We start from the raw sequence: 60,948 nt of genomic DNA, 5'->3' as shown, positions 1-60,948 counted from the left end.
GCATTATCCTGCTGAAAGTAGCCATTAGATGTTGGGTACATTGTGGTCATAAAGGGATGGACATGGTCAGCAACAATACTCAGGTAGGCTGTGGCATTGCAACGATGCTCAATTGGTACCAAGGGGCCCAAAGAGTGCCAAGAAAATATTCCCCACACCATGACACCACCACCACCAGCCTGAACCGTTGATACAAGGCAGGATGGATCCATGCTTTCATGTTGTTGACGCCAAATTCTGACCCTACCATCCGAATGTCGCAGCTGAAATCGAGACTCATCAGACCAAGCAACATTTTTTCAATATTCTACTGTCCAATTTCGATGAGCTTGTGCAAATTGTAGCCTCATTTTCCTGTTCTTAGCTGAAAGGAGTGGCACCCGGTGTGCTCTTCTGCTGCTGTAGCCCATCTGCCTCAAAGTTCGACGTACTGTGCGTTCAGAGATGCTCTTCTGCCTACCTTGGTTGTAACGGGTGGCGATTTGAGTCACTGTTACCTTTCTATCAGCTCGAACCAGTCTGCCCATTCTCCTCTGACCTCTGGCATCAACAAGGCATTTCCGCCCACAGAACTGCCGCTCACTGGATGTTTTTTCTTTTTCGGACCATTCTCTGTAAACGCTAGAGATGGTTGTGTGTGAAAATCCCAGTAGATCAGCAGTTTCTGAAATACTCAGACCAGCCCTTCTGGCACCAACAACCATGCCACGTTCAAAGGCACTCAAATCACCTTTCTTCCCCATACTGATGCTCGGTTTGAACTGCAGGAGATTGTCTTGACCATGTCTACATGCCTAAATGCACTGAGTTGCCGCCATGTGATTGGCTGATTAGAAGTTAAGTGTTAACGAGCAGTTAACAGGTGTACCTAATAAAGTGGCCGGTGAGTGTATATTATAGCCGACACCTGCCTCTAACACCCGCGATCGGAGATTTCTCCGATCGCGGGTGTTAACCCCTAACACGCCGCGGTCGCGCATTACCGGGGGGGTTCGCTGCTCCGATCGTAGCCCCGGGACTGCCGGTGCCCGGGGCTGCGCGATCCTCCTTCCTGTAGCCGGGTCCCTGCCTTCTGACAGGACCCGGCTGTAACACACTGAGCATGCACACACATCTGTATTACACTGTGTAATGTGAAGAAGAGCTTGAACAAGTGATCAGTGGATCACTTGTTCAAGCTAACCTGTAAAAGTTAATAAAAATGTTAAAAACATTGCATAAAATAATTTTTTTATAAAAATAATTAATTAAATAAAGTTAGAGTCCCCTAAACACAAATATTCCCTATACACATGCAATAAAGTGAAAAAAACACAAAATCGCCAAAAAAACCCACATATTTGGTATCGCCGCGTCCGTAACAATCCGTACAATAACTCAGAAACATCAAAAATGTACATTTTTCATAAAATCTCTACACAAAAATGTTCTAAAAAGTGATCAAAAAAAATTATGTGCGCAAAAATGGTACCACTGAAAAGAACAACTCAACACGTAAAAAATAAGCCCTAAACTAGCTTTGTCAACCAAAAAATATTAAAGTTACGTCTCCGAAAAGATGGCGATGCAAAAACAAATGAGATTTCCTCTATATTAGTTTTTATCCAGTAAAATTGTAAAAATAAATGAAAAACTATATAAATGAGGTATCACCGTAATCGTAGTGACCTATAGAATGAAGATAATATAATTTTTTTAGTGTACGGTGTACGACCCCCAAAAATATGAAAAGAAAGTAAACCAAAATTGAGAGTTAATAAAATCTCATCAATAAGCTAATGACCCACTAAAATGAAGTATTTGTAAAGTGCATCTCATGTCGCAGAAAATAAGCCCTTATATGTCCAAATTGTCAAAAAAATAAAGATTGTATAGCCAATAAAAATTGACAATGCATAATCTGCTCTGAATGGCGCAGCTTCCCTTCGATGCCCTGGCGTGTGCCCATACAGCAGGTTACCACCACATATGGGGTATTATTATACACGGAAGAGATTGGGTATCAAATTTTGTGGAGCGTTTTGTTATTTTATCCACTGAGAATTTGTACATTTTTTGAAAAACATATTAATTTAGCCAAAAAAAATTTACTTTCAAAATTGCATCCGATTTTGTTTTAACCCCTGTAAAACAATTAAAGGGTTAACAAACTTCATAAAAGTTGTTTCACGTACGTTGAGGGGCGTAGTTTCTATAATGGGGTAATTTATGGGGTTTATTTTTATTTAGGTCTCTCAAAGTGATTTGAAACCTGAGCAGGTCCCTCAATAGCAGGATTTTGCGTTTTTTATGAAAATGTGAAAAATCGCACCTAACGTTCAAAGGCCCATAACATCCTACAAAAATAAGAGTACGCATAAAAAACCATGTCCACATAAATTAGACATTTAGCGAATGTTAGTTATTACGTTTTTTTGCGGTTATGACTATGTATGGAAAAAGTAGAACATTTTGAAGTTCAAAAATAAAATTTTTTTCCAAATTTTCACCAAATATCTGATTTTCTCATAAATAAATGCAAAACATACCACCAAAATTTTTCAAATAACCTGAAGTACGATGTGTCACGAGAAAACAATTTTAAAATCACTTAGATATGTTAAAGCGTTCCGAAGTTATAACCACTTATAGTGACACAGGGCAGATTTGAAAAAATGGGCCGTGTCAGGAAGGTGAAAAGTGGCTTCAGCGTTAAGGGGTTAAATCCTCGAGTGCTGGCGCGCGTGCTCCCTAGGAGGTGGGGACGTGCGTGCTGGGCTGCAATAATACCACCTTGTGGGTCACATAGGGGGGGAAATAGACAGTTGTTCTATCCATAGATATTATCTATGCTAATTTCCACCAACAATTCTCACCGTACATATTGGCCATAACGCAATATACACCTATCGAAAAACGAAACCAAAGCCAGTGCTGGGCTGCAAGTAGTGGAGCAGGAACTTGGAGAGGTAAACAGCAGAGCGGGAACCCGGGGGCCTGGAGAGGAAAACTTTTTTTATTTTTCGACTGACAAATCTGGTTAAGGCTTATTTTTTGCGAGAAGAGTTGTTCTTTTTAGTGGTCTTATTTTAGAATGTGTAACATTTTTGTATCACTTTTTAGAGCATTTTTTTAAAGGTATTAATTAAAAATTATCTTTTGTTTTGGAACGTTTTATGTGGGGTATTTTTCATGGCGTTTACCATGTGGGTCCAGTAATGATTCGGTTTTATTATACAGAATGCTAGGGAAGCGACAATACCAAATATATGTTTTTTTTTTTGGTGTATTTGTGTTTTTCATACTTTATTAAGTGTTTGTATGGGAAAGTGACATTTTAGAGGCTTATATAATTTTATTTATTCTAATGTTTAAATTTTACTTTTTAAACTTTTTTTTACTTATAGAAACTTAAACTTGAACCGGTGATGCTCTGATCGCTGGTTCAAGTCCAATACACTGCTGTACAATACTAATGCATTGTAGAGCAGTGTAAACTGGCATGCAGATGCATGTGCAGACAGTTTAAAGTCATACCCGGAAGGGGTCTGATTGCAGAAGAGGTCGGTTAGCCCCAGAGCACTTGGCAGACCTCGGGGCTGCCCAGAAAAGGATCAGATCCTGCGCTAAGCGACACGTGGGATCTGATCCATAGGGGATCAGCTGCTGCTTCTGGTACCGGCTCCGTTAATGAGCCGCTGCCAGGTGAGGGATGTCCCCGTGTGGAAAGTATTTTAACAGAAGAGTCTTATTGGTATTGTTCCGAGCCTCCGTCCTGCGCAGGAAGCCCACCTGATCTCTGTGGATAACAAAAGAGAGGATTCTCCCCAACCGATTGGCTAAAAGTTTGAAAAACAGTTTAATATCCACGTTAATCAGGGAAATGGGGCGATTAGTGCACACTGTTTTTTCTTTCCCTGGTTTAGGTATGATAGTGATGGACTTCCTAAGCGGCTGAGGTGGAATAGGAGTACACAAACAGATGGAATAGGAATAGAACTAATTCTTGTCTTGCTGCTTGCCTGCTGGGGTCAACTTACTTAACTTCGAGAGCTATTGTTCTGTGAGATCTTTCTCAACGGTTCCCCTGTCCCACTCACATCGACTTGGGAGAGCAATCTCCTCAATATATGCCTTGCCTAAATCTTGTCTAGAACCTGGACAGGGTTCATGTCAGAATATTGGCACTGAATGTTATATAATTCCTGGTAATAGGAGTGAAAAATATCAGAAATTGTAGTCAGGTCATGTGCCAACTATCTCCCTCTGTCTTGTATTTTTGGATGTATTTACCTTTTGTCCTATGGTGTTAGAACCTAGCCAGAGGCCCTCTGCTTTTGTTAGAATGCTCATTATAGAACAGTTTATTTCTGTCCCTATATCGAAGGCCCTTTTTGTCTAGTATGTTCCTCTCAGGGTATTGAGCAGCTCATTCAACACTGCTTTAGCTTCTAGATCTTATTAAGCAAATCCTAAATCTTGGCAACCTTCTCACTCTTCAAGCTCGCTCCATTTTTGATAAATTCCCCCCTATTCAAACCCTTTAATGTTCCCCATTGATCAGGGAGTGAGGACCGATCGTGAGAGCGGGACTCCAAGAAACTGGTGATCCGTCTCCTGACATCTTCCGTACAGATCGCATCTTTAAGGATATTGTTATTTAAAGGGAACCTGTCATCAGAATTTGACCCAATAAACCACTACCAGTATGTTGTCAAGCAGATGGATAACTTCTAGATAAAGTTTCTTTTATGATGCAGCTTGGTGGCATCATCCAGAAAATCAATTGTGAAGTTAGATGTATAAAGTCAGGGAGACGGAGAGTTTAACATTGAAGTCAAGCTCTCCCTACCTCTGAACACCTCCTCCCATGTGATTGACATCATGCCCCAGACTTCAGGAGATCTCACTTCAAAGTTGATTTTCTGGATGATGTCACCACACCAGACCGTGAAAGAAACATCATCTGGAAGCTGCACAGCTTCATCACAACATACTAGTAGTGGTTTATTAGGCCAATTTCTAATGAACGGTTCCCTTTAAGCTTCATACCCAAGGAGTCGAGTATGGGCTGGGCATGGATAATTACACAGAAGTGCCAGTATAGCAAATTGATCCTTTTGCACCAATAAAATATAACTTTTAAATAAATTATTAAAATGTCAAGCAAAGGTACCCTTTGAGTATCTGGTGTCATAAAATGTTGCATTCTTAAAGAAATTTTGTCCATGAGGGAAGAGTGCTCTCTCATCTGCGGTGATTTCTACATATGTAGTGAGTTATAGGGTGGCTGGGCATCCGTATATAGCTGCAGACAATTTCCAGTTTTGTTTCACCTGATTATTATCATCACAAGCACTCCAATGTATTTAACTAGCTATCGGTGTATTTCTCATAGTGCCAGCTGAGCCCTCGCTCTCTCAGGTATTCCTGTCACATTTACACTCTAGAGCTTAGGCATACACTTCTGATCGCTATTTAGTCTTTACATTAAACCAATCTCTCCCTCACTATCTGCATTAAAAAACCTAACATCGCCCTCCCCCTGATATGTTTCGCCAACCTAACGTGGGGTCATCAGGGGTTTGGGGCAAAGACTACGGTCGGACGCTGAAGCATAAGGTTTTTAAGCCTCTGCTGTGATGGAGAGGAGGAGTGTGCCCATCAACACGGAGAAATAGTCAGTTCACCTGCAGACTGATCGTAATTATTCCGTTGTGTATTTTGAGCACGGACACTCCAGCTTCAAGCGTGAAAGCCATAGAAAAAGATATAATCCTGCTCCAAAAGATCAAATCCACCGACAAAGTAGGATTAAAAAACTTTCAATGCTTTAATTCCATCCAAGTAAAAACATGGTATCAGGATACAATGAACAGAGCGAACCAAATACAGCCTGGATTTGGCTGAAATTGATTTGCTCTGTTCTTTATATCCTGGTACGATGTTTTCACCTGATTCGTTGGACCTTCCGTATGTCCAAAAGATATTTTCCGATCCTTAATAGCGCATGTGTAAACACAGACTTTTTAGCAATGGTTTTCATAGCACATGCGTAATTACTTCTGTTTTGTGGCAATCAATGTCACAGCGCATGTATGAGTACTTAGATTTTCTCACAATTTGTTTCATAGCGCCTGCGTGAAAACTTTAGTTTATATCACAGTGCGTCTCATAGCGTATGCATGAGTATTTAGGTTTTTGTAGCAGTACATGTCTTAGCACATTGTGTAACTGTACATATCTTAGCACATGCAGGAATACTTAATTTATATTGCAGACATTTCATAGCGTATGCATGGATGCATTCAATAGATGGAATTTCTTTATTTTACCTTAAAGAGGGGGGGGGTGTCACATGTTTCCGTGTATGAACCCAACATTAACTATTCATATTCCTACTATAGAATTTCTCACTTATAAATGCCCGACTGTTATCAGAGATCCTGAGTATCATTGTCAATTTTGAGACTGGGCGATGTTAGGTTTTTTAATGCAGATAGTGAAGGAGAGATTGTTGTAATGTAGAGACTAAGTTAAATAGCGATCAGAAGTGTATGCCTAAGATCTAGAGAATAAACGTGACATGAATACCTGAGACAGCGAGGGCTCAGTTTGCAATATGAGAAACTCACGGATAGCTAGTTGAATACATTGGAGTTCTTGTGGTGATAATAATCGGGTGAAACAAGGCTGGAAATTGTCTGCACCTATATGTGGACCCCCAGCCACCCTGTAGCTCAATACATATTGTCACGGGTGCTCTTGTGGCCCATGTTCCCGTCTGACTCCTATAAATGCCCTACCTCTTCCTGTGACCCCTGCTGGATCTTTGTGCATTCATGCCTAAGAGAACACTATATTCCTAATCCCCTGTGATTATCCTGATTTCCCGTTGTGACCTTGATTCCGTTCCTGACTCTGATCCCGTGCTGCCTGTCCTGACCTATTGCTACGTCCCGACTCTGATCCCGTGCTGCCTGTCTTGACCTCCTGCCTGTTCCTGACCACGAATTTGAAACGACCTGGTGGTACCACGCTGCAACAAGTTCAACCTGCTTGCGGTGGGCTCTGGTGAAAACCGGGTACCACTTAGACTCCGGTCCCAGGTTTCGGCTTACGTCATTGTCTGCGGTGGTACAGAGCATCCACTACCTTTGATCCTGACACATATGTAGATATCACCACATACGAGCGAGCACTCTTCTCTCAAGGACAGTACTGCAACACTTTACAGAGTGCAACACTTTATGACACCAGAGATATATTTTCTTCTCTCCCTTACCCTGAAAATTAATAGTAATAGTACGTCACGGGTCAGCTGCGGGTGCATGGAAAGGGCTCACACAGGGATAACACATCCGTTATCGCTGCATCCGAAAATGCCCGATCTATCAAAATATAATAACGATTAACCCTGTAGCTGATAATAGCGCCCAAATTTGAAAATGGCACTTTTTTGCTATTTTGAAAAATAAAAAAATTCAATAAAAAATGATCAGAAGGTTCTAGAGCCCTAAAAATGCTAGCATTGAAAATTTTATCAGAAGTCGCAAAAAATTACACCACCCACAGCTCCGTACACCAAAGTATGAAAAAGTTATTAGCGCCAGAAGATGGCAAAACGGAAAAAAAATTTTTGTACAGGAGGTTTTACTTTTTGTAAATGTATGAAAACATTATAAAAGCTATACAAATTTGGTATCCATGTAATCGCAACGACCCAAAGAATGAAGTAGACATGTCATTTGTGGTGCACAGTGAAAGCCGTAAAATCCAAGCCCACAAGAAAACGTTGCAAATGCGTTTTTTCACCAATTTCACCGCATTTTGGAATTTTTTCCCTGCTTCCCAGTACACGGCATGGAAGAATAAATACCATCACTATGAAGTGCAGTTTGTAATGCAGAAAACAAGCCGCCACACAGCTGTGTGTAAAAAGGGGTTAAAAGTTATATTTCATTGGTACAATAGGATTAATTTGCTATACTGGTACATCTGTGTAATTATATATTAGGACTAATCCAGCCAACTCAGTCCACGGAATTGTGAAGGTATTGATAATGGCGACTGCAGCGAGGTGTCTGGAAGAGGAGGCCGTTTTGGTGGCAGCGTCTCTGAGGGAAGGGGAGCTAATGGCTTAAAGCAGAGGGGCCGATCACGGCAGCTGCCCTGTGTGTGGGGGGATTCCTGCAGCTGTGCAGCTGATGAGGAGGGTGTGGCTTGTGAGGGCGTCAGATTGGCAGTTGCTGCGGCCATCTTGGATTCAGATGCCAGAGGAGAACTACTTCTTTATTCCCAGGGACTGTCACTGGAGCAGCAGCAGAGGCTCCAAGCCTGTCTTCTTTCTCACCCCCATCACTGGTGTTCCAATGCCGTACCCTGTATAGCTGGGGGTTCCTATAATAAGGAGAGCACTGTAAAGGGGGCTCCCTATTACTAAATTCATAAATGTGGCACAAGATAATATAATATTCTGTACACTCTATAGTCTCTTAGGTCCAAATGCCATTTTGCATACTCTTGCTTTTGTATGGGTTTTAGGGTTCTAAATTTATTAACATATGGGATGTCAAAACCTATTTTCCTTAAATTTCCAAAATGTTGTTAAATTGCTAGTCATTAATTGAGACCAAATTGAGACCAAATTGAGTATTATGATTGGATTGTTTTGATTTATGTATAGTTTTTTTCTATGGTTATCATCTGCAACTTAACAGATATTATAAAATCAAGTCACAGGCAGAATAACTTTCTTGTACTTTCTTTAAATGCGATGTTCACATCCTTGTTTCTTAAACTGTAAATTATAGGATTTAGCATTGGGGTTATAACACTGTAGAACAAGGTGGCCATCTTGTCTTGATTATTAACAATAACAGTCCCAGGTCTCAAATATATAAAGAAAATGGTGCCATAAAATAATGTGACCACAATAACATGTGAGCCGCAAGTAGAAAAGGCTTTTATCCGTCCTGTAGTTGTACGAATCTTCATTATGCTAAAAATAATGTTGACATATGTAATAAGAATGCAGCAAAATGGGGCAAATGATACGATCATGGCACAAATGAACACAATAGTCTTATTAAGAGATGCATCTATGCAGGACAACTCCAGTACTGTGGGCACTTCACAGAAAAAATGGTTCATCACATTTCTATTACAGTAAGGTAATTGTATTGCATGTAGAGTGTTTATCATAGAGTTTATTAAGCCTCCAATCCACGTTGCAGCAGCCAACTTCATGCAGAAGGAAGGATGCATAATATTAGTGTAGTGTAAGGGGCTGCATATAGCCACATAGCGGTCATAGGCCATTACCAGCAACAAAAAACACTCTGTCCCTCCCAGAGCGAGATGGATAAACATCTGGGCAAAACAAGCATTAAAAGAAATAGATTTATCCACTGATAAGTAATTGATGAGCATTTTAGGAACAACACTTGCTGTGTAGCAAATGTCCAAAGAGGAGAGATTTCTCAGAAAGAAGTACATTGGAGTGCTGAGTCGAGGGTGTACGCTACTAAGCCAAATTATTATTATATTGCCAACTAAAGTAATGATGTAAAATGTCAGAAATATAATAAACAACAAGATCTGTAAGTCTGGTTGGCTGGTTAGCCCCAAAAGGATGAACGTGTCCACGTTGGTAAAGTTCCATGTGACCATAACTGAAAGGAACATTGTGAATGATATTAGTGTAAGACACTCCACACAATGCAGCAAAAACACACAGTGGTCTATATATTTTTTATGAACAAGTAATTATGGCTCTGGTATATGATCATGTTCACACAATCCAACATCATGCAGTATGCCACATAATCAGCTGCATATCAATACTCAAACTCTTTCTAAACATCAAACATAAAGTTTCAGCAATAGAACCATATTTACAAAACTAGAATTAATTTAGTTATTGTTGTTTACATTGATCTACGGTAATTAGAGAATAACAGTTGCAAAATAAAGTTCAAGATTAGGTACAGATGATCTAGTTGTAGTTTCTATATTCAATATATTTATTCCGCCTTAGGCCTAGCTCCCTAACTTTACACACACATAAAAGGAAAGAACAAAAGTTTAATGCAGTTAAAAATTCCATTGATTTCAATGCTAATTTTACATATTCCATTTGTGAAGTTATGCAGTCATCTGGTATGCCCCCTTTTTTTAAAACATTTTTTTACGGTGGCTACTATGCAATTTTTTCTCTTTGAAAGAATTAATGCATAATGGAATCAACATTCCCATTATGATTTATACATTAAGGAGACAGATTGTAAAAACTAACATTTTATCTAACCATTGGTAATTTTAGATAGAGAGATACACAGATAATAGGTTATGGGTTATAGATAAATGTGAGATAGATAGAAAGATAGATAGAGATAGATGGATAGATGTATGTGGGATATAGATATGATGTATACAGTACAAGTTGACATATTCATCATAATTAGTGTTAAGCAGACTAGAACTACAAAGTTTATTTGTACTTTGGTCCAGCTCAAACCTCAAACCGATCCCGGTTGTTTCTGGTTTGGATTCGGTTCCAGGTACTAAACCCAAACCCAAACAGATTTTTAAAATTCCGGTTAGGCTGCACTCCACATCCGCTCATCACAAGTCAAAATAAATGTTAAAAACAAGCAGGAACTGACATGAACTGAAAGCTGAGGGCATTTTATTGTAATTATGAAATACTAAGGTATTAATGGACATCGTGGGGAACATTTATCATGATTATGATTTTCTTGATTATTGGCATTACTAAGTAAAGATGTTTCTGGAAGAAGCATCAGTGTCAGCTGTATATTACAGATGAAACACACTAATGTCAGGCACTGACATTTAATATCCCATGCAATGTACTGGAAAGCTAGAAAAAAAATTCCAAGTGCAGTGAAATTGGCAAACAAACACATTTGTGGCATTTTCTTGTGGTCTCTGTTTTTACAGGTTTTATTCTGCGCTCCAAATGACACTTTCTCTTTATTCTTTGGGTCAGTACGAGCACAGGGATACCAAATTTTTATAAGTTTTATTAGGTTTTAATAGATATAAAGATTTAAAATTAAATTCTTTTGTATATAAAAAATATTTTCTATTTTGCCAAATTCTGAGGCCGATAACTTTTTCACACTTTGGTGTCTTGCAGTATGTTTTGGCGTATTCATTTCTATCAATTTGGGACCTATATGACTGATCATTTTTTATTCAAATCTTCACTTAGCTGAAGTATGAAAAGAGTAAAAAAGTATGAAACAAAATAGAAGAGCAACCTGGTTATTATGTCAAACATATTCTAATATGACCCTAGCTTGAAACCAACCGCAGCCTTTAAAGGGCATGATTAGACAAAAAAATTAATTGTTATAGAATAAAATCTAATTATCTAAGCTAAAGTGATAAGGTATACACATTTGACCAATATGTCATAGTAATTCTGAGTTCAAAATATGGCCCTGAGGCCAGAGTCATTTCATCCTCCAACATGGACAGTACAGGACAGAGTTTACATGAGAATTCAGTTACCTGTTAGTTTAGGCAATCCAGGACTTTCTTATTCCAGTGAAAATGGATCTGGTCATGGTCCTCAATGAAGGAGTCCAAGAAGACACGTTGGAACACTTAAAAGTGGGTAACCCACTGGGTATATCTTAATCCAACCAATAAATATTTAGGTGCCTTAGAATTGCTGAAAGCAAGAACAGATTTAGCTTAATGGGGTTTTAGGCTGTCAAGATAGTAATTTAGTGGCATTCTGACCAATGAACCAATGAACTTCCATTGTTAAAGGGTTTTTCCCATTTCAGCAAATTAATGTTATTTTTTTTATGATGAAAAGTTATACAATTTTGTAATATACTCTCTGTATCAATACTTTGCTGTTTTCTAGATCTCTGCTTGCTGTAATTCTATAGAAAGCTTCCATGTTTACTTCTAATGGACAGATTCTGACCATGGTCACACAGGTATGCGGCTCGTTATATCACAGAGAGTAATAAGAGCTATGTGATATAATGAGCCGTGCACATGTCTGCCCACTGGAAGTAAACACAGAAGCTTTCTACAGAATGACAGCAAGCGGAGATCTTGGAACCCATGAAGAATTGATACAGAAAGTATATTGGAAGATTTTATAACTTTTTATAATAGAAATAGTAACATTCATTTGCTGTAATGGGAATACCCCTTTAAATAAGTCTTATATATTTCTTGTAGAAACCTAAATGGCAGCTCCGAATGTGTGGCCACAGATGAAAGAGCTTTCCATCGGTTGAAATGCAGTTCCAGATTGGTGATATTCGAAATGTGTTTTTGCACCCTTTTCCGGAGTTCTCGAGTGGCCTGTCTTATGAAGAACTTTGGGCATGGGCAGATTAAACCGTAATACTCATCATTCTCTAATTTGTATTCCTCCTGACACAAACTCTGTAATTTGTCGCATAAGTGGACAAATGGGACAATTTCCACATAGAGAGGAACTCTATAATCTTATACATTAAGTTTTCAGTCATTGGAAGTGGCTCCTTGAGAGACTTTCTTTCAAGTTATGGGCATGTTGGGCTATGAAATGTGTTTTTTTCAAGATCATTGGGGCAAACCTAGAGTCGCCTTGGAGGATATTCCAGAGTCTTTGTGTAATGGTATGAAGATCAGTCCATTAATTATTAAACATTATACTATCCCTAAGCTTATCCCCCATTGGTCTCTTTTTTTGCTGAAATAGTTTTTCATATGGTACTTAAACCATAGAAACATTTAATACAATAAAGTATAAAAAACACATATAAACAAAAAACCCCACATATTTAGTATTTCCACATCCATAAAAATCTTTACAACAAAGTAAATTCCTTATTGGAACCGCACAGTGAAGAAGGTGAAAAAAAAAATTCCAAAAGAAATTATTCTTTATATTGTACCCTTCAACAAACAAATTTTTTTCAAAAAAATGATCAAAAATGTTACCTGTCCCAAAATAAACCAGCTTAAAAGAATGAAATGCTGAAGCAAACAATATTTTCTCTAAATAAGTCTTTATTCAGTAAAATTGGGCAAAAAATTTTTGAAATAGGGTTTTTAAAAAGGATTTAAATGAGGTATTGCCGTAATTGAAGTGACCCATAGAATGGAAATAACATATTATATTTTAGGTACTGTGAACGGACAAAAAATCAAAAGCTAAACATTGTAAACAAGAATTGAGGAGTTTCATTTCTTCCCCCAAGAAAGAGTTAATAACATTTTCTCAATTTGCTATGTATGACCCAAACTGATGTAAGTGAAAAGTGGATCTCATCCTGAAAAAAATAAGCCATAGAGGTTCCACATTACATAAAACATATAAACATTTTATAACTTGTGCAATGTTAAATTGCAAATATGCTCTGAGCAGCACTCCTTCCTTTCAATGCCCTGTCGTGTGCCCATACAGCAGATTAGCATCACCATTGCTACACTTTCCAGTACACTTTGCAAGGCAAGGGGCTAATTATGTTGCAATTATTATAATTTTTTTAGGTTACTACTTATAGATTTATATATCTAAATGAGCCTGCCTAATGATAAATCTCCTCTTCTGCCTTTAGTTATGTTCAACTTATTCTTATGAGACCTCCACAGATCACGAAATCCAGGGTTCAGACCATTTATAGCATTTCCTCCCCATTCATAAAAGTCCACTGCCTTGGATTCATCTTTGACTCTGCTTTATCCCTTAAGCCTCACATCCAGAGGTCGCACTAACATTTTTCCATAAGGGTAATAATACTCCTCTCACCATTTTTGAGGAGTAATCTCAGCCGAGGAGGAGTATGAAATTTTCAGTAATACAAATATATAACTCCTAGTCGTATATAGTGTTAATAGACTTTTGTTCCATATGACTATGTTTTTACCCTGTACTGTCTTATTTTATTTGTATATGTCCCCTATGATTTGTAAAGTGCTACGGAATATGATGGCGCTATACAAATAAAGATTATTATTATTATAGATGTCTATTTATAGAAGAAAATTTGTTACAGCCCCTGTTTTTGTAGCTTCTTGGGACAATTATAGTACTATTTGGGGCCGACGCCGGCCCCAGACCACCAACCACCCACAGAGTTGCCCAAGGCTGACGCTGCGCTCCAGACCCCACCCACAGAGAGGGCCAGAGCAGACGCCCCCCCAAGACCCTCCACCCATAAAGTGGGCCAGAGCTGATGCTGGCCCCAGATCCCCACCACCACCCACAGAGTGGGCCGGGGCTGACGTTGAGCCCCAGACCCCTACCATCACCCACAGAGCGGGCCAGAGCTGTCGCCGGCCCAAGAACCCTCCACCCACAGAGCGGGCCAGGGATGACGCTGGCCCCAGACTCCTCCCACCACCCAAAGAGCGGCCCTGCGCTGACACTGAGCCCCAGACCCCACCCACAGAGAGGGCCAGAGCCGACGCTGGCCCCAGACTCACACCACCACCCACAGAGCGGGCCAGGGCTGACGCTGAGCCCCAGACCCCACCCACAGAGCGGGCCAGAGCTGACGCTGGCCGCCGCACTCCACCCCCAGGACCCCTTCGCCCATAGACCTGGCTGATGCCTGACACCGCTAACCTTATTCAATTTTTTTTTTGGGGGGGGGATTGGGGGCATAACTTTTTTTTTTAAACTGTTTCATTTTTACTTTTACTGTAATTTTTTTGGTTTTTTTAATTACAATTTTTTTTTCTTTTTTTTACAAGGTCACATGTGTTCCTTGCTAAACTTCTATATAGATCACAGATAACAGTGACCTAATGGTAACAGTCTATTGGATCACTGTTATCAGTGATCTGTATACACAGTCATGCAGGGAGGATGCATATAGCACCTTCCCTGCAGCCTCTCACTGTATACAGGGGCTGCTCTGGCTACAAGATTGGTCTGTCACATAGACAGCCCAATCTTGTTCATAGCTCTGTGTGCACGGTCGCACACGGCCATGGGGGGGATGGGCGGAGCTACTCACTGCTTCAGCCCGCGGCCGATGTAGAACGTCATGTGACCTGTGCTCCGGTCACATGACTTTCCATCGGAGCCGCAAAATAGCTCGGCAGGAGAGGAGCACTATATTGTGGGTGTTGCCGAGTGTTGCGGGCGTGAGCTGAGATCCTGGGCAGCAAGCGCCGGCAGCCAAGCACCCAGCCGGCAGATAACCACCAAGCGTATTTATACGCTTGGCGGTTTTTTAGAGGGGTAAACCAGCCTCTACAAGCGTCATAGACGCTTGTAGAGGCGTTATTGCGATCTCTGCTCACATCCCAACCCTCTCTACAACCTGCTGCCGCTATCTCAAAAATATCTCCTTCGTCAGATGCTTCCTTAATTCGGAGTCTACAAAATTGCCCCATGCCCTCATCATCTCCTGCTTGAACTACTACAACTTTCTTCTCGTTGTTTTCCCACCTAACTCTCTAACACCCCTTCAATCTACCCTTGACACTGATGCCCATCTCATCCTATCTTTTTTGACTTATCCTCTACCTCTCCTCTCAGTTAGTCTATTCACTGGTGGCACAATGAGTTCAATTTAAAATTTAGCCACAACCTGTTCCATCCATACATCTTTGACCTTATCAGCCATCATCATCGCTCACATAATCTCCAGACCATTTGCTTCACTCTTCTACTATCCCCCATACTCTGGAACTTTCTACCAAAACATGTCAAGCTGTCCCGCACCTTACAAACTGTCAAACGTTGCCATCTATCCAATATACATTGTTAGCCCTCATGGGCTGGTCCTCCTCCCACTTCTATACAATGTAGTTTCCTACTTTTATGCTTCTATTTGTTCTCACCTTAAAGTAATGTGTATGACCCCCTTATTGAATGTATGGCATCATGGAATTAATGTTTATCTTTAAATAATATTAATGATGCGTAAGGTGAAACACCATTCTCCTCCTTAATAAAATACAATGTGCAAGGCCTATGAACAGAAGAATTTGTATGAAATGTTAAATAAAATAGTCAATAAATATAAATGATAAAACAAATAAGCGCAATATAATAAAACAGTTATCGTGTATCTAATGAATGAATGTGTAAGTCTAGCATAGTCGTGTTATAATCCATTCACAAGGAGATTTCTTACCTTATAGCTGCAGTAAATATTTCTATAAGCAAAATTGATCAATGATCTGCCTTATCACTTTAAAGGGCCGTTGATAAGTAAATGGCCAATAAAAAAACTGAAATTTTCTGTAAAATGATCTCTTAACTTCTTCTTCATGTTTTCATACAAATGGGTTGTAAGAATTGTATCCTACTAAAAACTTTAGTATGACAGCATTCTGCTCGTCCAGCCATATTGAAGTGAATATTAGCAGAACAGGGCTCCAGCAGGTACTATAATATCTGCTGCTTTGTAATCCCTGCAGATTTATATGTTAAGGGATTATATGTCAAACTTTGAATCACAGTTAGAAACTTTGAAAAGTTAGAAACTGGAAGTTTACTTTTATATCCATGTAAAACTTTAAAGCCCAACAGTGTCATTGGCAATAATACAGAATCCCTTATATTCCATTTCAAATCGCAGTTATCATTATTTTTATTGACATATGTCAATCTGCACATTTCAGCCTCCTAGAAGTTCAGTTCTCAAATGGAGAACTGCAACATGACATGTCATCTGTTCCTCCTATTATACCTAGCAGAAGTTTGTGAAGCTGAAATATGGAGTATGCCACATTTTTCTTTGATCTATATATCAAGCAACCTTTAGTGAATAGGCCATAACCTATAGTTGAACTGGAGAAAGGACGTAGGTCTGGATGAGCACTTCTGGGGTGTTGATTGTCTTGGCCTCCAGCCTGTGTTAAGAATAGCAGAAGAATTTTAAAGCCTCTTTCTCTCATAATTTAGATCTTATCACCACAGCAATAAACATGGCAAAGAAGAGAAAAACTGCTTTATTATAAGATGTATATCCACAGGTGAGCTCCGGGATTAAAGGGGCTTCAGAGAAAAAGTGATTAAGTACACTGGGACCTCAAAGGGGCAACTGAAATGCAAGGGATATGTTAACAATGAAGTTTATTGTACCACCAACCCAGGAAACAGTCACCATTCCAATGCACAAGGCAGGTTGCATAATATTTCTGTAGTGTAATTTGATACATATAGACAAGTACTGGTCCTTAGCCATCGACAATAAGAGGTAGCACTCTGTACTTCCTAGATAGAGATGACTGGCACAACCATTAAAGAATATTGTTTTTTTCAGTAACAAGATATGAATGAGGGACAATAAGCCCCTACGACTCATTTGCATAAAGTCTTTCGTCCTGGTGGTAGATATCCTTTTAGAAAAAATAGACGACAAAGCCTGGGATGAGGGGTAGAGTGTCAGCTCAGACCCCCCAAGATAGTGAAGAAGCAAGAGAGAGGAAGACAAAAGCGCACACCTCGTATAATATTGCAAAAAACAGTGTGGAATAGAGCACTCGTTACAGGACTCTCACCTGATCGAAATGATGTTAACACTTTTCTGATTTTTAGGAGCCTGGCAGCCAGTCCAAGGTGGCCACGTTCATCCAAAGACCAGAATCCCGATGTCGTGAGGGAAGCATGCTCAAAACCCGAAACAGGTCACAAGACGGCGTCGTTTAGAGCTACGCATTTCGACTCCGTACCAGAGCCTTCATCAGGCTTGACATAAAGTTACATGGCAGAACATCACAGTAATATATACACATTTTTAACCGGATAACAGGAAATACGTAGGGTGGATGACGTAGGTTACCGGGGGTCAAAGGTCGAACGGGTTCTGTTCGTGAATCGAAGAGCATTAAAATGATAAAGTGTTAAAAGAGTAAGATCAAACAAATGACCTAAATAACATCAATGTATACAAACATTATAAGTTAAATAAAAGTCCCATAAAACCCACCAAGAGGTAACATATATAAAATCTCTTAACGGAGGCAACATTGATGGTTCAATGTATGTGTCTGTATCACATACATTGGATCGTGCAGTTTTTAAACCAAATATGGAGATATGTCGGGATATGAGTACCGTATATACTGGTGTATAAACCGAGTTTTTCAGCACAAAAAATGTGCTGAAAAACCTCACCTTGGCTTAAACACGAGTCAATTAAAAAATAAAAAACTTAATACTCACCCTCCGGTGTCCGGATCCTTGGCGCGGCTTCCGATCTTCGGCCCGCGGCTCTTGATCTTTGGCACGCTTCCCGGCGGCTCCTTTTCTCTCTTCTTTCTTCTCCATAGATTCTTAGTTTCAATTACCATTTTGCCTACTCTTGCTTTTGTGTGGGGTTTACGGTTCTACCGTATATACTCGTGTATAAGCCGAGTTTTTAAGCACAAAAAATGTGCTGAAAAACGTCCCCTCGGCTTATACACGAGTCAAAAAAATACTTAAAAAATAATAAACTTATATACTCACCCTCCGGTGGCCCCGATGTGCAGCGCTGCTCCCCCCATGTCCACGCCGCTTGTCTTCAGGCTTCCACGCCTGTCTTCTTTCTTCTTTCGTCATACTAGGCGCCGGTCGGGAGAGAGCAATGGCGGCGCCCAGCAGAAGAAAGAAGAAGCCTGAAGACAAGCGGCGCGGACATCGGGGGAGCACCGCTGCACATCGGGGCCACCGGAGGGAGAATATAAATTTTTTTTTTTTTTTTTTTTTAATGCTGGGGGCAAGCTGTATACCACTGGGGGCAGGCTGTATACCACTGGGGGCAGGCTGTATACCACTGGGGGCAGGCTGTATACCACTGGGGGCAGGCTGTATACCACTGGGGGCTGACTGTATACTACTGGGGGCAAACTGTATACTACTGGGAGCAAACTGTATACTACTGGTGGCAGGCTGTATACTACTGGGGGCAGGCTGTATACTACTGGGGGCAGGCTGTATACTACTAAGGGCAGGCTGTATACTACTAAGGGCAGGCTGTATACTACTAAGGGCAGGCTGTATACTACTAAGGGCAGGCTGTATACTACTGGGGGCAGGCTGTATACTACTGGGGGCAGGCTGTATACTACTGGGGGCAGGCTGTATACTACTGGGGGCAGGGTGTATACTACTAAGGGCAGGCTGTATACTACTGGGGGCAGGCTGGGCTGGCTGTATACTATAGGGGGCTGGCTGGCTATATACTGGGGGGGGGGGTCTGTGACCAATGCATTTCCCACCCTCGGCTTTTACTCGAGTCAATAGTTTTTCCCAGTTTTTGGTGGTAAAATTAGGGGTCTCGGCTTATACTCGGGTCGGCTTATACTCGAGTATATACGGTAACTAGATTTACAGTTGGGTTGCCAAAATATATTTTTGTTAAATTGGTAACTGTTAATTGAGACAATACTATAGTATTATGATTGGATTGTTTGGATATATGTATAGTTTTTTTGCTATACTTTTCATCTGCAACTTCAAACTTCAAAATCATAAAATGAAGTCACAGGCAGAATAACTTTCTTGTACTATCTTTAAATGCTTTGTTCACATCCTTGTTTCTTAAACTGTAAATTATAGGATTTAACATTGGGGTTATAGCACTGTAGAACAAGGTGGCCATTTTGTCTTGGTTATTAACATTAACACTCCCAGGTCTCAAATATATAAAGAAAATGGTGCCATAAAATAATGTGACCACAATAACATGTGAGCCGCAAGTAGAAAAGGCTTTTATCCGTCCTGTAGTTGTACGAATCTTCATTATGCTAAAAATAATGTTGACATATGTAATAAGAATGCAGCAAAAGGGGGTAAAGGCTACGATCATGGCACAAATGAACACAATAGTCTTATTAAGAGACACATCTATGCAGGACAACTCCAGTACTGTGGGGACTTCACAGAAAAAATGGTTCATCACATTTTTATTACAGTAAGGTAATTGTAATGTATATACTGTGTTTAATATAGAGTTTATTAAGCCTCCAATCCACGATGCAGCAGCCAACTTAATGCAGAAGGAAGGATGCATAATATTAGTGTAGTGTAAGGGGCTACATATAGCCACATAGCGGTCATAGGCCATTACCATCAACAAAAAACACTCTGTCCCTCCCAGAGCGAGATGGATAAACAACTGGGTAAAACAAGCATTAAAAGAAATAGATTTATCCACTGATAAGTAATTGATGAGCATTTTAGGAACAACACTTGATGTATAGCAAATATCCAAAGAGGAGAGATTTCTCAGAAAGAAGTACATTGGAGTGCTGAGTCGAGGGTGTACGCTACTAAGCCAAATTATTATTATATTACCAACTAAAGTAATATTGTAACATGTCAGAAATATAATAAACAACATGATCTGTAAGTCCGGCCTGCTGGTTAGCCCCAGAAGGATGAACGTGTCCACATTGGTAAAATTCCATGCAAGCATTCTAAGAAACTGAAAGGAACATTGTGAATGATATTAGTGTAAGATACTCCTCACTATACAGCAGAAACACACGGTGGGTTATATATTTATATTAACATGTATCTATTGTTTTGGTATGTGAGCAGGCTAAACATCAAACATAAAGTTTCAGCAATAGAACCACATTTGCAAAACTTAGGCACATTAATTTAGTTATTGTTGTTTACATTAATTTTGTTTTGTCTAACTACATAATAACAATTGCAAAATAAAGAACAGTTCAAGATCAGGCACAGATGACCCAGTTTCTAGCCTTTTGTCATGGGTTATGTTTATTCAGCCTTAGGCCCAGTAAAGGATGCCAGTTTAGCACATAAGTCAACATTCCCACTGACTTTAATGTAAATTTCATATATTTTGTTATGTAAATACAATAAATAAATATGTGACGTTATACAGTCATCTGTTATGCCCTTCTTTTTAAATTTTTTATGGTGGCTAAAAAAATTCATATCGGCTCCCTTTCCCTAGAAGTTATATAAATATAAATAAACAGTAAGAATCATAAACACATAAGGTATCGCCGCGTCCGAAAATGCCCGAAAATATAATAAAAGTTTTACTTTGTTTGACCTGTAAAGGAAAATAGCGCCCAAAGTCGCAAATGGCACTTTTTTGCCATTTTGAAAAATATATATACTCGAGTATAAGCCGACCCGAGTATAAGCCAAGACACCTAATTTCAACACAAACTGGGAAAACCTATTGACTCGAGTATAAGCCGAGGGTGGAAATGCATTGGTCACAGCCTCCCAGTATATAGTCTGCAGCCCCCTGTACTATATGGTCTGCCAGCCCCTGTAGCATACAGCCTACTCAGCCCCTGTAGCATACAGGCTGCCCAGCCCCTGTAGTACACAGCCTCCCCAGCCGCTGTAGTACACAGCCTCCCCAGCCCCTGTAGTACACAGCCTCCCCAGCCCCTGTAGTACACAGCCTCCCCAGCCCCTGTAGTACACAGCCTGCTCAGCCCCTGTAGTACACAGCCTGCCCAGCCCCTGTAGTAGGAAAAAAAATAACACTGTACTCACCTTTCCGACGTCCCCTGTAGGTCCTCTTCTGTCTCTGATGCTCTGGTACCGCCTCGGGTCCTTCGGTCCTCTTTGGATTCTTCCACTTATCTTCGGCTCTTCTTCGGCCGCTTGCCAATGTCATTGTTTGTGAGGCACTGGCATCGCGAGGAGCCAAAGAACCCAGAGAGGATCCGAAGGAGCCGAGGTGGCACCGGAGCATCGGAGATAGAAGAGGACCTATGGGTGACGTCAGAAAGGTGAGTTTTGACTTTATTTTTTAGTTGACTCAAGTATAAGCCGAGTTAGGGTTGTTGAGTACAAATTTTGTGCTGAAAACTAGGCTTATACTTGAGTATATAATTATATATATATATATATATATATATATATATATATATATATATATATATATTTCAATAAAAAGTGATCAAAAGGTTGCACGGTCCTAAAAATTGTAGCATTAAACACGTCATCAAAAGTCACAAAAAATGACACCACCCAATTTTTGTACATGTATGAAAACCTTATCAAACCTATACAAATTTGTTATCTCAGTGATTGTACTGACCCGAAGAATGAACTAGAACTGTCATTTGGAGCACACAGTGAAAGTCATAAAATCCAAGCTCACAAGAAATGGAGCAAATGCTTTTTTTCATCATTTTCACTGCATTTAGCATTTTTCCCTCTTCCCAGTGTCACACACACGGGGGTGTGGGAGAGTCACTTAGGGGTAGAGTCTGTGGACTCCCTGGACCACCGCGGGAGATGATGATACTAGCTGCAAGCCGGAATGTAAGTTGACCCCCGGTCTTCGGAACCAGGAGTGGGAAGAGGTGAGTGCGGGTGCGAGGATGGGGCACGTCACACAGCGGAGCACGGGTGTACCCGCGATCTGTGGCAAGGATCGCGGGGGCACCTGTGACAGTACACCCCTGGCAGCGATCAAGCTGAGGCTATTCTGGGAACGTCTGGAGTGTCCTTTGGCTGGAGGTTCGAGTGGCCCTTGGGAAGCCAGAAGCTGGAGTGGCCCTTGGAAGGCCAGATCAGCAGAGGCTGATAGACCTTGGGGCATGGGCAGATTAATGCATACACCACATTGCTGTATCAGCCCTGGGAGGCCGCAGCCATGTCCGGATCACCACTATCCCATAGAGGAGCAGCCCAGGCCAGGGCCCCTCCAGAGAGCAAACAGAAGACAAACGCCACCTTAGAGCATTCGGTGATGAGCTGGGAGGACATCAGTTCAATGTGCAGCGTGCACTGGAAAACAAAGTCTCTGCACAATTTGGGGTTGCCATCAAATTTGTCGGGCAAATCTGCCAGTAACTGATGTGGATCCTTAGCACAGTCCATGGCTTTAGCCGGACACATGACCTCGGCGGAGCCCATGGCCAAAGAGTCTCTTAGGGGTAGAGTCTGTGGACTCCCTGGACCACCGCTGGAGATGATGGTACTAGCCGCAACCCGGGACCGGAATCTAAGTGCACCCTGGGACCGGCATCTAAGTGCGCCGCAAAGCGGGATGGTCTTGCTGTGGCGGGGAGCCACCAGATTGCTTCACGGGTGCGACTAGGCCCGCGGTGGCTGCCAAGGTCGGGACACAGGGAAGGCAGGACCTCAGGAGTACCGGATCGCCACAGGAACACAGGACTGCCACAGGAACACAGGACTGCCACAGGTGCACGGGAAACACAGAGGCGTCTGGAAACGCACAGGAAAACACGGAGGCTTCTGGAAACACACAGGAGGAACACAGGAGGCTTTCTCTTCAGTGGATGACTTGAAGATCTAGCAGAGAGTGAAGGGAGGTGCCGGATTATAAGTGCGCGCCGGATTAGCTGGCGCCAATTAAAGGGATGCTGACCCTTAAAATCACAGAGTAAAGCCACGCGCCCTAGAGAGTGGGGATGCGCGCGGGCCTAGTCCTGGACGGGAGCGGGAGCGTGGAGAGGTGAGTGTGAGTCCGGGGACGGAGCACGCATGTCAACCGTGACACCCAGTACATGGCATAGAATATTAAATACTATCACTATGAAGTGTAATTTATTATGCAGAAAACAAGCCGTCACAGAGCTCTTTACTTGGAAAAGTAAATAGGAAAATAAAAAAGTTATATATTTTTTGAGGGTGAGGAGTGAAAAATAAAGATGCAAAAATGAAAAAGGGCCTGGTTCTTAAGGGGTTAAAAGTTCAAAATATGACTATGAGGTCAGTATCGTCTAATCATCCAACATAGACAGTAGAGGACAGATTTCACTTGAGAACTCAGGTACCTGATAGTGTAGGCAATTCAACTTTAACACAGAATTATGGGGATAGAATTTCTTATTCCGGAGAAAAGGGACCCAGTCACAGTCCCCATTGAAATAGTCCAGGTAGACACATTGGAACACCTAAAAGTGTTAATCCACAGTCATCTTCAAGGTGAGAAGGACAACTGAAGAATGGTCTCAGTGGGGCATAATCCAAAAGGTGGGTATATAGGTGCCTTAGAATTGCTGAAAGCAAGAATGGATTTAGTTTCATGGGGTCGTAGGCTGTCAAGAGAGTAATTTAGAGGCACTGGGGCAGATTTACTTACCCGGCCCATTCGCGATCCAGCGGCGCATTCTCTGCACTGGATTCGGGTCTGGCCAGGATTTATTAAGGTAGTTCCTCCGCCGTCCACCAGGTGGCGCTGCTGCGCTGAAAAGCATCAGAACGCGCTGGAGTTCACCGAGCCGGGCCGAGTGAAGGTAAGTGCAAGCTCCGCAACAGTTTTTTTTTTTTTTTTAAATGCGGCGTTTTTTCCGAATCCGTTGGGTTTTCATTCGGCCACGCCCCCCGATTTCCGTCGCGTGCATGCCAGCGCCGATGCGCCACAATACGATCGAGTGCGCCAAAATCCCGGGGCAATTCAGGGGAAAATCCGGAAATATTCGGGTAACACGTCGGGAAAGCGCGAATCGGGCCCTTAGTAAATGACCCCCATTCTGTTCAACAAAGAAATTCCTTTGTTAACTTATATCAAGACTTATTTATAACTTGTAGAACCTGCTTGGCAGCTCCAAAAGTGCGTGGCCACAGATGAAAGAGTTTTTCATTGGTTGAAATGCAATTCCACATTGGTGATAGTTGAGATGTGTTTTTGCACCCTTTTCCGGAGTTCTTGAGTGATCTGTCCCAAGTAGACCTTGGGGCATGGGCAGATTAATGCATATACCACATTGCTGGATCAGCAATTCATATGATTCTGTAATTTGTATTCCTTCTGGCTGGTAGGGTGCACAAACTCTGTAACCCAGTGTTCCCTCATTTGGCTGAAATAGGTCCTCACCTGCTACATAAATTATAAGGCACTAAAACTGCACATTTCCTTAGGAAAAAAAAACTTTCTAAAAGAAACTATTTTTCATATATACCATTTTACAGAAAAATGTTATGCCTCTGAAAAGATGTCAATGCTGAAACAAACAATATTTTCTAGATTAGTTTTTATTCAGAAAAATCTGAGGTATTGCTGTAATCGTAGTGACCCGTAGAATGAAAATAACATTTTGGGGGAGATTTATCAGAAGTGTCTGAGAGCAGAACTGCTCATGGCAACCAATCAGAGCTCAGATTTAATTTCATAAACAGCTGTGGGAAAATGAAAATTGATCTCTGATAGGTTTCCATGAGAATTTCATTTCCTTCCCCAAGAAGGAGTTAGTAAGCCATAGATGCTCTATATTACAAAAAACAAATAAACATTTTATAACTTGTACAATGTTAAAATGCAAATCTGCTCTGAGAGGTGCTCCTTCTATTCAATGCCCTGTTGTGTGCCCATAGTGGAGTTTACCACCTTCATCGGTACACTTTCCAATAGGAAATCAAACTTTGTGGAACTTTTTGTCATTTAGCCATTATGAATGTTTCATTTTTGGGACAAAATTAATGTACTGTCCAACAAAATTTACATTGTGTTTTGTTACACCGTGTAGGTTAACAAACTTTAACCCCTTAAGGACGTAGGGTTCTTTCGCTCATTTCTTGCTCTCTACCTTCAAAAATCCATAACTTTTTCATTTTTCCGTTTACATAGCTGTGTGAGGGCAAATTTTACTTCTCAGTCACATTATTTATTATTCCATGCCATGTGCTGGGAAGCTGGAAAAAAATTCCAAATGTTGAAAAATTGGTAAAAAACCATGTTCGCATCACGTTCTTGTGGGCTCAGTTTTTACAACTTTCAACTTGCGCTCCAAATAACACCTCTACTTTATTCTTTGGTTCGGTACAATCGCGATGATACAAAATTTATACAGGTTTTATTGTGTTTTAATACATTTTCAAAAATTAAACGAATGTGTACAAAAAAGAAAAAAAAATGTCGCCATCTTCTGACGCTAATAACTTTTTCATACTATGGTGTACGGAGCTGGGGGAGGTGTCAGTTTTTGCTACATGAGCCAACGTTTTCATTGCTACCATTTTGAGGACTGTGCGACATTTTGGTAACTTTTTATTCCATTTTTTATGCGAAGTAAAATAGTGTAAAAGTCGCATTTCGGACATTTTGACGCCATTTTCCGTTATGGGGGTCACCGCTGGCAATAACCGGTTTTATATTTTGATAGATCGGGCATTCTGGGACACGGCGATACCTATTGTGGCTGTGACTTTTACTGTTTATTACATTTTATGTTAGTTCTAGGGAAAGGGGAGTGATTTGAACTCTTAATTATTTCTAAAACTTTTATGAAACTTTTTTTTTTTTTACAGTTTTTAGACCCTCTACAATACTACTGGCATTTCAGCACATTTCTGCCAGTGGCACATTGAAATGAAACTGCAGAAACCGTGCAGCCTCGGGTCTTTTATTTGCATAAAAGTTTACAAAATCCCACCCAAAATTCCAAACCAAAAAAGGTTTTGTAAAATTTTAGTTTATTTCATAACTAACTGCAAAAGATAGCAATTTCTTCAACTATTTGAAAGCACAATGGGCTAGATATATTAAACTGTCTGCGCCAGTTTTCTGTCTGTTCAACAATACAGAAAAAATGTTTTGGTGGTGTGGTGGTGTTTAGTTAGAGTTTGTGACACATTTAATACAGTGTCTTGACAGAATTTTATGACAGGCTGTAAGGTGCACCTTAACCCCTTAAGGACGCAGTTTTTTTTCCGCTCATTTCTCGCTCTCCACCTTCAAAAATCCATAACTTTTTCATTTTTACATTTACAGACCTGTGTGAGGGCTTATTTTTTGCGTGACAAATTTTACTTTCCCGTGATGTTATTTATACATGCCGTGTACTGGGAAGCAGGAAAAAAATTCCTGCAATACATGCAGGATTAAATTGTGTGGATGCCACTGAAAAGTTGGTATTTATAAATTTAAAGTGTAGAATCAGAAAGCTGCACCTATATTGAGTGTTAAACTCAACCGCCTTTTGAGGTACTACAAGTAGCCACTGTGCATGTTGGGGCAAATTAGGTGGACTTTGATCTACACATGGGTGTTAATTGCTTTAATTTGATTTAAGAAATTCCTCAGACATTTATAGCATATTCTCCCCATTCATAAAAGTCCACTGCCTTAGAGTCATCTTTGACGCTTTATCCATTAAGCCTCACATCCCGGCCATCACTACAACCTGCTGCCGCTATCTCAAGAATCTCTCCTTCCTTCATTCAGAGTCTCCAAAATTGCTGCTTCATGCCCTCATCATCTCCTGCTTTGAGTACTTCAACTTTCTTTTCTGTGTTCTCCCAGCTAACTCTCTAACACCCCTCCAGTATACCCTTGACTCGGATGCCCAACTCATCCTATCCACAATGATTTAGTTTAAAATTGTACCACATCTATCCTATCCATACATCTCTGGCCTTATCAGCCAACATCATCCCACATATGATCTCCAGACCTTCTGCTTCACTATCCTACTATCTCCTATACTTGTATAAAGGTTACCATCTACCCTTTCATAAACATTCCTGATATGTTTATCGAATATGGATATCTATTGGAGTATCCCGTTCATCCGTGAAACAAGATCCAGCGCAATCTGATACAATGTTATATTTATTAAGAAGTAGACATAGCAAAATGTATAAAATAGTAAAATAGCAAAACGCGTTTCGGATCCGGACTGGATAAATATAACATTGTATCGGATCCGTTTCATGGATGAATGGGGTACTCCAATAGATATCCATATTGGGTAAAGATATCGGCATTTTCTTTTTACTGTCATCCATACTGCCTTCATACGCGTTGTGCTGTCAACACAATCAAACAAGGTGAGCAGAAACCTATACGATTAAGATGTTCTAAAAAAAATACCTGGGATAACCGGCAGATTGAGCGCCCCTGGCTCTTGTCTTTTTCTCTTTCCTCTCATATACATTGTGAGCCCTCTTGGGCAGGTCCTCCTCCAACTTCTATAAAGTTCAATTTCGTTACCTACCTTTGTACATGAACCCCTTAAATTGTGTAAACAAATAAACTGCAATGTACAACGCTTATAAACTGAAGATTTTGTATGGAATATTAAAAAAAATAGTCAATAAATAGAAATGATAAAACAAGTAAGGGTAATATCATAAAACAACAGCTGCCTGCTTTGTATATAATGAATGAATGTGTAAGTCTAGCATAGTCACATTGTAATCCATTCACAAGGAGAGGAGATTTCTTACCTTTTAGCTGCAGTGAATATTTCAATAAGTAAAACTGATAAATGATATGCCTTATCACTTTAAAATGCAGCTGATAAGGAAATGGCCATTAAACAACTGAAATGTTCTGTAAAATTACCTCTTACAAATGGGTTGTAAGAATTGTATCCTACTAAGTAGGACAGAAGTATGACAGCATTCTGCACGTCCAGCCATATTGTGAATATTAGCAGAACTGGGCTACTGCAGGTACTATAATATCTGCTGCTTTCTAATCCCTGCAGATTTATATGTTAAGGGATTATGAGTCAGACTTTGAATCACAGTATGAAACTTAGAAAAAAAGTTAGAAGTTTAAAGCCCAACAGTGTTATTGGCAATAATACACTATCCCTTATATTCCATAGCAAATAGCAGTCACAATTATCTTTATTGATATATGTCAATATGCACAATTCAACCTCCTGCAAAGTCCAATTCTCAAGTGGAAAAGTAAAATTTTTCTTATAACATGCCCTGTCATTTATTCCTCCTGTTATACCAATAAGCAGTTTATCCTCCTTTCTCCGTATGAAGCATGCTCAGGCAATGTAAGTATACAGGGTTAAGGGGTAGTTGCGAAGATAGACAGAAATTCTATTCAGTTTCATACTTTAACCAGGGGAAACATTAAGGCTGCATGCACACTGCCGTGAGCCCGCCGCACTGTAGCACGGCGGGCACACGGCAACACAGGGAGAGGAGGAGGAGGTGAGCGCAGCTCACCCCCGCCACTCTCCATAGCGATGTATGGCTGCGGCGCCGTAATACAGGAAAAGATAGGACATGTCCTATCTTTTCCCGGGCTACGGAGCGGTACGGTGCCGCACGTGTGCTGCACCGTACCGCTCCCGTAGGGCGCCGCGAGCCCATAAAAGTGTATGGGGGACGTATATCGGCCGCATATACGTCGGCCGCATATACGTCGGCCGTATATACGTCCCCCATACTGTAGTGTGAATGTAGCCTAAGTTTGAGACTCTGTTTAAACCTGCTATCTTAGCCCTTTTTGCCCTATTTCAGGTTAAAAGTCAGTTAATATAACTGCACCTTTAAATATCACAGTGCCCTCATGTTTGCTGTCTGGAGCTAAAGTAGGCTCAGGAAGGGAGCCTGCCAGGTTTTACTGCACCGTTCTCTGACAGCTCTCCGCCCTCCAAAAACCTGAGTGATTTCCACTGCCACCACTCGTCATATATAGGCCGACGAAACACCTAAGATATATTATGCACCAATATAATATTACAGCCACAAATTAAGCGATCCATGTAGGTAACGTCTTCTTACAGTGATGGAATCTCTAGAACACAAGAAGGCTATTATTAAATGGAAGTTTAATATTAAATGGACAGTGCTTCCAATTAAAAAGGGTTATTATACAATGAGGGGTGACAAAATAAACAGAAATAAACATACAATGCAAAAAAAAACAGTTTGGTAAAATAAAAAGGGATAAAGAAAACAGAACTTAATACATTATGTGACGTTATGTCACCCCGCAAAAGAAGGACCCTTTTTTAAATGGAGACTTTCATCTAAATAGAATCTAACATTCTCTGGCCAGCCCCTCTGCTTGTGATGACACCAGGAGGCCTGGCATATGGTAATTGCCTACTATTACTAGTAGCTGTAAACCAACCTTATATGCCTCAGAATATTACCTTGCTAATGTCTTGCCCTTTTCCATCATAATGTTCCGCACGCACATACTACACATGATGATAATCAGTTGTGATAATTTAAAAGTTATGTAATTGTTTCCTGTTGGAGTGAAGCAACCTCTTAGCCGTTGACATAGGAACTGCAGAAGCATACATGTAATTATAAGGGACATTTGTGAAGCTGAATGTCAGGCACCAGGGGTAGTGGATCCTCTGGACCACCGTAGATGAAGACGTAAGCCAACACCTGGGAGCAGAGTCTAAGAGGCACCCGGTTTTCTCCAGAGCCCGCCGCAAAGCGAGTTGGAATTGCTGCGGCATGGTACCACCAGGTCGCTCCACAGGTGCAACTTTGTCCGCGCTGGTAACCAAGGTGAAGTATAAAGTTAAATAGCAGAATCGTAGTCTGGGATAGGCAGGAGGTCAGGACAGGCAGCACGGGATTGAAGTCAATAACGGAAACGGGGTCACAACAGGAAATCGCAATATCAGCAAAGGGCATAGGTAACAAACTTTCTCAATGGCAATGAGGCACAAAGATCCGGCAGGGGCAACAAGAAGAGGCAGGGCATTTATAGATCAGTGGATGGCCAGTGCCAATTAGCGGAAAGCTGGCCCTTTAAATCTCAAAGAGCTGGCGCATGCGCACCTTAGGGGCCGGGGATGCGCACTCAAACACAGGAACCATCGACCATGGGAAGGTGAGTCAGCTCGCCGCGGCTGTAGTCTATCACAAGGTTCTAGGAGCAGGAGCACCCTTGACAGTGAAATATGAATTATGCTACATTTTTTTTCCGGTCTATTAATAAAGACAGGGATTTATACCTGTAACATTTAGTAAGTACTAAACAAAAAAGTTACCACTGCTGCACAAGAGGACTTGCAGTGGTGTGATCAAAGGTGTAGGTTTTCAATTAGTCAGAGCTGGAGAAAAAAAAATGCACTAGTCCCAGAATGTACATACAACTTTTCAGAACAAAATACAATGTTTCACCGCCGCAACAACTTGCTCCTCCTCGATTGTATACTAATAGTTTTGATAAAAAGTGGATGCATAAGGTTGGTCCGCTTCTTCTTATTCCCATCCATGTCCATCATGTTGAATGTGTCACCAGGCAGCTGGTCCTCCAGAAACAAAGTATATTCAACTATTGTTCCTCACCACACAGCAACCTGCTCAGACCTGCTTTCCATCCAGGGAAGAAAAAGGGGAACAAACACTAGTGCACCAACTAGGTATAAAAAGGCATTTGTATTTATCTTTAATCTTCCTCTTGCAAGTCTCTGGGTAATGCATAAAAATCTCTCAGCCCAACTCGAGTTTTGACAGTCAGTACAGCTTTATCAGAGGCATGTCCACTTCCTATTCCTATCACACCTCTTATAGTTTTAACTTGTTAATGAGTACATGGAGTTACAGTCTGAAAAGAGGTGAACTGCTCAATATTAATCATTGTTAACAAAACTCTTCCTGATCTATCTTTAAAAATTGACAACAAAAACTACAACTACAAATTAATCCTTTAAAGGAAACCTACCACTTGAAGTGGCAGGTTTCCGATGGCAATACCGGGCACCAGCTCAGGGTGAGCTGGTGCCGGAGCTTATTTTAGTTAGTGTTTTAAACCGCGGTATCGCGGTTTAAAACACTTTTTAAACTTTATAGCCGGCGCAGGCAGGTACGCGCTCGGCGCTTACCGTGCGCGCGGCTACATAGGAAGTGAATGAGAGCCGCGCGCATGGTAAGCGCCGAGCGCGTACCTCCATGCGCCGGCTATAAAGTTTAAAAAGTGTTTTAAACCGCGATACCGCGGTTTAAAACACTAACTAAAATAAGCTCCGGCACCAGCTCACCCTGAGCTGGTGCCCGGTATTGCCATCGGAAACCTGCCACTTCAAGTGGTAGGTTTCCTTTAATCCCTCTGAATCATTTTATGAATAAAACCTTCCCCCCCTCTAATGTTCAGTTATTTTTTCCAATATATAGAATGTATTTTCTGATGAACTCTTACCATGATAATTTAAATAGCGTGCAAATAAGAAATTATCTATTTTTATTGTCTTAATAATATTAAAATTTTCCCCCAAGCGTATTTTTAATTTTCTGCAAGTTCATTCAATATGTTTTAAATCACATGGACATAGAATCAAATAAATTACTCCTACTATATCACAGGAAACAAAAGTTTTAATATCATACTCCATTTTCCCATCCAAAGGTATGAACTTCTTAATACCTCCTGTTATTTTCCTCACTCCAGCATCATGACACAGTTTTCATCTAAGAAAATAAAAGAAACCTTTTTTTTGATTCATTCCTCTTATCTTTACTTACACTGTTAGAGCTAAAACTGTTTTGTCCTTAATACTTCTATTTTTATGATATATAATTCTGGGTTTGGAAGACAGCTTGGCACCCAATATAAGATCATACTGAAGCAAATGCCAATGTTTTACAAATGTTAATGATGCAAATCTCCCGTTCCACCACATCCCAAAGATGCTCTATTGGATTGAAATCTGGTGACTGTGGAGGCCATTTGAGTACAGTGAACTCATTGTCATGTTCAAGAAACCAGTCTGAGATGATTCCAGCTTTATGACATGGCGCATTATCCTGCTGAAAGTAGCCATCAGATGTTGGGTACATTGTGGTCATAAAGGGATGGACATGGTCAGCAACAATACTCAGGTAGGCTGTGGCGTTGCAATGATGCTCAATTGGTGCCAAGGGGCCCAAAGAGTGCCAAGAAAATATTCCCCACACCATGACACCACCACCACCAGCCTGAACCGTTGATACAAGGCAGGATGGATCCATGCTTTCATGTTGTTGGCGCCAAATTCTGACCCTACCATCCGAATGTCGCAGCAGAAATCGAGACTCATCAGACCAGGCAACGTTTTTCCAATCTTCTACTGTCCAATTTCGATGAGCTTGTGCAAATTGTAGCCTCAGTTTCCTGTTCTTAGCTGAAAGGAGTCTTCTGCTGCTGTTGCCCATCTGCCTCAAAGTTCAACGTACTGTGTGTTCAGAGATGCTCTTCTGCCTACCTTGGTTGTAACGGGTGGCAATTTGAGTCAATGTTGCCTTTCTATCAGCTCTAACCAGTCTGCCCTTTCTCCTCTGACCTCTGGCAGCAACAAGGCATTTCCGCCCACAGAACTGCCGCTCATTGGATGTTTTTTCTTTTTCGGACCATTCTCTGTAAACCCTAGAGATGGTCGTGAAAATCCCAGTAGATCAGCAGTTTCTGAAATACTCAGACCAGCCCTTCTGGCACCAACAACCATGCCACGTTCAAAGGCACTCTAATCACCTTTCTTCCTCATACTGATGCTCGGTTTGAACTGCAGGAGATTGTCGTGACCATGTCTACATGCCTAAATGCACTGAGTTGCCACCATGTGATTGGTTGATTAGAAATTAAGTGTTAACAAGCAGTTGGACAGGTGTACCTAATAAAGTGGCCGGTGAGTGTATGTAACATTATGTAATTATCTTATCATGTTTGCAACATTGATTCTGATGCACTTTCTCTGCTCCAATGTTCATTGATTCTTTGGTACTATATTATTGAGACACTGGGGGTCATTTACTAAGGGCCCGATTTGCATTTTCCCGGCGTGTTACCCGAATATTTCCGATTTGCGTCGATTTTCCCTGAATTGCCCCGGGATTTTGGCGCACGCGATCGGTTTGTGGCGCATCGGCGCTGGCATGCACGTGACGGAAATCTGGGGGCGTCGCCGAACGGTAACCCAACGGATTCGGAAAAACCGACGCATTTAAAAAAAAAATTGGTCGCACGGGCCATACTTACATGCACCACAATGAAGACGATGAACTCTGGGGCACCTCGGCGGACTTCGGCGCAGCAGCGACACCTGGTGGACATCGGGCACAGGACCTTCATGAATCGCCGGAAGACCCGAACACTCGTCAGAGAAGCCGCCGCTGGAACGCGAATGGACCGGGTAAAGTAAATGTGCCCCAATCTTTCCTTGGAGCTAATTAGCACATTGCCGTCTATTTGTACCTTCTATTTTGCCCTGCACAGGATTTGTACTGTTGAGCTTCTTATAGCTTTTTTAGTGTTTTTATCAATTGTATTGTCTAATAAAGCATTTTGTCCTATATACACACACATCTTTTCCTTTTTTTGTAATGCAATTTATTTTTGTACAGGAGGTTTTATTTTGACACAATGAATGAAGTAGACCTGTCATTCGTGGCACACAATGAAAGCTTTAAAAACCAAGCCCACAAGAAATGCCGCAAATGTGGTTTTTCATCATTTTCCCTGCATTTAGAATTTTTTGCCCGCTTCCCAGTACACGGCATAGAATATTGAATACTATCACTACGAAGTGCAATTTGTTACACAGAAAATAAGTCCATACACAGCTCTTTACAAGGAAAAATAAAAAATGTATAGATTTTTGAAGGTGGGAAGTAAAAAATGGAGGCGCAAAAACAAAAAAACTCACCAAAAATGTTAATTTTTCATTACATCTCTTCACAAAAATGTTCCAAAAAGAACAAAAAATGTTATGTTCACCAAAATGGTACCACTGAAAAGGATAACTCAACACGTAAAATATAAGCCCTAAACCAGCTCTGTCAACCAAAAAGTATTAATGTTATATTAAAGATATTTTCTTTATATTAGTTTATTCCCAGTAAAATTGTAAAAATATATTAAAAAACTATATAAATAAGGTATCAATGTAATCATAGTGATCTATGGAATAAGGATAATATAGTTTTTTTAGTGTAGGGTTTATGAGCCCCAAAAAATACAAAAAGAAAGGAAACCAAAATTGACGATTAATTCCACTCTTCGTTAGAATTAATTTGCTTGTCTCTAATTATAATGACTTATTGGCCTACATGCAAATGCACTAGAATTACAACACACTCAATTCCAAATCAAAATGGTGACAACATTTATGCAATTTCTGATATTATAGAGAAAATATAGAAAAATATATGTTAGGTAGTGTTTTTAAAGCAGTGTAATAATTTATTTTAATTTATAAACTAAAAAATAATTCAAATTTCAGTTCCACTAAATTAATATTAAGAGGCATAACCATTGTTTCTGAAAACTGTCGGATACCTGTAATAAATGGTGTCCACCAACCTTTGGCAATTTCAATCAACGAAGATTGGAGCAAATACCACAGTTCTGGACAGGTCACAAGTTCTCTGTGGGTTTAGGATCAGAGTTTTTCACTGAGACCTCTATTACCTCAATCCTCTTTGTCCGTAACAAAAACATTGTTCATACATTGTTGGCTTTTGGGTCAACCCACTTCTTTTCTTCTTTGGTATAGTTTTTACACCGCAAAAATTAATCCACATATGTCCCTTGAAGAGGAAATGGCACACCCAATGTCCTTGGTAGCACTATAACTTTTTAATATCCCAAAAGCCTGTTCAATGCGTGATCTTGTACACTTGAGAGCCACATTACATTTTTAATTTTTTTTTACTACTTTTTACTTTATATTTCTATTGTGTTTATATTTTTAATGTTTTTTAATTAAATTATTTATTGATCTGAAGAATTTACGATTTCTATAAACCGTATATCTTCAGTACTTGTAGGATGAATGAGTCTAACTAATATATTGTACAGCAGTACCCTCTACATTATTAATATGTAATCTGTCAGGATTCAGGGGTAGTGGACCAACTCAACCACCACGGACGTAAGTAGACACCTGGGAGCGGCACCTGGTAGCCCGCTGCAAAGCGTGTTGGACTTGCTGCAGCATGGTACCACCAGGTCACTCTACAGGCACGACTTTGTCCGTGGTGGTGGCCAAGGTGAGGTGCAGAATCATGGGGCAGAGATGGAGTCGTGGACAGGCTGGAGCGAGGAGACCGCCGTTGGAACGCGGACAGGTAAGAAGGGCTGCTGCTGAGATGAGGGGACACAGTGAGGCATACGGGTGTGCCTGCAACCCGGGACATGGGATGCAGGAGAACCTGTGAAAGTACCCTCCCTTTTGCCCTCCCCCTTTTTTTGGTCTGAAGAAACCTCTGCAGGAGAGTATGATCCAAGATGTTATCCTCAGGCTCCCATGATCTCTCCTCATGCCCGAACCCCTTCCCGTTGACAAGGAAAAATCACTTCCCACTAAACATCTTTGTATCCAGGACCTCCTTATCCTCGAAGACATTGGTGGAGTCATCCACAGGAGTAGGAGGAGGCACTTGCCGGAAGCAGTTCGGGATTACTGGCTTCAGAAGAGAGACATGGAAGGAGTTCGGGATTTGCATAGTGGGAGGAAGGAACACCTCAAATGGACCTAGTTTGCAGCTGGGAATCTTCAGCCGGACATATCTGGAGAAGAGCCAAACTTTATCATCTGGAGAAAAACTGGGGGAGGTCTCTTATCGGTGGGTGTGGGAGCATCTCATCCATAAACAACAAAGAAAGGAGTGTTACCGGCAGTCCGGAGAGTTGTAGGAGAATTCTGCCCATGGAATAACAGCCCAGAGTCTGGTTAACTCTCTCTACTTGTCCTTTGGACTGCGCGGTGCAGAGGAGAAATCCAGCTTCACTTGAAGTTGACTGCACAGGGATCGCCAGAACTTGGAAAATAACAACCCCAAGGCCTGAGATGATGTGCTGAGAAAGAGCATGAAGCCGGAAGACCTGCTGGCTTGAGACCTGACGACTTGTTATGGGCACAGGAAGCACAGCCACTCACAAAATCTTGAACGTCCTTGACCAGATCTTCCAACAGTAGTAACGAGAAAGGAGAGTGATAGATCTCTGCACCCCAGGGTGCCAAGCCACACGAGAGCAATGTCCCCAAGTTAGTATCCTCTTGCAAAGAGCTGGTTGGACATAGGTCTTGCCAGGAGGAAGCTGCCATAGGTCTACAGGAGCAGCAGCAACCAGTCGTTCGGAGGAACAATATGTCGAGTAGCCGGTTCTTCTCCAACAACATCAGAGGCACGAGAGAGGGCATCAGCTTTGACGTTATTTTCTGATTGACGAAAGTGAATAAAGAATTTGAAACATGAAAAAAAGAGGGACCAGCGAGCCTGTCGATGATTGAGATGCTGAGCAGTCTGGAGATACAGGAGATTCTTGTGGTTGGTGTAGAGCTCCTTCCGGAATATAACGCCATTCCTCCAAAGCTAGCTTTATGGCCAGAGGTTCCTGATCACCTATGGAATAATTCCTCTCTGCAGAGGAGAAGGTCTTAGAGATGAAGCCACAGGTAAGGGTTTGACCTTTGGGCCCTTTCTGGGTGAGAACGGCTCCTGCACCAACCGAAGAGGCGTCAACCTCCAGCAGGAATGGTTTCTCAGTATCAGGCTGGGTGAGAACGGAAGCAAAGGCAAAGACAGACTTCAGCTTAGAGAAAGCTTCCTGGAGGCCAGAGTTTAGGATTTATGTTCTTCTTGGTCAGGGCCGCAACGGGAGATACGAGGGAAGAGAAGTTTGGTATGAACTGCCGGTAATAATTATCGAAGTCCAGGAATCTCTTAATAGCACAAAGTCCTATTGGGCGAGGCCACTGAAGTACTTGTCAGGATCCATCTGTAGTCCCTTGTCAGAGATAATGTATCCGAAACGGAAGACTGTTCTTATGGAATTGGCACTTCCCAAGCTTGGCATATAGGTGATATGCCCTTAGGCACCTGAGAACTTGCCGTACGTTGGACCGGTGGGACTCAAGGTCTGTAGAGAACACCAGAATAACATCAAGATAGACCACAACACAGGTATACAGTAATTCCCAGAAAATATCTTTGACAAACTCTTGGAAAACTGCTGGCACATTAAAGAGTCCACAGCGTATAACAAGAAACACAAGTGTCCATCTCGAGTATAGAAGGCTGTCTTCCATTCATTGTTTTCACGGAAGCGGATGAGGTTATATGTCCCCAGCAGATCAAGCTTGGTGAAAACCTTGGCACCACGTAGACGAACAAAACGTTCCGTGATCAGAGGCAGTGGGTAGTTTTTTCACCTTAAGACAGCGGTTATCGATGCATGGACGGAGGGTGCCATCCTTTTTGGCCACGAAGAATAATCCAGAACCACCAGGAGAAGAAAACTTGCGTATAAAGCCTTTCTGCAGGTTCTTCTTTACATAGGCCGACATGGCCGCGGTTTCAGGAAGAGATACACTTGACCCCATGGTGGAGACAAGCCCAGAATGAAGACTATTGGGCAATCATATGGCTGGTGTAATTGCAGAGTCCTCTTGCTTCTCCAAAAAGACATCAGCAAAGTCCATGTATGAAGCGGAGAGACCCACCAGTGGTTTGGTGGATACAGGATGAGGGACCACCAAACAGCGATACTGGCACTCCGGTCCCCAAGGAAGAACCTCGCTGGTAGGCCAGTTTAGCACAGGAGCATGTCATTGCAACCACGGGAAGCCCAGTAGAACAGAAGATGTGGATTGCCGTAGAATATAGAACAACAGTTTCTCTTTATGCAAGGCCCCGACTTGCAGGCATAGAGGCTCGGTATGATACTGGACTATGTTGCAGAGGCTCTACCGACTGAGACCAAGGGAGACCAAGGCCGCATCCACAGAGTTTCCTACAGAGCCAGAATCAAGGAAGGCTAAAGCTTGAACTGGACCACTTGTTTCAAAGCTTGGTAGAGCTGGAATATTCGGGCTTCAAGAGGCTTCGTTCTCACCTAGGGGCGCTTCTCCCAGGAACCCTAGGTGCGTGTGTTACCCAGACGCTGAGTACGGAATGGAAAAGTCTGAAGGAAGTGTTCCAAACTGGCGCAATAGAGGCGGAGGTTCTCCTGTCACCGCCTGGATCGCTCTTGGGGGGTCAGCCGAGCTCTATCTTCCTGCATTGGTTCCTCGGCAGCAAACACAAAGCGTGGCTGAGGTGGTCTTTGGAAAACTGGAGCCAAGTGGGGAAGACATCGGACCCTGTGCTTGTTCAGCTTGCTGCTCCTCTGAGCGCTCAGAGAAGTGTATGTCAATCCGAGTGGCCAGGGAGATCAGGCCACTCAGGGAAGACGGCAGACCCTGTGCATGCAGGGCGTCTTTGATCTGACTAGACAGTCCTTTTTTAAAGGCAGCAATCAAGGAACTAGACTACGTAGTCGCCAACTGAGGAGTCTCCTTAGCGTAGATTCTGCAGGACGGTCTCAGCAGATGAAGCCCAGGCTGGTTCCTCAAAGACGGACCAGTATTCCATGAGGGGGATGGCCCATGCCAGGGCCTTCCCAGAGAGAAGACTGATAACGAAAGTGTCAGGGCTTTGAGTCTGTGGACCCTCTAGACCACTGGAGATGGTACTAGCCGACACCTGGGACCGGAGTCTAAGTTGCACCTGGTCTTCACAAGAGCTCGCCACAAAGTGGGATTGTCTTGCTGCGGCAGGGTACCACCAGGTCGTTCTACAGGTGTGACTAGCCTGAGGTGGCAGCCAAGGTAGCAATGCAGGAGACAGTCTGTACCCGGGTGACAGCGGGAGAACAGCACAGTAAGTCACACTAGGACATACGTCAGGAATCGCAGGAGCTGGCACACGGACCAGAAACGGACTGGCACACTGTACAGGAATGCAGGATACACAGGAACGCAGGAAAGGGCTTTATCTTCAGGGAAATGGCTTGAAGATCCGACAGGGAATAATGGGAGCCAACAGATTAAATGCATTTCCCAAAGTGGCCAGCGCCAATCACCTGTGTGCTGGCCCTTTAAATCAAGGAGCAGGGCCGCACGCAGGGCCTAGTCTGGACGGGAGTGGGAGCGTGGAGAGGTAAGTCCACTGCAGCGGGGCCGGGGCAGCGGAGAGGGGCACAGGTGCACCCGTGATCCGCGGTATGGTTTGTGGGGTGCACGTGCCCGTGACACTAAGCCACCTTAGCCTGTTCTGTACCAAACTGTGTAGGCATCAGTTCGATATGCAAGGAGCACTGGGTAATGAGGCCTCTGCATAGCTTGGCCTCTCAGTCATACTTGGTGTTCATGGAGAGTGGCAGCCTGGGTTCATCAGTAGCCAGTGAAGCCATAGCACTGGAGAGTATCGCAGGTACTGGACACTGGTGCTGGGTCACCAACAGTTGCTGCAGGATAGTGATGAGTTGTCCAAGTTTCTGGACGATGACGTAAGCTGACTCGTGGGAGTGGAGTCTTAAGTGGTACCCAGTTTTACCAGAGCCCTCTGCAAAGCGGATTGGACTTGCTGCACCGTGGTACCACCAGGTTGCTCCATAGGCACGACTTTGTCCGCGGTGGTGGCCAAAGCGAGGTGCAGAATTGTGGAGCAGACATGGAGTCATGGACAGGCAGGAGTCAGGACATAGCGGAAGGTCAGGACAGGCAGCATGAGAGAGAGAGGTCAGGAACGGAATTGAGTTCACAATGGGAAATCACTAAAAATGCACAGGATATAGGGAACAAGCTTTTTCTAAGGCACAAGGCTCAAAGATTCTGCAGGGGACACAGTTAGGGGCTGGAAATTTAACAGGGAAGGCGGCCGGCGGCAATTATCGGTGTGCAGGTCCTTTAAAACCCGGAACACCGATGCCCATGCACACTAGGAGGCGGGGACGTGTGCAGCCAGTGCGAGGAGACTGCCGGTGGAACGTGGACAGGTAAGAAGGACTCCTGCTGAGATGGAGATGTGCTGCCACCACCTGCAGACATCTGGTATTCTGCAGTGATAAGTCGTGTCCAGAAGAAGTTGTCGGAATCAGATGGAGAACTCATGTCACCTGTAAGTACTCCACTGGTATGAAGACCATGCCAGCACACAGAAAGTAGACAACAAATGCAACATTTTTAAACAGTAAGTGTTGTGTATGTCAGGATGAATTTCATCGGACTTTGTTAGGCCGGGTCACATTGGGAGAGTCCACCGCAGGTTGTACATACTTCTCCATTTTCTCCTGATGAAGATTTTCCATACAACTACACTACCAATACAAAATGCAGCAGGCAAGCGACTTATGCAGTTTTCCTCATGGGTGGTCTATATGGATCACATATGGATCAGATTAAGAACGCAGGGTTTTTACGCTCATTTCTTGCTCTCCACCTTCAAAAATCCATAACTTTTTCATTTTTCCATGTACAAAGCTGTTTAAGGGTTTATTTTGTGTGTAACAAATTTTACTTTTCCATTATTTATTATTCCATGCCGTATACGGTGAAGCTGGGAAAATTTCCAAATGTTGAAAAATTGGAAAAAAAAAACAAGTCTGCGTCACGCTCTTGTGGGCTACGTTTTTACGACTAACCGAATAACGCTCCAAATAACACCTCTACTTTATTCTTTGGTTCGGTAAACTATTGTGTACAAAAAAAGAAAAACATTTTTCGCAATTTTCTGACGCTAATAACTTGTCATACTTTGGTGTACGGATCTAGGTGTTAGGTGTCATTTTTGCGAAATGAGCCGATGTTTTCATTGCTACCATTTTGAAGTTTGTGCAACATTTTGATCACTTTTGATTCCATTTTTTATGTAGTGTAAAAGTTGCGTTTCGGACATTTGGGCGCTATTTTCCATTATTTTTTAATAGATCGGGCATTTTGGGAAACAATACCTATGTGTCTTATTGTGATTTTTAGTGTTTTTACATTTTATATCACTTCTAGGGAAAGGGGGGTGATTTGAACTTTTAGGTTTTTTACTTATTTTTATTATTTTTGAAACTTTTTAAAAAGATTTTTTAGACAATTTTTACGATTATTTAACCCTAGATGGTCTGATCGTTCCCACCATGTACTGCATTACTACTGTATTGCAGTTTATGGCATTTTTGCACAGTATTCATTACAATGAGCCACTGGCTCATTGTAACGAATATTTCAAAATCAGACAGTCTGATGAAGACCCGAGGCTGTTGATGACTTTTGGGGGAGTGGCGATTGGATCCACGATGGCGACGCCCACACACTGCCATCTTTTAAATGCCATGGGTGGCATCGGAAGGGTCAATAGCTGCGGTTGGTGCAAGCACATACATTTTTCCCAAACACTTTGGCCAAGATTTTCAAAAGGCCCTGCGTTTTCTGTCATACTTTGCACGTTCTTTACTTAGTGACCCATTAGTGACCAAGCTCATTTGCACTTTGATAACCAAGGCCTATTTTTCAAAACCAGCATACGTCACTTTATCTGGTTATAACTTACCCAATTGTTTTTGAGTTTGTTTTTCCGTGACATTTTGCACTTCAAATTAGTGGGAAATTTGATTGATATATTAAGAATTTATTTATGAAAAAAAAGTTGAATTAGGTAAACATTTTGAATAAATTAGCCATTTTCAAACTTCAAAATGTTCTGTTTTTCACACGTATTTATGTATTAATTGATCAATTAGACATCCCATAGTAAGCTTGTCCATTATGCCTCTTCTATAAATGTATATTGTTAGGGTTAAGTATTTAGTAGCAACATAGTCGGCACGTCAATTGTACTACTCTTCGGTAGGAATAGATGCTATAACCCCCAATTTTTTTTATTATTCTTTATTTTATTTTTGTATTTATTAATGAATTCAATATATGTGACGAATAGTGATTGGTTATTTATTTATTTTTTTATATTTTTTATTTTATTTTTGTGCAAGCACAAAAAATAGGTATGTTATGTAACTGATGAAGAGAACCGTAAGGGCTTGAAACTTTTATAACATATAATTTAAGATACGGCAGCCAATGAGGGTTTACTGAACGTTTTACTCTTGTGAGTCTTGTTGTGCTGCCCTGCACAACCAATGAAGGTGAGAAGAATTCCAGATATCCAACAATATTATGCTATTGGTTTTTCCTGTAGAATATCTACATCAATATACAAATTTATATAAGGGTTGAAATCCTTGATGTTGAATATTTGTATGGAGTACAGGAGTATTAGGCCATGCAGGTGTGGAGGACCCACTCAGCTATAGGGCCCTCCAGTGGATTCACCTGTGGGCAAATGTGTATCTGCATACAGGACTCCACTGCATCAAATTCTGTACACTCCATAGTTTCGTAGTTCTAATTATTATTTCACCTACTCCTGTTTTTTATGGGTTTTATGGTTCTAACTTAATTAAGTTGGGTTGCGAAAATATATTGTTAAATTTTGCAAAATTGCTAATTTTTAATTGAGAACAAAAATACCATAATATTATTGTTGGGTTAGATTGTTCTGATATAGCATTTTTCTGTGGTCATCATCTGCAATTTGACAGATATCATAAAATCAAGTCACAGGCAGCGTAACTTTTTTGTACGTTCTTTAAATGCTACTTTCAGATCCTTGTTTCTTAAACTGTAAATTATAGGATTTAACATATAGGATTAACATTATAACACTGTAGAACAAGGTGGCCATTTTGTCTTGATTATTAACATTAACAATTCCAGGTCTCAAATATATAAAGAAAATGGTGCCATAAAATAATGTGACCACAATAACATGTGAGCAGCACGTAGAAAAGGCTTTTATCCGTCCTGTAGTTGTACGAATCTTCATTATGCTAAAAATAATGTTGACATATGTAATAAGAATGCAGCAAAATGGGGGCTACAATCATGGCACAAATGAACACAATAGTCTTATTAAGAGACGCATCTATGCAGGACAACTCCAGTACTGTGGGGACTTCACAGAAAAAATGGTTCACCACATTTCTATTACAGTAAGGTAATTCTAATGCGAATACTGTGTGTATTATAGAGTTTATTAAGCCTCCAATCCACGATGCAGCAGCCAACTTAATGCAGAAGGAAGGATGCATAATATTAGTGTAGTGTAAGGGGCTGCATATAGCCACATAGTGGTCATAGGCCATTACCATCAATAAAATACACTGTGTCCCTCCCAGAGAGAGATGGATAAACAACTGGGTGAAACAAGCATTAAAAGAAATAGATTTATCCACTGATACGTAATTGATGAGCATTTTAGGAACAACACTTGATGTATAGCAAATGTCCAATGAGGAGAGATTTCTCAGAAAGAAGTACATTGGAGAACTGAGTCGAGGGTGTACACTACTGAGCCAAATTATTATTATATTACGAACTAAAGTAATAATTTAACATGTCAGAAATATAATAAACAACAAGATCTATAAGTCCGGCCTGCTGGTTAGCCCCAGAAGGATGAACTTGTCCACGTTGGTAAAATTCCAGGTGACCATTATAAGGAACTGAAAGGAACATTGTGAATATTAATGTAAGATGCACTATGCAGCAGAAACACACAGAAGTCTATTGCTTTTTATGAAAATGTATTTATTGCTCTGGTATATGATCAGGTTCACACAATTCAGCATCATGTAATACGCCGCATAATCAGCTGCATATCAATACACAAACTCTTTCTAAATATCAAACATAAGGTTTCAGCAATAGAACCACATTTACAAAACTTAGGCACATTAATTTTGTTTTCTTTAATTACATAATAACAAATGCAAAGTTCAGTTCAAGATCAGACATAGATGATCCAGTTCCTAGCGTTCTAACATGGATTCCTTTTATTCTGCCTTAGGCCCAGTAAAGAACGAAGTTTTGGGTTTAGTGTGTCATATCTCAGGAGCTGAAGGTGCAGTATAGACAACTTGCAGTCAGCAAAGGTGATGTTCCAAGGAACTAGAAGAGGATCTCCAGCAATGAGGTCTCCTGGGTGTACCAGCTGTACTCAGTAAACTGAACACAATACTAACACAAGCAGGAAGTGTCAGAGCCACATATATATATAGGCAGACCAATCAAGGTAAACTCAGGGCGGTTCTAGTCAGGAGAAACAGGTGTCAGGTTTTTCAAGTAGGTTCAACACTATAGTCCAGAAACTATTCAACTAGCTGAGTGGCTCACTAAACAAGTAGAGACAGAACCAGGCACACAGGTTCAAATCCTGACATCACTCCCCTCCTAACGGCGACCTCTGGGCGCCACAGGACCTGGTTTTGTTGGATACTCCTGATGTTAGAGGAGCATTGATGTTAGATACTGTTTCTCTTGACTCTTCTTCTACACCATAGCCTTGCCATTTCATAAGATACTGTAGTTGATTTCTGTATTTACGGGAGTCCAGAATCCTGTCCATCAACTTCAACTGCATCTGGAGGTGGAGAAGATTGTTCAGGAAATGGATTGACCATAGCATTTTTTAGTAGAGACACATGAAAAACGGTGAATTTTCATTGTTTCCGGAAGTTGTAGACATACTGCCAGAGGACTAATTCAGTCCAAGTTTGGATGCAGGAACCTTCAGCTTAATATTCCGAGTCGAAAGCCATACTCGATCCCCTATTTTGAATTCAGGCGCTGGTCTCCGATGTTTATTTGCCGCTTTCTTATATCACTCCTGAGCAGCTCACAATGTTTCCTTTAACACCCTTAGATTTTGTTGCAGTGACGTGATTCTTTCCGTAACTGCTAGAATTAGCGGAGCAACAAAATTTTTGGGGAGAATGCTTGGATGATATCCTAAGTTTGCAAAAAATGGTGTTTGCTTTTTTTGAAGAATTCTGAGAGTTGTTGTAAGAGAATTCAGCAAGAGGCAATAAGTCTACCCAATCATCCTGCAAATGGCAAATGTAACAGCGCAGATAACAGCTCTAAGGTTTGATTAGTGCATTCTGTCTGTCCGTTAGTCTGGGGGTGGTAAGCAGTTGACAGGTGAAGTTTAATACCTAACGATGTACAGAAACTCCACCGGAATTTAGACTTGAATTGGACTCCATGATCCAAGACTACTTCATCCGGTACACCATGAAGGCAAAAGATGTTGTTGACTATTAAGTCAGCTGTTTCTTTGTCATAAGTCAAACCGGTACAAGGGATGAAATGAGCTGCCTTAGTGAGTCGGTCCACCACTACCAATATTGATGTTTTTCCTTTAGAATTAGGTAGATCCACTATGAAGTCCATTGAGATCGAACACCAAGGTCGTACTGAAATGGACAATGGCTGCAGCAAGCCTATCGGTGAGGAACGTGAAGGTTTAGGGCAGGCACAAGTACTACAAGAGAGAACATATTTTTTCACATCTTCTAAACAGCCGGACCACCAGAAGAGACAGGATAACAGTTCTTGTGTTTTCTGTACTCCCTTGTGTCCTTCTAATCTGGAAACATATTCCATGTTTCTTTTTTTAATCAACTCTTTATTTTTTGAAAATTAATTTTCACATACACATTTAGCAAAAGCAAAGAAGAAGCACATGGAAGGGTCTTCACTCCTGGCGCAGCAGGAGGGCCATCCACATATACAGAATGTATAATGGCACATTATCAAATGTAAAAAACAGCAATAAACAAAAACTGAAACTGGTATTCCCGTCTTAATTAAGACACTCAATAAAACAAAAAAAAAAGAGAACAAGTAGAGCAGTTGACATTATTATCTGGGCACATGCGTTGCGCAGAAGTTATCCCAGGTAGACCAAACAGCATCAAACTTATTCGTCTGGTTATTTATTTGTGTTCCATCAATCGCACATCTTTAATTTCTATGTACAGGTCTATGGTGGAAGGAGGAGTAGACTTCTTCAAGAACAGAGAGGTTAGGCATTTGGCGGCGGTGAGGACATGAAGGAGCAGTCTGCCATTTGGTCCCCTTACGGTTGCAGGTAGCAGGTTGAGTAAGTGTACTGCAAGGTCCAGAGGAATATCTATTCCTATCAAGTCAGTGACTAATTGTCTGACTGAGTTCCAATGGGGTCGAATGATAGGGCAATCCCTGAAAATGTGTATCAAGGAACCCCCGGCTGCGCTGCAACGCCAGAATACATCAGGAATATCAGCGTTAAATTTGCGGAGCAACTCTGGAGTGTGGTACCAATTCATAAGGATTTTGATTTGGTTTTCCTTATAGAGGGTATTAACCGAGGCTTTTTTGGCCCTGGCCCAAATGATTTCCCATTGCGCTCTGGAGAACCGGCTACCTACCCAGGATTCCCACCTATCCATGTACTTATGTGACACAGGGTCTGGTGCCATTGGGGAGTTGAGGATGCTATAGATACTGGAAATTAGGCCCTTACTAGATGGGCCACTAGCGCAGATCAGCTCAAAAGGTGTGGTCCGGGCGACTGTATCTGGACCTAAAGTAGCTAGTATGAAGCGCCTAATTTGCTGATGTCAACAGGCCTCCCGTTAGTTCAGGGTGTCTATCAACCAGTGGGAGGATTTGCCTTGTGTGGGCATCTATAAAATCCTTTATCTGGAAATTCTGAGCTTGAAACCAGGGTTTAAACCCTGCGGAGGATACACCATTGGGGAGTTGTGGGGTGAAGAGGACCGGAGTCAACGGTGAACATAAGGTGGACAGATGAAATTGTACCCTACATTTGAGCCAAATTTCCCTTGTGAATTGAATAGGACCCAAAAGGGGGGAGGAGGTCACGTCAGAGACGGGACCCCAAATTAGTGTAGCCGGTTGAAAAGGGGCGAACCACAATTTTTCTAGTTCAGTCCATCTGTTGTATGCCGGGAGCATCGTCCAAGAGGCTATATGTCTAAGATGGTTTGCAAAGTAATAAAACTTTAGGTCAGGCAAAGCGAGGCCCCCATTGGAGGTGCTCGCTGTCATAACTGACTTCGAGATACGGTGTCTACGCCCATTCCAAACATAGTCCAGACACATAGACTGTAATTTAGTCAAGACATCGCTACCCTGACTGGTAGTGTTTTCGAACAAATACAGTATCTTCGGAAGCACTGACATTTTTACAGCTGCGAAACGTCCCAGAAGTGACATATGTAAAGGCTTCCATTTGCCTAGGAGGTGGTGAATCTCCTGAAGCAAGAGTGTAAAATATTTAAGGGAAGAGCTCTTCCGTGAGTAAGGGAAGGCTGATTTTAGTGCCTCCAGCTCCCTTTGTGGTAAGTTAATTGGAAGAGCTTCCCGACTTTGATTAATCGATTTTGTATCCGGACAGGTGGCTATATTGACGTAAGGTCTCATGTAGGTTTGGCAGACTCACCACCGGTTTAGATAGAGTAAGCAGGACATCATTGGCAAATAGGGAGATTTTAAATTGAGTGTTACGCAGCGTTATTCCCGATATATCAGGGTTAGCCCTGATATACGGCGCTAGAGGTTCGATGCTCAGAACATACAACAATGGGGAGAGTGGATATCCCTGGCGTGTACCGTTCCGTATCAGGAAGGGGGAGGAATGGGGATGTGGCAAGTGTACTAACGTGCGTGGATTAGAATTTAAATCCCGAAGGGCCTGTAAGAAAGGCCCCTTGAGCCCGAGAGCCTGCATCTGGCTCTCAGACAGATCTTTAATAAATAGTGATGGCTGCTGTGTGTCTCTTAGACTGATCGCTGGACACGGGCAGCGATCTTACCTCTCTCTACGTCCTTTGTACGACCCAGGCGCCACCACCGCCATCGTCTAAGCCTGGGTCAAAGAGAAGAGCGTGGGAGCAATAAGGGGGGCATATGCTGTGGCTACCTATCTACGGCGAGTATGTGCTGGGTCTACCTATCTAATGGGAATATGTGCTGTTGCTACATATACTTGGGACGTGTGTTGTGGCTACCTATCGACTTGGGGGCATGTGCTGTGGCTACCTATCTACTGGGAGTATGTGCTGTTGCTACCTATTGACTTGGGGCGTGTGTTGTGGCTACCTATCTACTTGGGGGCATGTGCTGTGGCTACCTATCTACTGGGAGTATGTACTGTGGCTCCCCATCTACTGGGGGTATGTGCTGGGGCTACCTATATACCAGGAGGCATTGCTGTGACCACCTATCTCCTGGGAAGCATGTGATGTGGCTACCTATTTACTTGGTGGCATGTGCTGTGGTTTCCTATTTACTGGGAGTATGTGCTGTAGCTACCTATCTACTAGGAGGCATGTGGTGAGTGTCAGAATTTAGAGTAGGGAACTCCCTGGACTACCGCAAACAATGATTTAAGCAGACACCTAGGACTGAAATCTAAGTGGCACCCAGTCTTCACCAGATCCCACCAGTCTACAGCGTGGTACAAACAGGTCATTCCACAAGCGCGACTTGTCCACGGTGCTTCCAAGGTCAAGGTACAGGATCACTAGGCAGTCTAGTGCTCAGGAACAGGCAGAATGTCAAGGCAGGCGGCAATGATGTGTGGTCGGGGACAGAGCAAGAGATCAGGGCTGGCAGCGAAGGAGCAGAATCAGGAACAGGTCGAGGGTCACAATGGGAGGTTAACACTTTGGAAGGAAACATTGTGGAAAGCTTCCTCATAGGCATGAAGCACTAAGATCCGACGGGGAATGTTGGGAGCCGCCGTTCTTTATAGGAACCCGGGAAGTGGGCAGCGCCAATCAGCGGCGCATTGGAGCTTTAAATCCACAAGTGCCGGCGCATGCCGGGACAGGAACCGGAAAGTGGTGAGTTGAGTGAGCTCGAAAAGGGGCGCCGCCACGGAGAAGGGCATGGTTGGGTCCGAGACCTAGACCGCAGTGGCACCCGTGACACTGGGACTACCTATCTACTGGGGGGCATGTGCATATGGTCCGGCTCTTACGGAATAACATTTTAAAATATGTGGCGTTCATGGCTCTCTCAGCAAAAAAGGTTCCTGACCCCTGGCGTAGGGGGTCAGTTGCTTCTGTGCCATCCCTGGGAGAACTGGGGGGGAGTGAGTATAAGTTACTATGGTAATCCTCAAAGAGTTGAGCTACTTTTGTTGGGTTATATTGGATTTCCCTAGAGGAATCCTTTATGCCATAGGGGTTATTTTCAGCTGTCAGCAGATTAGCCAGTAGGGTGTGAGCTTTATTGCCATACTCGCAAAAACGTCTGCGGGAGTAGCGGGGCAATTTCTCGCTGCTCATAAGCATAGTCTTGACTCCAGGGTGCGGAGTTCCCTCTCACACTGCATCCAAACTGCTTGAATTAGTTTTTTCCTGGAAGCAACTTGAATACAATCACCGCGGATAAGGGATTTATAGCCTCCCACAGTATCGTGTGTGAGGGAGCAGAAGGAGAATTTTCAGCAAAATAATATTGCAGACATTGGTGTAGTTCAGCCCGCAGTGTGGGATCGGAAAGCAATGTTTCATTAAGTCTCCAGTGAAGAGGGTGAGTAGGGGAAGAGGTAAGGCTCAAGTCGAGTAGTACAGGAGCGTGGTCCGACCATGTGATAGGTTCAATGTAGGATGCATTTAAAGATCTAAGGATAGGGATGTCACCAAAAAATTAGTCAATGCATGTGTATGTGTTATGGGGAGGGGAGTAGAAGGAGTTCGTCCTGGCCGTCGGGTTGTCCACTCTCCATAGGTCATGTAAATGGATCAGTTTCTGAAAGCCGGAGGCCAAACGTTGGGTTTGTCGTGACGGGTCGTGCCTCGAGATCGAGAGTCTGTTTCTGCATTCTGGGAAGGGGGCATTAAAGTCCCCTCCTACTAGGACGGGGGTACCTCTATATTGCGTTAGTTGTGTCAGGATTTGGGAGAGGAACGAAAGTTGTCCTGAGTTTGGCGCATAAATGTTGCACAATACTATGGGTTGGCCCTCTAGAGAGCCCTGCAAAATGATGTATCTGCCGTTTGGGTTGGATAGGGAATTGGAGACCGGAAAAAGGCATGTGCGGGACATCAATATTGCAACCCCTGCATTTTTAGTCTGGGAAGATGCTAGTATTGTCACCTTGCAAATCTACAGGAGCCCGAACCAGAAAAGTGAGTTTCTTAGAGGAATGCAATATCTGAGGATAGTTTTTTCAACTCCTGCAACAGCCCATTTACTATGTGAGTTAAGGCCCTTAACATTTAGAGACTATAATCTCACCATATCAGACGGTTTCTGAAAGTGCGCTTATCAATATAAAATTGCATGGGTGCAGGCGTTCGGCCCAGTAAAACCCTTACATCGCTATGCCAGACTACTCCCTCGATATCCACCAGTTGTGCCGCGGCAAGACCGGATCGGAACTTAGAAAATACAACAAAACAGAAAAAGCTTAACAAGTTAAAATAACTGTAAGGAAGAAACATGAAGTTATGACATAGCCTTGACCTTTAGGGAGACTCCGCTGAGGTAGTTCCCCGTCAAGGTCTAGCAGGCAAGCGTACCAAGGTCTCTTTCGTGATGCGATGGGAGCACCCCTCAAAACCAAGGTGTCACCAAGGCATCTAGTACGCCCGCCAAGGGGGATCATGGCTAATCCTGGGAGAGTGGGCTCTTATGTAGCCAGCTCCCCGGTGGTCCCTAGATATGTGGAATGGTAGTGCCTACCTTCGGCACAGAAGAAAAGAACATCACGTCTAGCGTTATGCAAAAGTCCGGCAAATCTTTGGAGCTGCAAAGGGTGGCAGTGATTCCGTCTTTACTGGCACTGAGACTAATAGGGAAACCCCAGAGGTAGGGGTTGTTACGGTCCTGTAGAGTCGTCAGCAGTGGACGTAGGTCCCTACTCCGCTGCAGGGTGACCCAGGATGGGTCTTGGAATAGATGAATCTGTGCTCCATGATAGGTCCACATTCTGCAGGCGTCTGGCTTTAGTCATGATTTCCTCTTTAAGCAGGAAGTCTGTAATGCAGCAGATAATGTCTCTGGGACGGATAGATGCTGACTTGGGGCGCAGCGCCCTATGTGCCCTGTCCATTTTTAGGGGAGCATCAGGGGGGTTACCCAGAATAGAGTTAAAGAGTCCCTGCAAGATAGAAAATACATTCTCCTGACCTGTAGCTCCCGAACATGAATGTTATGCCTTATCCCCCTGTTGTCTAAGTCTTCTATATGTGACTGCAGGTCCTGGATTGTCTCCGCCTTGGTCATGACTTGGTTATGGAGCACATTGATAGCTTTGCAGGCTGCTGTGTTGTTGTCTTCCAGCGTATCAACACTTTGAGCCACTTTGAGTCTGCCATTGAGAGTCATGGCCTCCCACAGTTGCTGCGAGCAAGGGGAAGTCCTCTGTGTGCAGCACTGCTGCACGTGGCAGCGCCATCTTGGTGGCAGATGCCTGCGTCTCGTGGGTAAAGAAGTCCACTAATCGGGGGCTTGCAGTGTCCCAGTTCGGTCCGGGGAGGTAGCGGGCAGCCTGGTCCGTCTTTTATTGCCCATGGCTCGGAGGTAGGCAGGAGTTAAACTGCTGGAGGGAGCTTCGGGAGATGGAGCCAAGCTAGCACACGGCTTCCTCTCTCAGCATCCGGAAACGTCCCCATATTCCATGTTTCTGAGTGAAACCAGAGTCCATGAAATTTCCACTTGCTCCAGAATCCACCATAGTTGATGTTGAGATCCACATGGAGTTAATCAGTAATTTAAGGGGAATAAAGTAATGTGAGTCCTTATTCTTCTTTTCAGACCTTTTGAGAGGTCACTGATGATATATAATGAACACTCTCTCTTTCTGATTGTTCCCCCTCTGAAGCAGAAGACTCTTCATTGGATGCATCAGAATCCACTACAGCTGCCACTGTTTTCCTAGAGCGATTTACAGAGCGGTTTGGGCAGTGTCCCGATTTCCCGCAATATAGGCACAGATTTTCTTTACACCTATGTTCCCTTCGTCTGGCATTCTCTTGTTTCTGAATTGCATCAATTTGCATTGGTTCTGGTTGGGATTCACAAGACTGCTGATCAGATGACATTTTAAAACCCAGTGTTGATGTGGTGATGTGCTGACCAGTTGTGCAGTTTGCAAAGCCCCATTTGTCTTGTCGACGTTCAGTCAGACAGTATCAATCTGAATGCAGTGATCAATAAATTCAGAGAAAACTGAGGGTGCTTTCGCTCGTGCTAATTCATCTTTAATAATGCTAGAAAGTCCACTCTTGAAAAGTGCTAATCTTACTGAGTCATTCCAGCTAGTATCCACAATCCATCTTCGGAATTCCATGGCATAATCCGCAGCAGAACGTCTGCCTTGCCATTACGCTAATATGGTAGTCTCTGCTGTAACCATTCTGTTGGGTCATGGAACATACCTTTTATGGATTCCATAAAGTCTTTGTAACTATTTAGGCAGATGTCATCGGTTTCGATTAGCGGATTTGCCCAGGCAATAGCTTTGTTTGTTAATAGCATAATAACGCACAGCACTCTTGATCTCTCGGTTGGATACTGGCTTGTATGTATGGCAAAGTAGAGGTAGCATTGGTTTAGGAATCCTCTAAATTTGTCTTGGTCACCATTGAATCTAAATGGAGGCAATCTCGGAAATGGAACAGAGGCGGGAAACAGGCCTTGCGTATCCAGCAGACCAATACGTGTTGTGACCTTATTCACGGATTCCTGCAGAGCTTGGCTTTGCATAGTAATTTTACTAGTGATCAGCTGATCAAAAGACTCCCATTGTTGTTTCATATCTTGGACCTCCACATACATTGCATTCAAGGCAGCTTCTACTTTTTTGAAGCGGACCTCCCAAGGTTCTTTCCCAATGGACTCCATCGTAGGGGTGTTAGTATCCTGTCACAATACTAGTGGGACGGGAGCAGGAGTCCAGTACTCAGGTAAGGTAGAGGAGGCTGGAAGCAGTACACTGATAGCCCGCAGGGGGCTGCAGTAGCAGTCTTGATTGAACAGGAGTGTAGAGACCAGAGAGATAGTCTGTTGTATCTCAGGAGCTAAAGGTGCAGTATAGACAACTTGCAGTCAGCAAAGGTAATGTTCCAAGGAACTAGAAGTTCTCTAGCAAGGAGGTCTCCTGGGTGTACAGGCTGTACTCAGTAAACTGAACACAATACTAACACAAGCAGGAAGTGTCACAGAACATATATATATATACAGACCAATCAAGGTAAACTCAGGGCGGTTCTAATCAGGAGAAACAGGTGTTGGGGCTTACAATAGGTTCAACACAATAGTCCAGCAGACTACAATTCAACTAGCTGAGTGGCACAGCAAACAAGTAGATACAGAACCAGGTACCAAGGCATCAAACACAGGTTTGAATCCTGACATAGATTCTATTTAGATGAAAGTCTCTAACATTCTCTGACCAGCCCCCCTGCTTGAGTTGACACCAGGAGGCCTGGCATATGATAATTGCCTTTTATATGTAGTTATAAAGCAAACTTATATGCCTCAGACTCTTTCCTTGCTGATATCTTGTCCATGAGCATCCTATATATTATTTAAACTTTAATTCCGTATTTTCCCTCATAATGTATGTGTACATACTACACATGATGATTTCAGTTGTGATAATTTAGGACAGTGGTGGCGAACCTATGGCACGGGTGCCAGAGGTGGCACTCGGAGCCCTTTCTGTGAGCACCCAGTACAGAATTTACCAGATAGGACTTGAGGCTTCTTCCTGTGGTCCAAGACAGCGCGGGATGCGCCACACTCTGTGCTATTTTAAAGTGACACCTACTTGGCTACCAGGACTACAGGAGGAGAGAGAAGGTGTGGACACAGATGGATTATCTTTAGAGTTCCTTCTTCCTCTTTAGGGGACCCTGGTGGGAAGCTACAATCCAAATGTCTCCGGCTTTCTATTGCATTGGTGTACTGAGGACTCCAATACGATAAAAACTTGTGATACATCAGAGATCAATAGGTTACTGCTAAAATTGTCATGTTGGCACATTGCAACATAAAAGTGAGTTTTGGTTGTACAGGCGGTCCCCTACTTAAGGACACCCGACTTACAGACAACCCATAGTTACAGACGGACCCCTCTGCCCACTGTGACCTCTGGTGAAGCTCTCTGGATGCTTTACTATAGTCCCAGACTGCAATGATCAGCTGTAAGATGCCTGTAATGAAGCTTTATTGATAATTCTTGGTCCAATTACACCAAAAATTTTGAAACTCCAATTGTCACTGGGGCAAAAGAAAAAAAATTGTCTAGAACTTCCATTATAAAATATACAGTTTCGACTTACATACAAATTCAACTTAAGAACAAACCTCCAGACCCTATCTTGTATGTAACCCGGGGACTGCCTGTAGTTTGGGCACTCAGTATCTAAAAGGTTCACCATCACTGATTTAGGAGTTATGTAATTGCTTCCTGTTGTAGTGAAGCAACCTCTTAGCCAATGATATTGGAACTGCAGAAGCCTACCTGTACTTATTATGGACATTTGGACATTTGTGAAGTTGAAATATGGATTATGCAACAGTTTTATTTGATCTACAATTCAAGATGGGGATTTATACCTATGACCTTTAGTGAGTAGTAGATAAAAAAGTTACCACTGCTGCATAAGAGGACTTGCAGTGTTGTGAACAAAGGTGAAGGCTTTCAGTGAGAGCTGGAGAAAAAAAAGAAATGAACTGGTCCCAGAATGTACATACAACTTTTCAGAACAAAATATAATGTTTCTCTGCTGCAACAACTTGCTCCTCCTTGTCTATATACAAAGAAAACAGTATCACATTCTAATAATTTTGATAAAAAGAGGAAACATGAGGTTAGTCATGAAGTCTGTTTCTTCTAATCCCCGTTGATGTTCACCATGCTGAATGTGTCCTCCAGAAACAAAGTATATTCAAATACTGTTCCTCACCACAGGGCAACCTGCTCAGACCTGCTTTCCATCCAGAAGATGGAAGAAAAGGGGAACAAACACTAGTGCACCACCTTTAACCTCTTACCGACACTGGGGGTAGTAATACGACAGGGACTTGACTCGTCATGACGTAGTACTATGCCCTGCTTCTGGCACCAGCTTCTGAACGGCATTGGTTCCAACAGCTGCGGTTCTCAGCTATATATTATAGCCGACAACGGCCGCTAACACAAGTGATCAAGGTGTTTAACCCCTTACATGCCACGGTCACGCATGACCGCGGCATGTATGGGCAATGTGTACCAATTTGCCCCCCTCTGCCGTGACCCTTACCTGGGGTGTCCGACACTCAGATGGCAGCCCCGGAGTCTGACAGTGCCCCGGGGCTGTGCGATTGTCTCTTGGAGCCGGGTCTCGCCTCCTGGCAGGACCCCGCTGTAACACACTGACCATTCCCAGCATGCTCAGTGTGTTACATAACACAGTGTAATACATCTGTATTGCACTGTGTTGTATGAATAAGCGCTTGAACAAGCAATCAGAGCATCGCTTGTTCAAGCCAAACAAAGTAAAAAAAAAAGAAAGTTTAAAAACACTTAATAAAAACATTTTTTTAATAAAAAGAATTAATTAAAGTGAAAGTCCCCTAAACACCACCATTCCCTATACATACAAATAACGTACAAAAACCACAAAAGGACAACTCAAAACAGAAAAAATAAGCCCTAAACCAGCTCTGTCAAACAAAAAATATAAAAGTGTCTCAGAAAAGATGGCAATACGAAAATAAATGAGATTTTCCTGTTTATTAGTTTTTCTTCAGTAAAATTGTAAAAATATATTTAACCCCTTCCCGACATTTGATGTAATGGTACTGCATCACGGGAGGTGCGTTCCCGCAAAATGCAGTACTATTACGTCAAGCTTCTGGCGCCGGCTCCTGTACGAAGCCGGCGCCAGAAGCTACGGGTGTCGTCTATATATTATAGCGGACACCCGCCTCTAACACCCGCGATCAGAGATTTCTCCGCGGTCGCGGCGTGTTAGATGCATTTAAAGTTAAAGTGAATCAGACCCCCCTGCAGCGCTTACCGGGGGGGGGGGGGGTCCGCTGCTCCGATCGCAGCCCCGGGACTGCCGGTGCCTGGGGCTGGGAGATCTTCCTCCGGAAGCCGGGTCCCTGCCTTCTGGCAGGACCCGGCTGTAAGACACTGGGCATGCGCACTGAGTAACCTGTAAAAAAGCTTGATAAGTGATCAGAAGATCACTTGTTCAAGCTTAGATGTCAGTAACTGTAAAAAAAAGTAAAAAAAATAAATAAAGGTTTTTTAAAATAAAAATAAGTAATAAAAGAAAGTGAAAGTCCCCCCAAACACCACATTTCCCTTTACACAAGTAATAAAATATGAAAAACACTAAATCACAAAAAAACCCCACTTATTTGGGGTCTGTAACAATCTGTACAAGAAATCCTAATCATAATTGGACCCGCTCGGGGAACGTGGTAAAAAAAAAAAAAACAAGAACTTGCCAAAAATTAAAACTTTTTATCAAATTGCTTTACAAAAAATGTTCTCAAAAGTGATCCAAAAAAGTTACAATACCAATAAAAAGAGCAACTTGTCACGCAAAAAATAAGCTTACAACCAGCTCCGTAAACCAAAAAATACTATAGTTATGCCGCTATAAAAATGGCAATACTAAAACAAATGCAATTTTTTCTATTCTAGTTTTCCTTCAATAAAATTGGACAAATATAAATAAAACTATATAAATGAGGTATCACCGTAATCGTAGTGATCCGTAGAATAAAGGTAATATATTATTGTTATGCTAAAGTGAACACCCCCCCAAAAAATGCTAAAAATCCAAAACAAGAATTGATGATTTTATTTTCCTCCGTAAAAAGTTAATAAAATTGCTTCAATAAGCTAAAATCCCACTAAAATTAAGTTTTTTTTTACAGTGCATCTCATCTCGCAAAAAATAAGCCCTTATTTGTCTAAATTGCTTAAAAAATAAAGATTGTATAGCCTATTCCCAACGAGCGTTGTTATAGAACGGTGCGGCGGGTAGTGACTTTCCAACACCGGTCAGACACAATGATCGGGGTAAGACGGCGGCTGTTCCTGACAGCCATCCATCCTGCCCCATGGACCAAAAAGGTTACGTCCCCCCTACACCCCCCCAGTTTATGATCGCTGCTATTGGCTCATCAATTCAGACGAGCCAATAGCAGCGAATTTACTTATGACGTCAGTAATACCGGTCACCATGTCTGTAGACACGGTAATCGGGTCAGGGTGCCGGCTGTTCCTGACAGCCACCAATTTTGCCTTGCGGTCCAGAGGGGTTTTGTTGCCCCCCTCTGTCCATGTTTGCCGCTATTGGCTGGCCGATTTGGTCCAGCCTAAAGCAGCAATATTCGTCACAATGGGCATCGCTAGGGTGAATAAGAGCAACACTTGGCGATAATTTCCCTACTAAAACGAAGATATAGTTCAAAAGTGCTGGCCATGTACATTGTACAGATTATGCTGTACAACTCTTACGAGCTGTTCCAATGTGCATGTCCTGCCGTATAATTTCTCCGTTTTCAAGAGGAAAATATTAGGAAACTAATATTGGGACAATAAGGACAGAGCCCCAGTACCTCTGGTTTAGATGTTCCTGTGTTTTGCCAGGACAGCATTTTCCCGGTGAATTCTGCTGCTTCTAAAGGTAGGACTCAATAAAGAGTCTGTTCCAAAAGAGGAGTTAGGATGGACACTACATACTACTAAGAGACCTGCGACAACTCCAGAGTGACAAAAGTTTAGTTGGTCCATTGATATATTCTACCTCCTTATACACTAGACATTCACAATTCACGCCCAACCTGTTGTGAATTAATTTCGGTAAAATTAATAATTGTAACAACTGTTATGTCCCGTTGCTCTCTATACCCCTCCATTATTTCATAAGGGGTGCCACATAACGGGCACTGAACTTTCCAGAAATAATTGCAATTTCCATCTTAGACTCCATTGCACATCATATTTGGAAACCACCTGTATGTTCAAAATGCTCATTTCACCACATGTATTACACTACACCACATATTACACCTTGCTATATTCCCCAAGGGGTGTACATTAAACAATTAGGGTCACTTTTTGGGTTTTCCTCTGTTTTGGTACCACTACGGCTCTCCAAAGGTATCCTGACACATGTGAAGGATTTCTTGCAAATTTGGCCTCTAAAAGACAAATATCCCTCTTTTCCTCTACTGTGCGCCCATAAAGCATTTTATATGCACATGTGGGGTACTTCTACACTCGGGAGAAATAGTTTTACACCTTTTTTGGGGTTATTGAATATATTATCCCTTGTGGCTTACATAAATTAGGGGTAAAGTGACATTTATAGGAAAATTTTCACCTTTTTAATGATTGGGGCCTAATTGGATCATTCACCTGTAGGGGCAAATACATATATTACACATTGCAAAATTCTCTAAGGGGTGTGCATTCAAAGATTAGGGACACTTTTCGGATTCTTCTCTGTTGTATACCACTAGGGTTCTCCAAATGCATGTCAAACATTTCTGTCAAATTTGGCTTCTAAAAGGCAAACATCCCCCTTTCCTTTTACTGTGCGCCCATACAACATTTTATATACACATGTGGGGTACTTCTACACTTGAAAGAAATAGGTTTACACATTTTGGGGGGTTATTACATTTTTTTATCCCTTGTGGCTATATAAAATTAGGAGTAAAATGACCTTTATAAGAAAATTTTCACCTTTTATCTATTTAAGTCCTAATTAAATCAAACACCTTTACGGACAAATACACATATTACACCTTGCTAAATTCTCTAAGGGGTGTGCTTTCCAAAATGGTGATACTTGTTGGAGTTCCGCTCTGTTTTGGTACCACTACAGCTCTCTAAATGCATCCAGACACATGTAAAGGATGTCTGTCAAATTGAGCTTCACTGCGTACCCATACAACATTTTATTTGCATGTGTGGGGCAATTTTATACTCAGGAGAAATGCTAGTACACATTTTTTGGGGTTGTTTCATCTTTAATGCCTTATGGGATACAAAAATTAGCCGTAAAAGTGATTTTTTAGGAAAATGTTCATCTTTTTCCTTTTAGGGACCTAATTGAAACAAACACCTGTAGGGGAAAATACACATATTACACCTTGCTAAATTCTCCAAAGGGTGCACTTTCCAAAATGGTGACACTTGTTGGGGTTCCCCTCTGTTTTGGTACCACTAGGGCTCTCCAAATGCATCCTGACACATGTAAAGGATGATTGTCAAATCTGGCCCCTCTTTCCCTTCTGAGCCCTACTGTGTACCCATACAACACTTTATATGCAAAAGTGGTGCAGTTCTGTGCTTAGGAGAAATAGTTTTACACATTTATGGGGTTGTTTCATCTTTTATCTCTTGTGGCTTACAAAAATTTGGGGTAAAAGTGACTTTTTTGAGAAAATTTTCACCTTTTTTCCCTTTTGGGGCCTAATTGAATCAAACACCTGTTGGGTCAAATACACAAATTACACGTTGCCAAACTCTCCAAGGGGTGTACTTTCCAAAATGGTGTCTCATGTTGGGGCTTTCCCATTATGGCTTTCCAAATGCATCCTGACACTTTTTCAGCCATATTTGCCCTGCAAAAACGAAACAACGCTCTTTCCATTCCCAGTGCCCCCCTGTGCCCGGACAGCAGGGTACAGTGACAAAATGGGTATTGGCATACTCAGGAGGAATTGCCTTCAACATTGTAAAATGCATTTTCCTTTTTAACCCATTGTGAAGGTGCAAATTTTAGTGTTCAATGAATCTAAAGTAAGATAAAATTACATTTCTCTAATTTCACTTTCATTTATCTTTCACCCTCATGAAACGCTCATAGGGTTAACAAAATTCCCAAAGGTTGTTTTGAATATTTTGAGGGGTGTAGTTTCTAAAATGGTGTCATTTGTGGGGGTTTTCTGTCATGTGGGCCTTATAAAGTCACTTCTACCTAAATTGACCCTCCAAAAGTAGGTTTTGATGATTTTCGTGAAAATCTGAAAAATTGCACCTAAAGTTATAAGCCTCCTAACATCCTAAATAAAGGAAAAGATGTTTGAAAAATGATGCCAAGTTAAAGCAGACGTATGGAAAATGTTAGTTATCAAGTTAATTTAGTGATATGACCAACTTTCCAAAAAGTTGAAAATTTTGAATTTGGAAAACATTGTTTTTTTTCAACATTTTTGCCAAATTTCCATTTATTTCATAAATAAATACTAAATATATTGATTAAATTTCTCAACCAACATGAAGTACAATGTGTCATGAAAAAACAATCTCAAAATCAACTGGATATGTTAAAGCGTTCCAAAGTTATAACCACTGAAATAGACACATGTCAGATTTTAAAAAATGGGCCGTGTCAGGAAGGTGAAAAGTGGCTTCAGCGTTAAGGGGTTAAAAAAACTATATTAACCCCTTAAACCCGAAGCCAGTTTTCACCTTCCTGACACGGCCCATTTTTTCAAAACCGCCCTATGTCTCTATAAGTGGTTATAGCTTCAGAACTCTTTAACATATTGTAACGGGATTAGCTCTGGGATAGCTGTCTCCTGGGATAGACAAACACTTTTTGGCACATCACAGACACAGTCCACTCCAGACAAGTTGGGTGCAACTGGCCGCAACCAGTTTTATTAACTTTTTTCAAG

At 42.0% G+C, this 60,948-nt stretch overlaps 2 protein-coding genes across 2 annotated transcripts; both read right to left on the bottom strand.

Moving 5' to 3' along the window:
* Positions 1 to 8,715: 8,715 nt before the first annotated feature.
* LOC140125843 (putative olfactory receptor 2B8) lies at positions 8,716 to 9,666 on the bottom strand. The gene has a single exon (XM_072144719.1). The coding sequence runs from the start codon at positions 9,664 to 9,666 to the stop codon at positions 8,716 to 8,718; it is 951 nt and encodes a 316-aa protein (XP_072000820.1).
* A 9,782-nt stretch (positions 9,667 to 19,448) lies between these two features.
* LOC140128505 (olfactory receptor 2B6-like) lies at positions 19,449 to 20,384 on the bottom strand. Its single transcript, XM_072150203.1, has one exon. It carries the CDS (start codon positions 20,382 to 20,384, stop codon positions 19,449 to 19,451), a length of 936 nt encoding a protein of 311 aa, XP_072006304.1.
* Positions 20,385 to 60,948: the final 40,564 nt, after the last annotated feature.

Source organism: Engystomops pustulosus, chromosome 4, assembly GCF_040894005.1.
Source record: "Engystomops pustulosus chromosome 4, aEngPut4.maternal, whole genome shotgun sequence".
In the NCBI taxonomy this organism is placed as follows: domain Eukaryota; kingdom Metazoa; phylum Chordata; class Amphibia; order Anura; family Leptodactylidae; genus Engystomops; species Engystomops pustulosus.
This window is presented reverse-complemented; position numbering and strand designations above follow the sequence as displayed.

Coding starts and splice junctions, on each gene's coding strand:
- LOC140125843 (XM_072144719.1), bottom strand. CDS start 9,666: ATGTTCCTTTCAGTTATGGTCACATGGAACTTTACCAACGTGGACACG.
- LOC140128505 (XM_072150203.1), bottom strand. CDS start 20,384: ATGCTTGCATGGAATTTTACCAATGTGGACACGTTCATCCTTCTGGGG.